Source organism: Ixodes scapularis, unplaced genomic scaffold, assembly GCF_016920785.2.
Source record: "Ixodes scapularis isolate PalLabHiFi unplaced genomic scaffold, ASM1692078v2 ptg000683l_1___fragment_1__unscaffolded, whole genome shotgun sequence".
NCBI lineage: Eukaryota > Metazoa > Arthropoda > Arachnida > Ixodida > Ixodidae > Ixodes > Ixodes scapularis.
Window position 1 is genome coordinate 317 of NW_024610019.1, and position 72,089 is coordinate 72,405.

The following is a 72,089-nucleotide window of genomic DNA, read 5'->3' on the forward strand; positions in this document are numbered from 1 at the left end:
TTTATTTTCAGATATGTTTGAAGCGTTGTTAATATTTTTGCTTATAATCTAGAGCAACAATTTATATGTATATGCAGATGATAGGTACTTATGTTAATAATACAAGGAAAAATTCCAATGCTATATATTTAAACATTACGAAATAAAAAAAAATAGGAAGTCGAAGTGTAAAAGTAGCCAAATGTGTGCTTTTCGAAGCGCTATATTTTAGGCGGAGATAAAACAATGCTACATGCCCTTTTTATGGAAACGTCGTGATATTGCGTACAATGCTTCGCCTACATAAAAACAAAAAAAAGTTGTTTTCTTAATGCAGGTTGAAGTTGCGGAACTTTTTACCTTGAGACATGTTTGAAGCGCCATAGATAGTTTAATTTATAAACTAAAGCATCAATTTATATCTAGACGATATATCCTTTTGAGTAAAATATATTAGAAAAAACTGAACAGTAAATCTCAAAAAAAGGTAGGATATCAATATCAATATCAATATTGGGTGAAATGTCAAAGTAGCCAAATGCGTCTGTTTCGAAGCGCTATATTTCAGACGGAGACAAAATAATGCAACGTGACTTTAATTTACAAACACGACGATAGGGTTTAAAATGCGTCACTTAATGTTTTAATTTTTTTTTAATTCAAAGATAGTTGTTTTTACTCGCACGTTGAGGTTTCGAAACTTTTGACCTTGGTACATGTTTGAAGCGCTTTAAAAAGTGTCTTTATAAACTACTAGACCAACAAATTATATACAGACGGCACCCCCCATGTGAACAATATTGGACAAAAAATTAAATGCTCTATCTTAAAAAGTTATGAGATAATAAGTAACAAATTTATAGTAAAAATGTCGGAGTGGTCCTGTTTGTGCATTTTTGACTCGCAATATATAGGGTGTCTAAAATGCGGAGGGTCAACCTAAAATGGGCCGTAAACATCGGCGCCTGCAGTTAGCAACCTAAACTTGTCGTCAACGGTGTAGTTCACAGATGAATTTTACATTGTGAAATTACGATTTGCAACTCCCTTTTTGTAAAACAATATGGGGCCAAACTCTTGCCATGGTCAACGGCGGACGGCGATGCAGACGACAGAGTCCAGTGGCGGGGCCCGTTTGGCCCATGTCTCTGAAGCTCAAGATTGCGTATGTTCCGGCACGAGAGACCTTTTTCTTTTTTTTTTTGCATTGGCAGCGACTTCATTTTTGAGGTCCTATATTAGAGCGACCTTACCAGCCAGTTAGACTACGCCATCGCTTCCGCCAAGCATCGAGGGAACCTTAGTCTTTCTGCACGTGCGACAACCCCGCTAGGGCTCTGCGCGTCTGGAGCACAAGATGGCACGAGCCCTCGCATGCACTGCCGTCTGCCTCGTGTAAACTAAAGTTATGGCGGCGTCACGCATGCGCTGAACGCTTAGTGAGATCGGTCTATTCATGATGTGTATACGGAGTTGGTGAGGGAATCGGTGTGTCACATCACTATATTTTCCCTCCAAATTTAGCGGGAAACTGGATTGGTTTCTACGCCACAGGACGTGGATTTTCCCGCTTTGTTTATCAACTGACTGAGGTGGTGTTCAAGTCAGGGGATATCAGTTCTCAGCTAAGTTTAGGAGGTGAAACTGAACAGATGTTTTAGCCACAATACGTGAATTTTCCCGCTAAATGTAGCGGAAAAACTTAGTTGAGAGATAGGTGTTGTGCTGTCAATTTCCCCAAGGAGTATAGGTCACGTGACGTGAGGTAAAGTCATGTGACGACACCTTTCCCGCAAAATTTGGCGGAAAGGGCACAGACAGACGGACGGACGGACGAACAGACACAATTTAGAAATGGCGGGTACCGCTAAAAAACATTTCAAGCTTAAAAAAATATAACGGTTTGAGTTGTGGCATTTAGACAGGTAAAGCGTTGTGCTCAGCGCCACAGCGCGGGCAGTTTTCTTGTTTAGATTTGAACATATTATCAGTTTAGTCGTTCATAAATTGCAGTGATTTGCCCTCCTAAGTGCACTGCAGAAGAGCAGACGCTGTAGAATATTTAGATTGTTGGAGGAAGTATAGATACCGCATTCGGCAAGCTCAAGGCAGTGATTGTTTTCAACATCTTTTTTTCCAGACTGTGACTCTGCAGGACAAATTTTACCTCATGTACCGCTCCTACGAAAATGATGATGCCCTCGGTGGCACCGGGAAATGTGTTTCCATACAAATGTCCGAGAAAAACGAAGAAACCAAGACCACGAAGAGCACAATGAAGTACAGGGACCCTCAGACGAACTCTTTGTAAGTATACCCTTGCCCTTGGCTACCCTTCTTTGTTTCGCCTGATTACAAGGAACTGACTTTATAATTTAGGATAAAAAAGACCGTGCGTGTCACGCTGGCTCCTTCAGACGGCAGCGCAGGCGGCGACACCATCCAAATAGGCGATGCGGAGGGAGGTGACACATGTAAGCCGGAATTTCTTACTTTATTTAAAATCTAGATATCCTACCCTACACTCTCAAAAAAAAAAAAAAAAAAAAAAAAAAACGGTATATTCTTACACCCCTTGTCCTATATAAGACAACCCAAAACTTCATTTCGACGCACAGAGCACTGACTTCGAACAGACGGCCTCAAACTTTACGAGGTGCTTGAGAACGGTGAGATATACTACATTAAACAGCTAAAATACGTATCAAAGACCACATAAACGAAACACTGAGGTTTTGCAGCAATACCAAGAAAACCGCGCTGACATTTTTTGTAGTCAATAACACGTGAATTAGCTATTTCAATGAGTTGTACCACTCGGCCAGTGTTGTGCCCGTTACCGAAAAAAAGTAACGAAATATCGTTACTCGTTAGTTTGGTAAAAAGTAACGCGTTATCGAGCTACGTTACTCTTTTACAAACGTAACGATATACCGTTACCGTTACCTTTCAAAAATAACGCACGTTACTTTTACGTTACGTTTACGTTACTTTTCTGTTCGAGTACATATGTTTGGCAGAGATGTATGATAAGCCTCCTTAACAAGCTTGGATAAAGATAAAAATTTACAGAGTGGTTTCATAGTGTATTGATGCGCGAAGCAGCTTAATTTTCGGCATGCAGATTAGGCATTGCAACTGTAAATTGCCTGATTCTGTCTCCTTTAGTTGATACATTTCATTCAGACCTGCTGTCCATGGCGACGGACTTTCGTTATTCATGCCCATCTCACGCGCACAATGAGTCGGAGATGTTAGTCAATCGGCTTTTATAAACTACAGCATGCGAACGAGGACTGCTGCAACACAACCAGCCAACCAACACCCCTCATCTATACGCCGGTTTTACAGTCCGGTTCATACTATTACCAGAGACTGATTTACTTCACTATCTGGAACAGGACACCGGTTACCAGCACATTGGATATAATCACTTGCTGTAGGGAGCCTTCATGTGCGCTTCATGTGCGAAGCGCACATGAAGGCACTCTAACTTGCTGCCTCTTACCAGCAGTAGCTCTTAGTTTTTCTGTGTAAAAAAGGTTTCGTGTTTGTAAAATATTTCTTTCCAGGTTTAAAACTTCTTTTTTTATTTTTTTTATCATGACCTTAGGGAATTAAAGATTAATCAAGCGAAAGATTCTTCTGTGTACAAAAGTGGGTCAGGAACTTTCAGGCAGCGAGGGGGAGAGCGAGGGTAAAAATATTCCACAAAGGATGTTTCTTTTCTTGAAACTAGAGAAATGTTGTAAACGGATGTCTCTCCACGGCTCCCCCCCCCCCCCCCCCCCCCCGCTGTCCACTTCTGCTGCACAAAGCAGGGAGGGGGGGGGGGAGAGGAGGGAGGGGAGGAGGCTGTAACGCAGTCGTTCGTTCAAGCCTTGTGGGTGATGACACTATGAAAAAAAAAAAGAAAAAGGAGGATGAACGGATTTAGCTGGTAGCCAAAGGTTTTTTTCGCCTTCGAGAAGTGATTTTTTTTTTTTTTTTAACTTTACTGTGACGGATGCTGGTTCCGTGCAGCGATAAGCTGGTGCAGAATTTTGAGATAAGGTTGTGCAGGATTTCACCAGCTTTGGTCAAAAGTAACGAGTAACGAGTAACGAAATTTGACAGCCGATACTGTAAAAAAGTAACGGAAATACTTTACTCGTTAGTCATTCAGAATACTAACGAGTACGTTACTAAGTTAGCGAAAAATGTAACGCGTTACCAGTAACGTCGTTACTAGTAACGCGTTACATCCAACACTGCACTCGGCTATCAAGCCGCCTGTTAAAGTTGGGAACGACGGCTCGACGTTAGCGCGCTCTACATCGAACTGAAGTTTTGGGGTGTCGTATATCTGACAAGGGGCGTAAGAATATACCCTTCTATTTCTGAGAGTGTAGATTTGCACAGCACAGTATCTATTGCGGTTTTGCGTTCCGCGTAAGGTCCCGTTCACACACATGCGTCTGCTTAGGACCGAGTTCTTGTAATTTCTTACGACGAGAGAACACACTGGCGCGCTGGCGCCATCTATGAGGTAATCCTGGGAACTGGATTTCACTCGATCGAAGGTTTTGCGGCATCTGCAACATCAAATGTACGTACTGTGTATCAGAAATGATATTTTATAACATCGTCAAAAGTTTTTTTCAATCCAAGGATGAAAGAATGATGTGCGAAAAAGACAAGGAAATATACCGAAAACCGCATATGTTCCGCAGCTACCGGAAATACGGCACCAGGGTTCCTCGATGCGCGCTCTCCTGCCGACCCCTAATGCCCCTGGAGTGGCATTAGGAGTCAGGGCTTTACCGACTCCCGGTCCAAGTCCGATTTTCGCGGCGTTCACATTAACGTCGCCGCCATTGGCGGCGTTGTCAATAGCATCGCTACCGACAGCGGCGCTTAGGTGGTGGAGCGCTCTCACTGAAGTAAAAATTAAAATAGAAAACTATTTAATATAACAGTCATTTCTATAAAACACCTTCGGCGCATAATGAATATAGAATGTAATTTATTTTTTATTTTCATTTCTATATTTTTCTTTTGTTCCGAAAAGAAAACTAAAAACCGACCGGTCGGCGGTTGCATGAGCTGTCAAGTGGCACGAGTCGCCGGCACCCCGGGCCTAGGCGCCGACCAACACCCCATAGAAGCTAAGGCCGTAGCGCTCTTCTCGTGACGTCGCAAAGGAAGGCCATCGAGGACGCGCGTCGAAGCGCCGAAGCGAAGGCAACGTGCGTGGATCGACTGTCGTAACAATCAGTCTTGTACACGTTACTAAAGAAAAGTAATAGATTATAATTACTATTACTCTTGGCTAAAAAGTATTCGATTAGATTACTTGATTACTCGACGGCAAAAGTAATTGGACATTACTTAAAGAAGTAATCGTTACTTTTCCGATTACTTTGTTGTGTGAAGACACATCTTTAGCGCTCATAATAATGAACTACTTCCAACCTATATTTCACATTCGCACAAGTATTGAAGAAGAAAAAATGGCTCCCTCTTCGTGGTCGTTGCACCTTCACAATGCGGACACAAGCACAGAATTCGTTTGAAGACGTTTCATGATTTGGGCGTTCGCCAGTGTGTGTGTGTGTGTGAGGGGAAGGGGACGGAGGGGGTTCTAGATCTTGTTAAGCTTGACCAAAGGTTGTCGCTCAAAGTTTGCGTCGCTCATTTTATTATTCACATGTAGATGAGCTCGCATGTTATACAAAAGAGCAGCAGCTCCAGGATTTGAAACAGATCATGTGTAGTATCCACTAGCGGAAGAGATCGCCCCGATCATTTCTCAACTCGAAACATTGCTGGTCACAAAGACCACGTAGGGGAAATGGGGAAATATTTCAACTGCCTTTGTTATATTTTGCATCCGCTTTAGGCATTCTTCGGTTCTGGTTCTCCTACGGGCTGCGAGTAGGTACCCGAAGCAGGGTTTTTTATTTTTTTATTTCTGTGTGTGTGTGCCTGAGGGGGCTAGTTTGAATGAAGGACTCACAAAGCTACATTCTGCTTCCTCAAAAGTCGCCCTGAATTGCCTTTGTCACGCACTGTGGCTTCCCTGGGGCTTCCCACAGCCAGTCCCAGCGGGAAAAAAAAACGGACATTCCACAGAAACTGTGCATAGAAAGAGATTAACCTCGTTTCCTACAGCTCCGCAAAAATCTCTTTTTTCCGCTCGAAAAGAAAAAAAAAAAATCAAATTTTATTTTTGTCATTTCATAAAAAAAAAAGGCGTGTGCCAGGGGGGGGGGGGGGGGGTCCCGTGGACAGATTGTAACGGTTACGAGTAAATTTATTACTCCAAAAAGTAATCAGATTACTCTTGTGATTACTGCCTAATAAAAATAATCAACTAATTACAAAATTACTCCAAAAAGTAATCGATTACAAGTAATGAAATTACTTGTAATCGATTACTTTTTGGAGTAATTTTGTAATTAGTTGATTATTTTGATACGTGCGTTGATGCGTACGGTACAAGTCTGGTAACAATACAAGCTTGTCTTATTAGCTAAAAAAAAAAAAAAAAAAAACTCCACAGAGCAACTGGTCTGGAAAACACTTTATTACTGGGCAAAATATTACACCCCATAATAATCGGTAAGGAATAGGAGGAGGTATGCGTATAAAGGCCTGTCCAAACAGGATATTAGAAAACTCACGACTCCGGCAAATCGTGCCACGCTCCGCTTCCGGCCGTCGGGGGAAAATTTCGCTCCGTCAAAGCAGCCGGGGGGAAACTTCCCTCCGTCAAATCCACAGAACTCTTCCAGCAGTTCTGTGGATTGGATTGGATTCCCGCGGCTCTTGTTCCTAACGTACTTCGTGTAGACAAGCAAACCTGGTTGGTTTGGAGTTTAATGAAATAAATGATATATTCTTAAGTTCTCGGTGTTTCTACATACAACTAAAAGTCTCACTGTTGCACACTGCACTTTATTTTTTTTTTCGAGCTACAAACGTAGATTCTGACAAAGAAAGCTGAGCCAGGCGGCCGAAGCGCACCCTTCGACGCAGGAATGTCCCAAATCCACCCGAAGCCGGATCTCCTTGGCCTTCGAGCCGAGGCGACGGCGGTACGTGAGGGCGTTGGCGAGGTGAGCCAGACGCAGGTGGCGTGTGACGTCAAATCTGACCAGCACCGACGTCAGAAAAAGTGGAGGAGGGAAAAAGAGAAGTCGTGATCGTGAAAATTTTCACGACTCCTGCAAAAATTTTTAGGACTCCGACAAATCGTAAAAAAAGAAGCGTCCGCTTCAATCTTCACGATTTGTCGGAGTCGTGCGTTTTGTAGTGTCCTGTTTGGACACCCCTTAAGACGTCTGCAGAAAATGCTATTTTATTAAGTCGAAAAGATTGAGTCACGTAATTATTGCTGTAGGAATCCGTATTATTATACAGAAATTCTTTGACAAAATGGCGAGAAACGCAGTGATTGGACACAGCAAAACAGATCAGAATAAAAATCATGTAGACGTACTCAATGCGAACACGGCTTGACAGGTGTCACTTACAATTATGTAAGCGATGCTAACACATGCAGGGACTGAATTCTATCATTATACCCAGGTCACATTGCAAAATTAATATAATTTTCATTGAATCACTTTATATGCCTAGGAAATCAGCTTGCGATATTCATATCTTCACTCGGGATCGGTAGGTGATTCAATCCCATAATATCATTTATTGACGATATATTAGCTTTTCCGTTAGGCAGGGGTACAAAACTTACGTAATATTTGCAATCAACTAATCCACATCTCTCAATAAGCTCAAGCTGCCTAAGGACAAAATATAATTAATGCTTGATTCAATATTAATATTACCTTAATACAGTTAGGATTGTAGTATGAACGTGCTAAAGGCGCTAACAAATTCAGCAGAGACACTTAAGACTGCTTACCTGTAGGAATGCTAAAGCATTCATACACGCAGCGTATTCCTACAAGCAACGCGCCACGTCTCCCTTCTTCACACGGCACTCCGGCGGTGACATACGTTCCCCCACTGCGCAGGCGCGGCAGCCCCCTGCCGGCTCCACGGCTTCAGTGACGAGGCATCTAAGTTACAATGCTTATCTTTGTGTTTTATTTTTTCTGAGGCGCTTCCGCTTTGCCGCCAATATGAATTCACGTGCCGTTCCTCTCAGCCAATGGTTATTTTGGTGCCGTTTCGCTCATCCAGTGCGCATTCAGGTGCTGTTTTTCGCTGCTAGAGACATCAGATGACGTCGGCTTCGCTCCATGGGACAGTTAATGCTTTCGCATTTTTAACATTTGTATAAATCAGTATTGGGCAGTAACTAGTCACTAGTAATGCGTTACCGGTAACTAGTTTCGTGTTTAGTAACTTGCAACTGTCACTCAATACCGATTAATGAAAAATAACTTGTAACTGTAACAGTATTACTATTTCTCGAAAGACAATGTAAAGAGTAAAGTCTTTACAATACATATCAGATTTACGCCTAGAAATATTGCAAACACGACCACAAAATTGTCTGGCAACGCGTCAGAGGGTCCAGAGTGCTGTTGTGGGAACGGAACAGCAAAACCTGCTGCAGAAGCCATTTGTACCACGAAGGAAAAAAATAAAATGAAAATGAACTATATTTTGGGTTACGCTGCTTGGCCAAGTTGGTCCCGCGAACTGAAGGATGTGGACGTTTGTGTCCGTACCCGATGTGTATGGTACATGGCCTACAGCGAACGCAGATGAAACAATGAAACTTTGGTGATTGTCGCCTCAAACGCCTGTTTGGACAAGCCTTGAGATGGTGCCAGCTTGACGGAAATAATATTTTTGTCTGAAAAAAAAAAATATTTCAGTTATGAGTGCAACTATTTGACAGCATCTATGAGGATATTTAAAAACTTATGAGACCAAACTTGCTAAAAATGCGACTTCTAAAAAAAAGTTTAAGATAGTTTTTTTTAACTATTTGCTTACAGTACGTGACATCTTTAAGAAACGCGGGGTGCGGCACGACCCAGGTATCTACTTATTATTTGCCCTGAGCCAATCAAATCGCGGCATTAGCAGACAAGAACGTTGAGGAAGCAGAAGCTTGAACAGAATAAGCCACACCCTGCCTTTCTTAAGCTATCAGAGACTGCGACGATTGCCGTTCCTAATATATGTCTATTATGTTTGTTCGACGGCAGCGGCCACTAAATTTCAGTTCGTTCATTCGGATTACGGAACCTGTGACGTGGTTGTCGTTTTGGGAACAGGAGAAAGAAGTAAGTAGTGCGGCCTTCACAATTTCAACTTCTACCCCACGTTGTTAACTTTTTTAGTACATGTAGTTTCTGCATATCACAACATAGGTTGCGCTTTGTATTAAGTGCAGACACAAATAAGCAATGCACATTATTACGATGTGTCACCACTAATTGCAGCGACAAGATAGGACACTTTATGGAAGCAATACAACGCATGTTTTACAACCTGCGAACCGACCATTCTACTGCAGCTGTGCTATTAATGCTGATGAAGTTTCTGACTTTCACTGTCAAAACGGAGTCAGCGGGTATTGCCTGGCATGCACCATACCGAAAGTCCCCGGTGTCCGGTATTGGCTATCTATGTAGGCTCGCTCATCTTTGTAATGCCCAGTGGCGGTGACGACCAAGAGCATTTTGACAAGCGGGAGGACGGGTCCGGCAATGAGCTTGACCTCCAATTGGCTATTCTGCAGATTTGCCAGAAGGTAGGCCTCATTTCAAGCGCGGTACAAGCTCTCAAACAAATAACGGACAGCTGCATCTTTGTCCGTCCAGTAAAGCAAATCTTGTTAGAAATACCATCCACAATGACTGTAAAAATTGGAACGTAGAGTTCACGGTCAAAAACCAGCAGCTGATGCTGCCACTATTGCGTCGTAAAAATAATGGTGCACTGTAAATCTCTTTTACACGAAGTTAAAAACGGTGACCGTCGAAATCTACAGTCACTAGGTGTTGAAATTGACCGTAAACCAGATTTACAGTGCACGGTCATGTTTACGGCACTGTAACGCGGTTACAAGTAACGCATCACATTTTTATCGGTAACGTGTAGATATTCGTTACTTTTTCAGAACCGTAACGGCTAACGCATTCACGTTACATATCTCGAGCAACGGGTAACGGAGTTAAGTTACTTCTTCTTCCAAAGTCTTAAAAAAAAAGTTATACAAATTTTTCTCGTGTTTCTAGGCGCCAAGCCAAGTTAACTTTTGAGTTTTTTGCGTTTTTCGTTGCGTTTTTTTGTAAGTATTTAAGTGAAACCGTAAGAAAGATAAAGTAACTATGTTCAATGTCTGCATGGACATATTTCTTAAAATATGGCGCGTATGCATACCCGTAACCTCGAAACAGCGAAGACAGATAATTCATAATGAAAAAAGTTGCGCCAAAGTAACATGCGTTACCTTTTATCAGTAACGGTAACGGTAACGCGTTCCTTTTAGGTTGAAATAACGTAGGATGGTAACGTGTTACTATTACGTGGAAGTGACGGGTAACGTATTTTGTTACTTTTTTTCGGTAACGCCTACAACACTGCTTATTATCCATTTTTATATTGATATTTTAGGAATATTACTGTCACCCACCATGAAATGCGGCTGTAAAATGTACAATACCATGGTACTGAAGCGCACGATTAATTTCAACAGCCTAAACTATGCAGTGTAAAAAGCACGGCCGAGTATTTGGGGGCTGTTGTGTTTTGGACTGTTGAACAGGCTTAAAGAGCTGCGAAAAGTGAATAAAATAATCAGTCACGCACAGACAATTTAGATTTCTGCGAGGTCGGCTGGTCTTGCACCATCCGATGCATTATTAATTTGCGTGACCCGTCCTGTCAAATTAAAGAAAGCGATATTATATTTATTTGCATTTCCAATCAAATTTTCACATGTGGGCAATTAACTTAAGAACCTTTGTTTATATATATTTTTTTGTTTTTCCTCTTTGGATCCCTCGATCAGGGTGAATCCCAACGTAACATCTGTATCATCACATGTAGGAAGTAGTGTTTGACTTTACCATTTGACTATAATTCCAGCATAGAATAATTAGACAATAATAAATGTCATGAAAATGTGTAATTGGGTAAATGGTTCATCGCTCTTAATCTTATGTGAGCTTTTGAAGCACTGATTTGTTTAATGTGCCCAAGTAGCCTGACACTCAATCTTGTAGGTTAATAAAACTCCCCCAAATGAAGTGCTAAATTCATACTGACACTTTTTTACCGATTTCGCAGCAGATTAAGGACCGAACAGATATTCACCCAATTACACAATTGCGTGAGTCGTAAAATTGAAATAAATAAAGGGAATATCTGCCGGTTCTCAACTATAATTTTTTATAGAGTAACAAATAATACATGAGCACAATCAACAATTGTAATGAAGATTTCTATATAGGAAACAACATTTAGTGCTGTAAAATAGATCACTGCTTTCTTTTTTCGCTCGTTTTGTACTGATAAATTGCCCTTCAATTAGTTAACGGACTTTTCGCTAAGAAATTTGCCCATCTTGGAATGGACCAACTGCTATTATCATGTAACAACATTTACCTAATGAAACCTTTTTTAGCAAGGCCTCCACATCTTCGGGATACTGAAAATGTTTATGTTCAGACAATATATGCCTATACTGGATTAAAAGCTGCAACAGCAGTCGTTGGAGGTGTTATATCTTTTTGTTTTGTAAGAACTAGAAAAGAAGGAAAAGCCTTGCTATTTTGAATGAACATTATGAGTATCTTTGAACCAATACTTGTCACCGGTGCAGTAAGTCTGACGTGAGGCAGATACAGGAAGCATTTCTTAAAGTACGTAGCACATCCTGAGTTATAATGGAGACAACCTTCATATTCGTCAAAATGACTTCTCGACTGATACTAAAACCTGAATTAAATTACGATTATCAGCTGCTTAGTGAGGCGCCAGCGGATTAACATGCTCCTTGGCTCAAGAAGCGCTTGCTTAATTCTCGTAATTTTCTGCAGCATGTGCTGACCGAGCAGACGACTGGAGCTGTTTCTTAAACACGGATACGCACAAAAACTCGATTTCGCGGACAGATAAGTCGCATGATTGAGGCATGCGAGTTAGATAAAAATTAATTTAGTTGGAATAATTCTGTAGTCATCGCCGCTTTCCTTGGCTGCTCAAAACTGATTAGAGTCTACTACCGCCTCTACGGAGCCCATAGTTTCGATTTTGAACGAAATCTCCGAAACAAAATTTGACATGAAAAGAACAAAAAGCACTGTGAAAACAAAACTATGCTCTGCAAGGTTATGTGCACCGGCGACACTTAAACGTCACAGTTCAAATACATATAAGATAGGGCATTAAACAAAAGAAAATCTATTAAATTGAATGCGCCACCCGTTCAGGCGGCCCGGCCGAGCCGACGCGACCTGCTCCCAGCCGCGATGTTTCTTTGGTGGCGGCGCCCCCTCGCCAGATTTGCTTTGCTAAGAAATGAGATTTGGAATATTTAGTTCGTTTAGTTTAAAATAAAAATATAATAATCTTTTTATAACATTGTCTCGATTTTACCTTGGGATGTGCTATATACTTTAAGAAATGCTCCCTGTATCTGCTTCACGACGGCGAAGATCAGAAATATGAGTCGCGAATATGTCAGTTATGATTTTTTCCCGAGGTAACATCAAATTTGAGTGGCTTTAAATACATTTCGGTTATTCCCTCCATTCATTCGGCGGTTTGCTTTGTGACCATCTGGCAGCAAGAAATGAGGAGCATTCGAAGAACTTTTTCGGCTAAATCAGTTTTCATCGCCGCCGTGAAAACAATGGATTAAGGGACCCGTCAACTTGAAGCTTCAAAGAGCGCCGCTGTGCCTTCTCGGAAAGGAAAGCTCGAGTGCAACAAGAAATACTGCGATGTCTGGAGATACAGACGCCACGCAAGATGCAGACTTACTGTGGCGGATAATATTTCGTGAAGTGCCGTACACCCAATGCTGCCTACCAAGTGTCGTGTTCCCTGCGTTCGAGTTCAAGAACTCTAGCTTGTGTTACACCTTTTGTTTTGCACCGACTAATATAAAAAGCGCTAAAGAAGGTATTAAAGCAGTACCATGTTTCGATGACGTGCATAACATCTAAGGCGAAGATGGGGTTTCATTTGTCAGTTTGAATCTCCCGGTAACACTTCCCCTCGCCAGATTTGTTTGACCTCCATTTTGGCTCGATAAGCTCATTTTTGCGAAACATGCGAGGCGTAAAGGTTACATAATGTATCTCTCATCGCAAAAATGGAAGTGATGCAGAAAACAACGAATATTTAGTATTATATAATTATTTGGGCGAGCGAGAGAAATTTCGGCCGAAGTAGGGAAATTTCAGGCGTCCGCAAGTGAAATTCTGACTTTCCATGTTGGCAGCCCTGCATTGCTGACATTTATGTTCGTCAGATGCAGTATACAAAGGAACAAAGATACAAACCAAATGATTTCAAAAGCACAAATGAGCTCATTGGCTTTGCATAAACTCCAAGGTACGAAGTGCAAATCTCCTCTGGGTATGCAATGTTGAAAAGGTAGTACACGCTGAATGGTACAGCCAGTGCTAGGTCAAACATGGGAATTTCGTCATTCACAGTTATTCCATCACTTTAGATCGAATACTGTTGGATGAGTAGACGGTTTCCGATAATAAATAAAGGAAAGAACGAACATAGGACGGGAATATAGATATAAAATGTTGTGCGTTGTAAAATTATTAAAGCAATATAAAACTGAAGGTAATAATGACAACTTGAGGTTTTTGAAAGTAACCAATACTCATCATGAACTACCGCGTGGGTCAAGTGGATCGATGGCGGATTGAAGAGACCGCATAAATCGGTTTCTTAACTTATCGAGCTGGGATTTACTAAAAAGATGCTCGAAGCTGGTGCATTCATTAATAGAGAGTAGGAATACATGAAACTGCCGGAGTGAAGAGAAAGAAAATAAAAACTGGTTTTGTTTATGGAAAAATGATCGCTAGGCGGTTGAACTCAAAATCATCAGAAAAACGTTGTGGGCTATTCTTGCGCCTGCAACGTTTGAAAAATTTCTGAACTGGAAAGAATATAGAACTGGCTTACCTATTCTTCTCTTCATCCGGAACAAATAAGCGCCACAGTAACACATAATATTTTTTTTCGGTATACATGCAATGTGTAAAGAAGACACAGTTTTTTTATTCTTCTTGACTAACACAGGTGAGCCAATCTATCCACAGTTTTAGGAAAAACCTAAATCCTAGCGCAATAAATTAAGAACCCGATTTTTGCCGTCCATTCAAACGGCCATATATACCTTTGACCCACGCGATACAATGCCTGGTTATCATGGGTCGTGCATCTTGATCCCTGTCAGTTACCCACTGGCCTTTCCATAAAAGTATGAAGTGCAATTGGAATCGGTAATCCCAGACGTTAAATTAATACAATTATACCTCCTTGCGCGGAAGTAGAAAACAGTTTTTCATCGAAGTATGTAACAAGCAGCACAATTAGGCACAAGACGTCTGTTTGATGACTTCCGGAGAGCTGGCCCTTACGCTCTAGCATCACTATTCGCAGCTTTTTATATCCAGACTTTGGTTTTGCATGAGGTGGATGATCCTATTTGTTGTTTTTTTCTTTAAAGAGACTCGTTCAGAACAGCTTCAATGTCAACAGCGACGGGTTGCTTGAAGTGGTGGAACAAATCGAAAGGCACAAACAAAAATAGCCAAGCCTCTTTCTGGTCCTTGATGTTCATACAGCAAGCAACAATGTTACTTCTTATCAACACAGCAGCTTGGGTTAGTTGGTTTTCCATCTTACGACATCAGAGCACATAAACATCTCGCAAACAGGCACTCTATCGATTACAGACACAAAAACATAAACACACGTACAGCGCTGAGCTTACAACTCTTTGCATATTGTCTTCGTTTTCTTTTACGTATTGTTAATACAAAAGCTCTAAATTATTTTGACCTCGTTTTCTAATCCGATTCTTAAAATAAATTTGTAAAATAGTCCGCGATTATATTCTTAAGGTGAGGCAAGCGAATTATTTTGCAGGTAAGGTAAATTATGGGCTGCTCACGCATTCATCGTCAAGCTTGGCTACATGCTCGCTTCAATTATTTTCCTAGTTGGTTGTTGTGTCGATCTAGCACGGTGGAACTACGTAGCTATCCCGCACACCCGTAATCCCGGCAGTGCAGACGTAGATGTCGTAAGTTGGCATTAGTGATATATTTGTGGTGTTCGCGAAGTCGGTCATTGAGGCAGCGTTCTCAGCAGCGTACCCCAGTGTCCTATTAACGTAGATTGCGGACAACCTCCTCAAAGGTATGAAGATACGGGAGGTCACTCAACCTCCCCTAGACACAGGTATTGGTGTGCCTTATATTCAGAACTTCATACATGAACTGAAAAAGTAGCAAAAAAGTGACCATTTAGGGGGTATTCTCAGCTCCGCACAAGCTCTGAAGTGTGTGCAAGAAAGTGAACGATTCTTCAAACCATTAAAAGAGAGATGCACTCACAAGAACAACATCAATCTTGTCCAGTGCACAAAAATGGCGTTGTTTCGGCGGCGCTACTGTCGCAGTCGTAGACGGAAGAAGAGGATTGAATAAAGGTTGTTCTTCACCGGAACTGGAGCAGGGCGGTCGACTTCAGCTGCCGCGGCAGCATACAACAGAATGGCGAAGAGTGATGGACTGGCAAGCATGAGCCTAGCGGTGCCGCCTCCTTCCCTTCCCTCTTCCGAAAGACCTGTTATCCCGTGGAAACAATGACGGCGGGTGTTCTAAAATTACCTGCTGGTTTTGGGGGCGACGCACATGAACCTGCTCGGCGGAAGGACATACTTCTACATTGCCTCGGTGTCGAAAGACAGCGAGTCTTCACACTTCCGGTGACTCACCATCCGCTACTACTCAAGGAACAAACTGCCGGCGCAAAGACGCAACCACGCCGGACGTGTAAGAAGTCGCCTTGGCGGCCCTGGGACCCTATACTTAGCGGCGGCTCCGAACGTGGTCATGGCACGACATCGCTTCAGACAACGAGCGCAGGTATCAGGGGAACCTCTCGACGTATTTGTCGCCTAGCTGCGAGACCGGTCGCCGGACGGCGGGTTCGTACTCTTGACGGATGAGTTCATCCGAGATCAGCTGGTGGCGAAGACTACGAGCCAGCAGTTACGAGAGCGTCTATTCCTGGAAAGAAGTGGTCTAATAACTTGGACCAGGCGTTACCCACCGGCTGACCGACAGAGGAAGCGGTTCGATACTCAAACGAACTCGTATCGTCCTCATCGGTGTACAAGATGGACATTAAGTCTACTCCAAGCCCCCAGCTACTAGAGCGTACACAGAGATTGAGCCTTCATTCTCCACTTTGAAGAAATGTTACCGCTGCGGGTCGTCGGGACATGTCGCAAATTCCGCTACACGCAAAGCAAGAGGGAAGAAGTGTGCTGAATGCGGAAAAAGTCGGACATTTTTGGGCTGTCTGCAAGACTACCGCCAATCGCACTAGCAAATGCGGCACGATCTGAGAAGTTGCGTGCTTCAATGACTCTGACGAGGACGTTCTTAGTATTCGTCACGTGCACGATAAATCGAAGAGATGTTCGTATCTACATTTCGGTTCAAGACGAAGGAACGCTGTAATCATTCTTGGTTGATACAGGGTCAGCAGGTTTCATAACGTTGAAAGATACGTACAAGATAAACTTTAGTTCTGCTTATCAACTCTAAAATACGTCCGCAAGTTTCTTCGATTTTTCGCGGCAGAAGAGCGCCGTAGCAGGCTGCTTTGTTGCTGCCCCAGGTTACAAGGAGCTCAAGTGTTCTGTACACTTCTACGTTGTCCTAAACGGTACGAACGCACTCGACATCGACGCCATCGCTTGCTTGTCCCTTGAGGTCAGTGGTAGCGCTTTGAAATGTTGAAACACCACGTGGGTACCTTCTGGACTCCCTCGAAACTCGGTAGATGACTTCGCGCACCTTTTGGAAGGAACCCTCGGTACCGCAAAGGGGTTCACTCACAAGGTAATGATGCATGAAGGGGTTCATCCCGTTTTTGCCAAGCTGCGAAGACTCAGGGACGAGGTCTCCGAAGAGCTGCAGCGAATTCTACAGGCAGGCGTCATCGAGAAAATGGATGTGTCCAAGTGGGTATTGTCGATCGTGGTGATGAGAAACAAACAAGAAAAGTTCGTCTCCGCGTTCATTTAAGAGAAGTATAGAAAGCCGTTATAATTTATCGCTTACCGTTGCATCACACTGAGGAACTGAAACAAGCACTGGTCGGAGCGAAGTACTTCTCGCGCCTGGATCTATCGAGCGCCTACCATTAGGTCATTTCGTACCCGGAAAGCCTAGATTTGACGGCGCTCATAACCCACGAATGGCATTTCAGGTTCACCAGGGATTGTTTTGGGTTGTCGACAGTTCCTGTGGTGTCCAAGAAAATCATGACTGCAATTCTCAAGGGATGTCAACAAGTACACTACTACTTGGATAACATCATTGTTTTCGGAACTACCGAAGGGGAGCACCTCGAGAACGTACATGAAGTTCTCCGTCGCATCAGTGAAGCGCGCTTGAAGCTGAATGACAAGTGCATCTTTAATGTTTTGGAACTGTCATTCTATGGACACGTTGTCAGCTAGCGGGGAGTGTCACCCATGCAAAACCATGTTGACGTGATTGTGAAGGCCCAAGCACCTACAGACGTCACCATGCTACGTTCGATTCTGGGCACGGTTGGCTACTATGCCAAGTTCATCGCTCGGTATGCGGAGCTGGCAGAACAACTACGTGAGCTACCACACAAGTGTTAACCATTCCGCTAGGCTGCTGCACGGGAAAACAGTTTTCAGAGACTGAGTTCTTACTTTTCTGCGAGCCTCTCCAAATGTTCGACCCTAAGCTGCCCGTGGTCGTGACAACTGACGCCTCAGCCTACGACCTTGGAGCTGTTCTACAGCAGAAGAAAAACGGAGACCTGGTGACCCTCACCTTTGCTTCTCGAACTCTAACACCACAGGAGCGGAAGTACTCTGCTGTAGAGAAGTTTTTCCGGAGTTGCCACTCCGGTGTTGGAATGATTCCGGAATCATTCCGCATTTTCACGACCCCGGAATGGAATGGGAATGGAATGGCGGCAACGTTGCGGGGAATGGAATGGGAATGGAATTAGGTGCCTTTTGCCCGGAATGGAATAGAAATGAAATGGGCACAAATCTTTTTTTTTAGTGTTTACGGTCAGCTAAACCGAGCCAGTCAGTGAGTCAGTTGCTCAGAAATAAAATGAGTGGGAAGCTGCTAGCCCGCGAGAAGCCCTAACAGACTTATACGCAAAAAAAAAAAAAAAAAGCAATACAAAAAACAAGCGTCAAAGGAAAGAGCAAAGGGGGAAAGGGGGATAACGTGGCACCTTTCACGGACTCGCACGCGTCGGGCTTCGATGGCGCTACACGAGAGCGAAACAAGAAACCAAGCACCAAGCAAAAGAAAAGGGAGTGGCAAAGAAAGAAACCGCCATGCACAACTCCTCATCGTAGTTCTTGTCATGCTTTTTTTGTTGTTGTTGCGACGGTTTGTAGAATGCACGCGCGCGCACAGACTGAGATCTGGGAGCGGAAGCGACTCATAACTCGCAGAGCTCTGATAACTCGTTGACTCGGGCGCCGTCGAAAGATGATCAGGTATTGTTTTCTTATAGTTCGAGGCGCGTTGTTTAGCAGGCAGCCAACCCTACTGCTTTCCACGTTCATTCGTGCGCACTCCTTTGAAGTGCGAAATGTGGGTTTGCTTCGGCCTTAAAACAAAGCGAGATTCAGTTCCCTCTTCTCCTCTTGCGCTTTGCTCCGAGGCTTGTTTTTTTGTACTGCATTTGTAATGTATGTCCGCCTATTACTTGGTTTTTGTTCCGATGCTTGTTTTATGTGCTATATGTTTTAGTGGGTTGGAGTTACAAGCAAGCTATCGGATTCCCGCTCATTTTTCTTTGACTTTAGTCTCTGCATACTTCGTTTCACCTTGCGATGTACCGCTGCGGACGGTATACGAGTCACCCTAGGCAATCCAGCACCGTGAGCGGGACTGCAGGGTCACGCGACACTCAGAATGCACTGGATTGGTTTCGATGGCTGTCGTGCTGTCTGTTGAGGTCCATCGTAAGGTGAAGTAGACCATCCTCGCCGCTCTTGGTGTGACCAAACTGACTAGACCTGCAGAAAGACCGTCCCGCGCCATACGAGGCGCGACCGTTGCTGTGAGGGCAACTGAGAAGGAGAGCTGGGTGTTAGCTGTCACTGAGGTTTTGGCTTCCGCGCGTCTCGGCTGTCCGGTCTGCATTCGTGCTCCTTGTCCTGGACCCTTTTTGAGGCGCTGAGAAGTCAGTTGGACGGTGTTGATGAGAAAACACGGGGAATGTCAATTCGTACGGTGCGGTATTTCCCCGTTAATTGCATCTTGATGTGAAGAGCTTTGTCAACGCTGACTTCCCGACCCGTCGCCACTACGCGAACAACCGACACCGAGGTAGAAGAATGAATCGGTTGGTACCGTCTGCTGCCTGAACCCGCCACTCGATCAGCGCGAAGAGGAACATCACATTTCTGACGAGAAGACAAGAAAATTACATATCGAGTCATGGCATCGTAGAAGACATTTTTCTACATTAGTCGCGAAGAAAATAAACAAGCTGCACGCTGAAAGTTGTGCAACGAAACTATACATGGTGCAGTCGGCGTATATCATCGAACTTTATTCGCCATCTGAAGAGGAAACACGAGAATGAGTATGCGAAGGGTGGAAAAGGGCAGGCGAACCAGCCAAAAATTGCATTGAATATGATAAGAAATATCGAGATTCGTAAAGCAAGCGTGAACTTATGCGTTTTAAAACAGGTTTCGTGACATGGACTATGCGGCCCCTCGTGCTGCGCCGCAGAGGTTGCATTTTGTCAGAGGATGTCTTCTGCCGCTGTGCATGGAGTCGCTTCCAGCAGTGTACTAGCCGTGTTGCTGTATTTGAAGAATACAGTAATATAGCTTATTCCTGCCTCACGCACGAACTGGATATTTTTTATGGTCTTATCAAACAAACACGCTGGCCGCGTATGTCTTAAAAGTCAAATGCAAAAAAAGTTAAAAAAAGAAAAGAAAAGGAGTGGATTTTAGCTTTGCTGTTTGTTGCGAGCCACCTGGTCGTGAGACCGATGTCTTAAACAAGCATCGACATATCAAGGGGCTTTCTCGATGTTTGCAGTACATTGTAAATAGGAACTTTCTGATACCAGCGGCCCGCTTAGTAAAAATCAGTGCTTTTTTGAAAAATTTAACTTTTTTTTTTTTTTGCAATTTTCTTTGCATTTGATAATGACAGCTTTATGCTGCTTATGCCGGCAGCAAAATGTAGCTGTCAAATGCCAATTTTTACATTTAGGAATTAAAGGAATGCAATGGAACGATTCAGTCATTCCAGGAGTGGGAATGGGCTCAGTGTCTCCATTTTTAGGAATTGAAAGGAATTGAATTATCGAAAACTCTAATTCCCCGGAATGGAATTGGAATGGAATGGGGGTGCCCATTCCGCAACACTGCTGTAGAGCGCGAGGCGTTGGCTTGCATGTGGAGCTGTATCCTTACCTGGTGCACATTCAACAAGTAAAAGAAGAGCTTTCCATGAGTGGGGATCAGCTGTTTCGGGGGGTTCGGGTTGTTGTTCATACCGCTCTTATTGCGAAGATTCTGGAACTAGCACGCGAAGCTCACCCTGGAATAACAAGAACAAAGCAGCGGGCTTGCGATAGATTTTGGTGGCCTGGAATGGACGAGCACATTGAAAACGTTTTTAGGTCCTGCGGTGTTTGTCAAGCAGTTGACAAGTCTGCGAAATTCGTCCTATCTCCCCTACATCCAGTTGCATTTCCGTCTGGGCCCTTTTCAAATGCTCCAAGCGACTGCCAGTACGTTCTAACACTAATAGATTATTTCAGCAAGTGACCCGATGTCTGTTTGACATCACTAGTTACGTCAGAAATATCATCTCGTTTTTACGATCAGTGTTTAGCCTGGAAGGCTACCCTACTGAACTTGTCAGTGATCATGGCCCTCAGTTCGTTTCCGCAGAGTTTGAAGCATTTTTGACGGAACGGGGATTACGAAACAACTTCACTTCGGTGTATCATCCCCAGAATAATGGACAGATTGAACCTTTCACCCGCGTCTTCAAGGACTTCGTGCCAGTCAATGCCCAGAAGCAGCGCCCCCTCAAGAAATCGGTGGTGGAGTACCTAGGAGTCAACAGTCGCACTCCTCACGCAGCCACAGTCAAGAAGCCAGCTTTCCTGCTGCAAGGACGCCAATTTAGGGACGGGGCTGGAAAACGTGGGGGCCCTTGCAAGGATATTTTTGATCAACCAACAAAGAGTCTGGGAGAGCAGCGACGAGTGACTCAGTGGCAGCAGAAGTCCAAGAAGTATACGAGTGCCCGCCGGGGAGCCAGAATCAGTGTGCTGAAACCTGGAGTTATAGTACAGGTCAAGCTACCAAGACACATTCCAAAATGTAGCCTCAGCTATTCTGCGCCCATCAAGGTGGGCAAATACCTAGGCAAGAATGCCTAGCGCCTAGAAAGTGGGAAAGTGTTAAACAGGAAGCAGCTCGTCGTGCTACCACCAAGCACCAAACCACTTCCTCAAGCTGCCCTGCGCCACATCCTATGGTTCTGAACGACATCAATGTCATCGTCAGCAGCATCTACACCTTCTATGGTCGCGCAACCACAATCACCTCCCCGCGACATGTTGGAAACTGCGTTGCCCGCATCTCCATCGACCTCGCTGGCACCGGGATGTCCCCTCATCAGTTTGCCCTGTTCAGTGGCCATGGAACCAAGATGGTCTGCCAGACAGACCTCCAGATTCCAAAGATTGCTGGATCTTGTTTTATATTAGTGTCCTTGTTTTAAATGTTGAACATAGCATTTTCATTTTATTTTTGAAAGGGGGAAACTGTTGCGGTGGTGCTACTGTCGCCTTGTAGGCGGTTGTTCTTTGCCGGTACTGAAGCAGGGCGGTTGACTTCAGCTGCCACGGCACCATACAAAAATCGTGCACTCCATTGCTCTCTTCTGTGGAAAACTCTATATTGGCCAGACTGGACGATGCCTCAAAGATCAAATTCACGAACACCACAATAACATTGTTAGAGCCAACTCGGGATATCTATGTCTGCTCTGGCGGAATCGGGTGTACGACACAACTACGTGGTTGCACCTTGATAACACAAGCAAATAACTCGAGAAATATTTGATGTGAAGCGTATTGCCAGGCTCGACGATGGATGCGTGAGTCGCCCATCTCCAACCTTTTCTGCAAAATAATTTTTAGGAAGATATTTGCGGACTATCCTACGAGTTTGATTTATAGGCAGAGAGAAAAACGAAGACAAAACAATTTACAGGTTTTGTTTTAAAAATACCTAGAAAATGAAGACAAAATACAAAGAGTTATGGAGTCAGCGCTGTGTGTGTGTTTTATGTGTCGGTGATCGAGAGAGTGCCTGTGTGTGGGAGCTTAAACGCTCAGTGAAGTTTAAGACATTCCTCCTTTGCAGTGAATGTGTGACCTTCATGAGGGGCAATGCATTGTCTCTCTGGCTTCCCTCTGTTTCTTTTTTTTTTTTGCTTTTTGTTTTTCACAAAAATTTTCAAGCTTAGCTTGTTTTTCTTTCACCCGCGTCAGACAGGGAAAAAGAGTGCACACATCCGCACTGTATTTTCAGGATCTTCCTTTTCGTAGTGGCATGGCTTCTTTTGCCAAAGGCTGTTATCAACCCCTGGCAATGATTTGTTTCTGCAAATACTTGTGTCCGGTTCCCAGGACGTGTCCCTCAAAGACGCCTTTGAAAAATTGATGATTCCTTACTGTCTTGCGTGATATACCGTCGAGGTGCTTCTTTAAGGGCCGGTTGCATGTCATCGTGGCTGCCTTTACTATGATGCGAACCATCTCTCTGCGATTCTTGGGTTCTGGTCGCTTGTTGAACTTCAGGGAAGCTTGCAGGGGTCCATGCATTTCTTTCCATGGTACAATGAAGTTCTCCGCCCCTTCTAGGTCTAGGTGTGAGCTCGGTAACTCAGTGCTTGTATGGACTTTGGTATAGAATCCCTTGACTGTTGTTCTGACATGTCATGAGAACAAGAGCAGCCCGTTTCCCCGTAAATATGGATAATAATATTAATGATAATAATATAATATGACATATTTATATCATCACAAATATAAGGCAGGATAACAAACAAAGTTTTCTCCCTTCGAGTTTCCGTCATTTGTAGGATCGACTTTTAAGTGCACCGCGTGCCGTACCGCACCACCCCCCCCCCCCTTCCGCCCCCCAAACATGTAGTGTTTTTTTACCACAAAATTATCGTATGCATCGTCGTACGTCTGTCCAAATATAGCGCTACCTGTCCTTAAAAGATGCCAAAGCTTCATAACTAACCGTTATCTTACCATATTCAAAAGTTAAGTGTTTTTCTGAAACTTGCAATGGGGAAAACGGGGCCCGCTCTCGGCAGTTTGCACCTTTCAGCCAATGTATTCGTGGGTTTCAGCGGCCATCAGTTCGCTCTCTAATGGCCCTAAGGGCCCTGAAAATATATGTAATTGAATGAATAAACTATGACACATCTACAGAGCACTCTATCATCAGGCGCTACTATTTTTATCAATAGTCTATGAAATCCTAGCACCAACAGACAGCTGTTAAAGCTACAAATTATGCAGCCTACCTAAATATGTGGCACCAACTTGCAATTTTGCCTAAATAGGGAATTTTCGTAAACCGCGTTTCCGCCTCCGCTAAGCCCTCCGCAACAAAGAGGCCGCTGCGCTTGCGCGCCGATGGCCTTGGCTGTAGAGTTCCGGGTATCGTAGCAGGTTGCGAAGAGCGTTGTGGGACGGCGAGAACAATATACGAAAACTCCCTATTATTCCAAGGGAAAAAATCGTACCTTCAGCAGAGAAGCTTCCAAACAGTTTCCGTCTTGACTTCGTTACAGGCACCCCGCCAAGGCTGCTTCACTACCATAGCTAAGGTCACTGCTCTTCTTAACACCAAGCTTTTGCAAAGCTTTCATCGTCAAACCACTGATTTCTGGTTTCGTCAGGTTGCCTAACGCACAAAAAACTTTTTTCTTGACAGAATCCATCCTAAAATGAAATCATATTTTACAATTAGGATAGAAAAAAAATTTAATATTGGGGTGTGCGTATTTCTATACAACCCAGGACTTAGTCTGCCTCAACTGGCGACTTGTCTCCTAGGTGTAGAAGAGAAATTTAGCTAGAGCAGTACAGCCGCTAGCCTGGGGTCTTTAACGTGGATCACGCAGTATAGTGATACACGACCACAGGCCCGTACGATGCTCATTCAGATCGAAATGGGCGAAGGCAAGGATTGAACCCAAGATCCCTGGGTTCTGCAGCGCGAGATTTCGATCCACGTGATTCGAGCTGGGTGTGCGCTAGCCCACTCGGCCACCGATCCCCCGTAATTAGGATAGACTTCTTATGAAGACTGTAGTGTTGAAGCGGAAAGTCATCACTCAGAGATGTCAGGTATTTAGGCAGACGTGATCACACATTTCACTAACCGCGTAATAGTGGAACGGTGACATGAACCTCCCATAATAATTGCGCAGCGTAAACAAAACAGTCTTTATTTACCACTAAACCTCGAAGAATTTTCCCGAACACGTGTTCATGCGACTGAAGTGCCACAAACATTCCATGAGTGCAGGCTGTTCTCATGTAGATCACTTCGTCTTTCACACTCGCACGTATACCAACGATATTCCCAAATTCCTGGTACACTGCTGCAATTCAGTACAATAAATATGCATATTATAGGGGGTACTGCTTTTATAGTTCACAATGAGGATGAAAAATGGGCCAAAATGCAAGTATGCTTAAAGTAACTAATGCCCCTGCGCTAGGGTACGTGTACAAAGTGATTTGAAGTTTTTAGCTGTCGCACACAGTTCTTAAAGTAAGAGTGATTTGATTCGAACCTTGTGGTCCAGGTATTGGTCAGTGAACCAAACTCCAGAATAAGGCCTGGATAGTGTAACAGAATATGGTGCTTGGGAAGCAAGGCTTCCGAATACATAAACTATAGAGAATTTTAGGGAACCGTTTTTGCACATCCGATACAGTACGATGGGCACTTCGGTACGAACTGCGCATATGTTAGTCTTCTGTATTAGCGCATGCGCAGTGCGTAACGGAGGGCCCATCGTAACGTATCGGATATGCAAAAACGGTTTTCTAAAACTCCCTATAAACACGTCGTGGTTATCATCACTGGGTTTTCTCACGGCAAAAGCACCGTCTTCATTACAATCCGCACTAGTCGATGGAGTCGAAGGGTCCTCAACTTGAAGCGGGACTGCAGGCGATATGCCGTCGCCCAAGAAACACGTCAAAGGTGAATACGCCCTGCACAAAGGTGGTGTGGACAATGATTTCACACCAAATACCTTGTGACAGTTGGAGTACAGACACGTAACCAAGATACCATCGGTGATGTGGCCCTTGAGATGTTTTAGCGAAGCCTCCCTTGTGCGACTATCGACTTAAGCATAATGGCGAAGTGCACTGAACAGTTTCCAAACTCCTCGAAGCACACCGAACTTGCCATTGGGCGTTCGAATGCCGATGAGTTGTCAAAACAGGACACCTGAAAGCAGCACACGTAATGAACTGGCGACAGCATCCTCCGTCAAAGAACGAAATAATTCAAGAGCTGAAAGTGTGCACATCGATGTGTCTTGGGATGTTACAAGGTCGCCGGAAGCGCGTTTTCCTCATGTCGACGGGTAGAGTGGTCCAACTGGTTTCTTAATGCCTTAATAATTTGGAACGAATGGCTGTGAATACTACCCTGGGTATTCGTGATGACGTACGTAGATTTCAAAGTTTTGTTGGGATTGCTTTGTTGCCCATCGTTCCGTGATTAGATATCTCTATCGCTGTACGGATGTTTCAGATTCATTTCGATACTTTCTGGCCAATATAAAAAAAATGATTCGAAATCAGTAACTGTAAAAAATATTAAAATATATCTTACGCTTTGCAAAGTTGAGAATTTAGACTTTATTTAATTTGAGTCGCACATATACGTACAAACACCAATCTTCCTACGCCTCTTCTCTGCATCACCCTGGTGAGAATCGGTGAACCGATTACGGCACGTTTTCCAAGCTGTTGTTAAGGTATACAGGAAAATTAAGAGGTTTCATAGAACTTTCTAAGTGTTTTAATAAAATGCAATTATATATTTATTTGGCCAACTTTTAGGCCGGGGTAACAGCGCACATACATCATACAAGCGAAAGTCTGCAAACACGAGTCAGTGCAATAACCTTGGTTCGAATGCCGCGTGCCAAGTTTCATCCTTGAACTCATTGCAATGCGGCATTCGAAGCAGGAACATCGCGGTCACTGGCGTTCGAATCTGTATGCAGACTGTCGTTTGTGTGATGTATAAGCAGTGTCACCCGGCTTTAGGGGTGCCGAACTTGTTTTCAAATCAAACTCTTAATTATTCTTATAAAAATTAAAATTTAGTGCGCGAGAAATACTTGAAACATTAAGTATTCTGAGCTCTATATGCTCCGCAGAGAAATCTCTCATAAGGGCCCAAAATGTTTACTATGTTTTGTATGATATGCTTTTTTTCATGCGTACCGTCAACTTCACATTTAATAAAACACCCAGTTTTTGAAGAAAATAATTAGACTAACCCCTGTGGTTCAGTTTCACTGATGAAACAAACAAAAAAAAATTAACCCTTTCAAATTTGTCTGCGGATGCTGAATGCCTGCTACACATTGAAAACATGCTGGTAAATTTATTTCTCTCATGTTGTAACTTGCTGCTGTTCCGTTATTCCTTATGGGCACTCATGTGATATTACGAGGGTTAGTTTATATTGTAAATTTTATACTATTCTAACGTGAACATAAGACATCACTTTCGAGGAATATGTAAGCTAGCACGTGACTGTCTTACAGGTTCATTTGCTCATAAAAATTTACATGTGACAGATAGAAAGTTATCATCGAGGCTATTTGTTTCTTATAAACGTTACTCGTTTTATTGTTGGTTGTGAATCTTAAGGAGTCTTGATTGAAAATATTTTGCGTGGACATTATCAATAACTGGGAAGTCCACGGAAATAATAATCTGTCATACTCTGTCGCGTAAAACATTAAAGCGATGAAAAAGAAGACAACGAAAAAGCTTAGAATATTCCCATTTCTTCATTTCAGAATGTGAACTCTGGGTCAATGCAGATGCAGTAGGTTCCGATGACGATGAAAGCGTCAATGAGAAGATCGCTAAATGCATAAACGTATACAACAAGCAATGCCCAGACCAGAAGAAATACGAAATCTACGATGAAGCTACATGCAATTCGCTTGAAACGAGTTCCAAATAGACTGAAAATTGACGAATCAAGACACAACATTGCACACTATGGCAATCAGTTGAGAGCACGCTGGATTAAGTCAAATTAATTTTGATGAGTTTCCTGTGTTTCAAGGGTGGTGGTATGCACAAATAAAAATATTTTAGCAGCTCAATGATTGTTTAGTAAAAAACCTTGTAAACTGTTTTGAAAAAAAAAAAAAATAGAATAGGTTATTCTCAGAGTGCATTCATAAAAACGTTTATTTGCACAATAACATTATTTGATAAAGTAGATAGTTAGCATAACTTAGAACATGCGTCCGAAGTTAGGAGGATTGTTTTCTGCGATGCTTCTGAAAATCTACAGTAAAATGGCGTCTTGGCGATGCTCCATTTAATTCTTTTTACGTAACAGATGGAGGCGGTATGTGGTAAAACCTGGATATTTTATTTCAATTCTATAGATTCACGTTCGTCCTGCCCATTTACTTGGACACACGTCTGTTATGTAATGCTTGCAACGCCCAAACCGATTCCAGCTGACGCTACCATCTTATTGAGCCAATCCAGGAGTTCCTAGATGTGCGTCGTCACAGCGGTCAATGTCTTTTTTTGTTTGCTATCACCGACTAAACAATCACGCACTGTGGATGCGCCGACATCTTGCGAATTCTTTCTTTCTATGATTGGTTAAGCCGGTAATACTCACAAAGACAACGAGCGCTGTGACGATGCACTTCTGGCGCTGCTGGATTAGACTCGTCGGTCTGTAGCGTCGGCTACGATCGGACTTCAGGTAACACTGACTATAGTACCGGTTCAATATGGTTGTCCAAGAACAAAGAAACGTAGCTCGTTGGATTGGAAGGGCATGGCTTTCCGTTTCTTACATCGCAGATCGCACTGATATTTCCCGGAAACGTTACGTCTTGCAGCCGAAGAGAGGATGACATGCTCAACGGTTCGAGCTCGTCATCATTCTCTCTAGAGGACCGTTCGCACAATTACGTTTGCTTACGAACGAGTTATTGTGACCTCTTACGACGAGAAACCACAGTGGCATGCTGGCGCCATCGATGAGGTGTCCCTAGAACTGCATCTCACTAGAGCGAAGGTGTTGCTGTATTTACCAGATAAAATGTACGTACTATCTGTGAGCAGTGTTCGTTTCGAACTTTGTCAAAAGCGGTTTAAATTGAAAAAAATAATCATGCGGGAATAAAGAAGGAATTTTTCTATCGGTGGACCCTTAAAAAATGCGTTAGCTTGACCGTTGGGAAACGCCACACAGGTCCCTCCCTGGGAAATGCTAAACCTGATTGTTTTATTTTTCTGCTTTGGTTTTCTCGTTTGACTTTCTTTTGCTTCTTATATTTGTTGCCGGTTCTTTTTGGTTTTGTTACGGGATTCATTTTAGCGTTTTCCAATTGGGGACGTGTATGGTGTATCACAAGGCTCATGCTAACGTATTCCCTAATAATCCACCAATGCATCCTCCTTTTAATTTTTTTCCCCGCGGAAGCGAGTTCGTCGAGCCCGCGTCGCCCCCAGACTCTGTAACACGCAGACCCGCGTCGGCTTGCCGCTTGTTGCGCCTCGTTTCGGCCAGCCAAGCTATGCGCTGCTTCCGCGCCTAACCGCCGAATTCACAAACCTCACTCCAATTGAGGGTCTCCTCCACTTCCTTGAGGAAGGCGCGAGGGCCGGCGCTGGCCAATGGCGACTACGGATCCGCCGTCACAATTGGCCAGCGCCGGCCCTCGCGCCTTTCTCGAGGAAGTGGAGCGGCCCCCTCAATTGGAGTGAGATTTGTGAATTCGGAGGTCAGTCTCGTTTCCCGCCTTGCGAGATTAGCAACGGCATCCGCTGTCTGACGATGCTTTGGCTGTTCACCGGCTTCCTGCGCGCGCATTGGTTTCCGCCTCATGACGTCGCCTCCTCCTCGTCTCGCTGCGCCGCGCTCGCATTGGCTTCCGCCCCATTACGTCGATCGCCTCCCTCTCGCCTTTTTCCTCCACTAATCTACTCCTCTCCTACGCGGCGCGCTTCCATTTACATGCACTGTTTTGACCGCAGACGAACGCCGTCAGCTTTTCCCTGTCACGTTAGTACTCATGCTAGTGCATTACAAGGAAGCTGAAAAATGTATTTCAAAAAGTGGTATATTGGTTGATTCTAGCGTAGTTTTATCCTGTGAATCTGAAGATCACGTTCGTTTTCCAAGAAGATGTAACTAAAAGTGAAAAAAACACGAAAAACCTTCGACCGGTCGTAACGCCATAAGAGGATCGTTTGGCCGCCAAGTCCGAGTTGCTCGAGGACCGCACGTGCAATTGCAAGCTTGCTAGTAGTGCTAGGTATATTCCCCCGCACTCGTTCCAGTCGTGAAATCTTTTTCTGCCTTTTTTAAAAATAGCAAAAATGCGCGTGCATAGTTTTGACAGGCACTACAAATGCGCGAAAGTGGAGATCCCCGAAAACTGCTCTAGTGACGTTACGTTCCGGAAAGGAGGGCCTTCGGCGCTACTTTGAAAATGATTTTCTGAAGCCTCCATGCACCAAATTTAAAAAGAAAAGAAAAGATTTTGATATTGAGTCTTTAGAGGTCAGATTCAGAGGACTTAAGTGTGTTTCCTCAAATACAAAACCGCTTCAGCTTCCACTTAGAAAAATAAATAGAGAGAAATGCAAAGTGTTCTACCGCTACCCAATAGATGGCGCAACTGTGTTCTCCCGTCGTGAGAGATCCTAAGACATTTAAGGAACTCGGTCGAAAGCAGTCGGAAGTGAGTGAACACAGGGTTAAAGGAGCCATGAAACGATGTTTCTACTTTCGCTAAATATTTTCATCCCCTAACCTTAATAACACAATAAACTTGTCTTAGTTTTTCTTTTTTTGTCAACTGCAGTCGTCAAAATGTTTGAGCGTGAGCATCGTTCATCCCCTTAATTCGGAGCCAGACCAAGCGGCCACGTGGCCTGGTGCCTATCCTGTGCAGTCAACGTTAATCATACCCACGTGTTGGGGTTGGCAATGTAGAAAGCGCGTGCAGAGGCCCAGCCATTTTTTTAGAATTTGGATATTCTTATCACCGCAGTGGCTGGACACGAGCCACTAGCCCCTACTTCGTTTCACCTTATGTTGTACCGCAGCGAAGGCTAGAAGCGCGAGCTCATAGCGTTGACAGCCGCTCTTTAGTCACGAGAGCTTGTGCCGCCGAGATGTACCCCAGAGCAAGGAGCTCGCGCTTGTAGCCTTTCCTGCGGTACATCAAAAGGTGAAACAGAGTATAGTGCCTGCCGAGGCATTGATGGATACGAGCCGAAGTAGAGTGCTCAGGCAGTTCTCGTGCCCAATACATGAGTCGCGCTCGAGTGTTGTCAGGCGGATGATTTTGATCCGTTTGTGGTAAAGTTGCCCTGCTGCATGCCTATCCGGGAGGAACAAAACGAAGCCGGGTTTTTAAGACAAGAAACTACATTTATTAAAGTAACAAAGATGGGTTGTCATACAGGGTGATTCAAGGAGAGGCCAGGCTCTTTAAATCGACTGCGAAATTCGTTTTTTTTAAACTATTGCGCTACGACTTTGTGCAGCGTTGCCCACGGATGGTGCTTTTTTTTTTTGTAAAATTTGCAAAGAGCGAATCTCCCTGAGGAAAAAGTAAAGAAAGAAAAAGGCTTAGCTCCTATGCGAACGCAGCGACACCACCACTCTTCAAACAACACGGCGCCGTTTCGCACGGGAGACAAGAGATGGCGCAACGAACGCCGCTAACGAACGAGCATACGGCGCCGAGAGCCGGCGTCTTTAGCAGACGGTCTTTTCGACTCAAAAGTCCAGAGCCGGTGCCTTTAGCAGACGATATTTTCGACTCAAAAGTGGCGCGCGTTCCGCAGGCGGTGACAGTCGCAGAAACAAAAACAGGCGCGCTAACAACAACGAACTGCAGTTCCCTGTCTGCTAAAGACACCGGCTCTCGGCGTCGTATGCTTGTTCGCTGGCGGCAGTTGACGCCGCGACCGCTAGCGCCATCTCTTGTCTCCCGTGCGAAACGACGCCGTGTTGTTTGAAGACCGGTGGTTTCGCTGCGTTTCCATAAGAGCTAAGCTTTTTTCTTTCTTTACTTTTTTATCAAGTAAATTCACTCTTCGCAAATTTCACAAAAAAAAAAGCACCATTTGTGGGCAACGCTGCACAAAGTCGTAGCGCGATAGGTTAAGAAACCGAATTTTGCGCTCAATTTAAAGAGCCTGGCCACTCCTTGAGTGACCGTGTACTTCGTTTCGCCTTAGGTCCGAGCGCGGCCGATGTTATGAGCCGAAGGACCAATAAAACAGCGAAAGAGGCACAACGTCATGGCGGGCTCGCTGCAGTTGATAGCACTAGCCGGTATTCACCGTCTCTCTCTGGGTGCTCCTCCGCCGGCTAGTCCTATCAAGCGCAGAGAGCACGCCATGACGTTGCGGTTTTTACGCTGTTTGATTAGCCCTTCGTCTCATAACATCGTCGGCGCTCGCACATAAGGTGAAATGAAGTATAGTATTCAAGTATAACATTGCCATAGCGTTCGACTTAAGCGCGAAACACATGTACGACGAAACCGTCCGATCCGACGTCCGACCATGCAATACGACGGTCGGAGGCGAGGGTTTTCAACGCTCTCCGATGCTACGAAAACCCTCTTCCCCCAAGGTCATTCCGGCAGTCCGCACGTCGGATCGGAAGGTTTCGTCGTACATGTGTTTCGCGCTTTAAGCGCCTCTGTGACCTCGGATCGTCCCCCCCAGTTCTGTGAGCGTGTCCTCCTTTTATAGGCTCTCGCGCCTATCCCCCATGCGCTGTTGCGCGCTTCGGACAGTCCTTTTTGGGCGATCGGTAGTGGCCCCTGGGCGTGGTGGCAGACCCTCGCTCCCACACTCCCCACTCCCACCTCCCCTTAAGCGTCTGGCATGTCAATGGCTATCTTCGTGGTCGTCGTCGTAGGGGGGTCGTCGCAGAAGGTGTGGACGATATCGCTGTATGAGCGCTATGGCGCGCTCCAGGTCGCGGTCGTCCTTTGTGGCCGTTCCCGGCATCGCCGGCGCACTCTAAGAAAAAATGGAGGAAAAAAGTAGTAACGGCATGTCTTCCTCCCTTCTATTGACGCGCCCCCAAGGGGACACGAGAAAAGGGGAAGAACGAAACGTTTTTCTCCTTCTCCAGGCAGACGAGAGAAAGCTTTCGCTCTCCCGACTCATCTTCTTTCGGTTTCGTTTTTCGGGCAGGTCGCCCACGTTGTTTTATAAATAGCTGTTGAGTTGATTGAGCTTCAGCGGCAGCGAAGGCCGCCCGTTATTCCGTCTTCTAGTCTAAACGTGTAGAACATTTCGGTTGCATTGACGTTTTTGTCATTAATTTTATCAAACGAGCAAACGAAGCCGCTAGAAACAGCGAAGTTCCGGAGCAGTGCCAGCAGCGCTACGTACACTCGGTAAGATGGCCGTCTCCGGATTGCGGGACCCACACCGAACTACAGTAGCGGAACCACGCGGAACTGCGTCGACGTTTTCGACATTGTGGAAATCGCAGGAACTGCGTCCAAGACAGGCAGGTTTTGCTGCCGGCTGCCTGGGTGCCTTCCGTGCTGAGTTCGGTTCTTTTTTCCGATGCCGAGTGCAACCGGCGTTCAACGTGGTTCTCTATTTGTGCGTGTCAGCAACATAGCAGCAACATCGTGATGGCTGTGTTGTGGGTTGTGAACAGAAGACTGGAATTATCGCCGATGTGACCGTGTGTTCGCGTATCAGTGGTGTAACAACAAGATGAGACTGTAAACCGTCAGACATTGATGCCGCTGGTCGGGCCGTGATCGGAGGGGGCGGGGTGTCGCAGGTTGATATTCCGCTTTACATCAAAAAGTTTAATACCGCTTGAGGCATCAGGTGCAATCAATCGACGTGCGGATAGTCATGTTGGAACGCTAGTCTGAACAGTAAGCTCCTATTGTACAGTGGCCAATGTGACTGTGGTTGTTTCGTCCCGAAAGCGATTGTGCTCTGGGAAAAGGACAACAGTACGAAATCGTGACGGAAAGTACGTATGTTTACTGTGTGGAATTTTAGCATTAAAAAACAATAGTAGGTAAAATCGGAAAAAAAAAAATCGACCCTTTTTTTTTGCTGTTTCAACATACTACGGCTCCTGGAGAAACCGCCCTCCAAGTGGCGCACTGGGATGAGCGTTATAAGTTTTCGAGCTCGCCACGGCGTAGCTCCGTACACTTAACACCTGCCGCAAGTCGCGGCTTTGACTGCAGTCAAGTTGATCGAAAAGCGATTTCTAAAAACGAAAAAGAAGCATCACTTCCAGCTGAGTGAATATCCGCTATATAGAGATTAATTCAAGACGGCAATTGCAGCTTTGCGCGAACAGCACAAATAGAAAAACAAACACTACAATAGAAATACAAGCTACGACGTGACGCGCTTGGAAACAAACTCATGGCTTTGAACCGCATTGGAGCGGCTTGGTTTATTGGCGTTCAAATAGTTACGACGTGATAGAGCGTTTGCTTTTTAATAAGAGATTCATCCCCTGAGCCATTAAAAAAATCATCTTCTCAGAGGTATGGCATCGCTGGAAAAATATCAACATGCTGAGAATATTTTTTATTGCTTATTCAGTCACCGAGAAATTCCGTACGTTCAAAACGACGAGTATAAACAACGGAAACGCAGAGCTCCGGTGTGGTGTTGGGTTAGTGTGCCGTTGTTCTGATGTTTGTATGTGCCATGGGTATGTATGTGCTCAATGTATGTTCACCTGATGCTTGTACTATGCGTAATTTGTGTATAGTAGAGGATCCCCAAGCGCAATAGTGGCCTGAGAAAATGAAATTATTTGTTGTAGAACATGACTTGGGCGGTAACTAGCGCCACCTAGCCTAGCAACTTGCAATTACTCTGATCCTGCCATCTGATGGCAAGCGATTTAACCTTCTTTCACGCTACGCGATAAACAGCGGCCACAGCGGCTTCGAGTTTGTTCTTTCGAGAGCGGCTTTTGGTTTCGCGGAGTGAGTTTGCCATTCTCCATGATGTGCGGTTGACGAAGGAATTGTGACTCGAGAAACACCAAAGGTAAGACGCAAAGTGCGCGAAGTAACTGGGTATCAGTTGTCTCCGTTTAACATCGCAGTGCTGTCGACGAGAAGACTGAGTAACTTCTTTCGAAACACAAGTTTCGAAAGTAGTAGTACCTGCGGGGGAAATCTGGCTTCAGAAATAAACACAGTTCGCGGAAAGCTTGTGTGACGCTTTTATTTACTGCTCCTCTCGTCTCGTACAAGAGACGTAGCGTCCTCGTTAAGCCTTATTGAGCTCGATTTCCTCGATTCAGGGCCGCCATAATGAGATGCAGGCGACGGAGGAACTAGTTGCTCCCCTGCTTCAGGGACGAAAGTTTCTCCCTTTCTAAAGGAACATAGGTTACAAGACCGTTACTCCCCTAAAGGAGGACTATCCATACCCTTTTTTCTAAGAGTGCGGAGGCAGTTTCCGGTACCTCTGGAACGTCTTGCCCACTGGCCGCTGCTCCGTGGAGTGGGTCTGGCCGGTTGCCGCCCTTGGAGAAAGGGACTACCACGTCTCCTAGGAACCTGGCGTCTATATGACCGGGATTCGTGGTGGCATTGACCGGTATCCATCTTCGTGGATCAGAGCAAGACATTGCCATTGGTTGCTTTTATGTCCAACCACTGGCTCTATAATGCCTAAAAAAATAAAGGATCTGCGGTCGGCACACAGTCGCGCAATATCCCCCCTCCCCTCCCCTCCCCCCCCCCCCCCCCCCCCTTAGAAAGGCGATCAGATCTGTGGTACAACGCTCAAAACTCAAAGGAAAGAAAAACAAAATAAGAGGAAACTTGTGTACCGGTCTATAACTCCTCTCTCAGCGGTCACCGACGTCGCAGGTTGTACCACCTGTGTGGCGGCGAGGGGGGGTCCGAGACCGGGACGTCGTCGGCTTCGGTCTGATCCTGCGATAAACCATCGTCCGGAATGTGGAATTGTTTAAGGTCGGTGACATGAGTTGGTCCTGTGGACTCACCACTGCAATGGTGAATTAGAGTGTATGTAAGCAGAGAAAGCTTTTTACCTAAACGAAATGGACCATCCCACCTGTTGGCCAGTGAGGCCGTTAAGCCTGTTGCCGCGCCACTCAGGGGGTGAGTACGCCTGAGAACCAAGTCTCCCACCTCGAACTGCAGGTCTCGGCGCCCCTGGCTGTACTGGTCGGACTGCTGCAGTCTGCCAACATCAAGGTTCTCCCGGCCTTCCTTAAGGTTGATAGTAAACGCTTTCGCAGGTCGTCTGCGACCTTCGTGTAGTTGCGGTCCTGTGCCTGGGATCTGTCGAGCGGAGAGTGTTAGTGAGGGGAAGCAACCTCTCTGCCAAAATTGAGCCAGGCAGGGGTGAGCCCGTTTGACCGGTTAACCTGGTGCGGGTGGCGAAGTCCGTTTCTGGGAGCTTCGCATCCCAGTCTTTGTGACGCTCCGCGTGAGCAACAAGCATCATAAGGTTTCGGTTTACTCTTTCGGTTATATTTGCCTGTGGATGATACGGCAAAATATGTTTATGATGAATTCACAGAACCGCGCATCCATCGACGAACACTTCGCCAATAAGATATAACGCATTATCTGAAATTAGGCTTGCCGGGAAGCCAACACGTGCGAAAACTTGATATAGGCAGTCCCATAATTTCTCCGAGTCAACCTTCGTGGGGAACAGCTCCACCCATTTGGTGAAATGGTCTGTTGCTACAAACAAGTACAGGTTTCCGCGTGGGCTACGTGGAAATGGACCCATGACGTCACAGCAATAAATCTCCCAAGGGCTCTGGCTCGCGATCGGTTGCATGAGACCTGGGGGCTGACCACCACGGGGCTTCGCTTTCTGACATGACGGGCAACTACGCGCGTACCTCAGTACATCTTGCCGCATGCCGGGCCACGTCACAATCTGGGACAACTTATCGTAAGTTTTGCTCTCAGTGCTGTGTCAAGCTAGGGCAGAGCTGTGCATGTATCTGAAGAAGGACTCGCGCAACTTCCGAGGTATCATTGTTCGAAACTCAGAACTGCTCAGATCCTCATCAGCTTGAGCGATGTAGCAACACAGGAGTCCGTCACTGCTCAGAAAGTAAGAGTCGAGCTGTTCATCACCCTTGATGTTCATTGGGCTCGACGCTGCCAGCCAGGCATTTACTTGTTGGCACAGCCCAGCGTCGTGTGGGACCTTGAGAAGATCGTCTCTTGAGACCAATGTTCCTCACCGTGAGTTGGGTTGTCTCTGTGCTGTATTAACGACTGCAACCAGACCTGGAACTTCCTGCACGTGCTCCTCAGGAAGGGGGGCGCTGGAAAGTGCATCATCAATTTAATTTGTAGCACCCGCGGCCTGTACACAATAGTGTAATCGTATTGCTGTAGCGTAAGTGCCCAACGAGCGAGGCGGCCAGTGGGGTTCTCAAGTCTTCAGCCATAACAACGCTAAATGATCACATTGAATTTGGAATGTTGTGCCATTCAAATACATGTCAAATTGCTTTAACGCATATACTATGGCTACACTCTAAGAAAAAAATGGAGGAAAAAAGTAGCAACAGCGCGTCTTCCCCCCTTCTACTGATGCGCCCCCAAGCGGACACGACACACAGGGAGGAACAAAAGGTTTTTCTCCTTCTCCAGACAGACGGGAGGAAGCTTTCGCCCTCCCGACTCTTCTTTCGGTTTCGTTTTTCGAGCAGGTCGCGCAAATTGTTTAATAAATGCTGTTGAGTTGATTGAGTTTCAGCGGTAGCGAAGGCCGCCTGTAATTCCGTCTTCCAGTCCAAACGTGCAGAACATTTCGGTTGCATTACCGTTTTTATCACCAATTTTATCAAACGAGCAAAAAAAGCCGTTAGAAACAGCGAAGTTCCGGGGCAGTGCCAGCAGCGCCATGCACACGTGAGTTCCGCAATCCGTCTCCGTATTGCGGGACCCACGCGGAACTACAGTAGCGAAACCACGCGGAACTGTGACGACGGTTTCGACGTTATGGAAATCGCGGGAACTGCGTCCAAGACAGGCAGGTTTTGCTGCCGGCTGCCTGGGTGCCTTCCGTGCTGAGCTCGGTTCTGTTTTCCGATGCCCAGTGCAACCGGCGTTCAACGTGGTTCTGTATTTGTGCGTGTCAGCAACACAGCAGCAACATCGTGATGGCAGTGTTGTGGGTTGTGAACAGAGAACTGGAATTATCGCCGATGTGACCGTGTGTTCGCGTATCAGTGGTGTAACAAAAAGATGATATGACGTAAACTGTCGGGCATTGATGCCACTGGTCAGGCCGTGATGCGATGGGGCGGGGTGTCGCAGATTGACATTCCGCTTTACATTAAAACGTTTAATACCACTTGAGTGATTAGGTGCAATCGATCGACGTGCGGATAGTCATGTTGGAACGCTGGTCTGAAAAGTTAGCTCCTATCGTGCAGTGGCCAATGTGACTCGGTTTTCTCGTCCCCGAGAGCGATTGCGCTCTAGGAAAAGGACTGACCAGTACGAAATCGTGACGGAAAGTACGTATATTTACAGTGTGGAATTTTACCAATAAAAAAGAATAGTAGGTAAATTCGAGAAAGAAAAAATCTGCTATTTATTTTGCTGTTAAAATATACTACGGTTCCTGGAGAAACTGCCCTCCAAGTGGCGCGCTCGGATGAGCGCTAGAAGTTTTCGAGCTCGACACGGCGAAGCTCCATACACTTAACACCTGCCGCAAGTCGCGGCTTTGACTGCATTCAAGTTGATCGAAAAGCGATTTGTCAGCGCGTGAAGCATCACTTACAGCTGAGTGAATATCCGCTCTATAGAGATTAATTCAAGGCGACAATTGCAGCCTTGCGCGAATAGCACAAATAGAAAAACAAAGGCTACAATAGAAATACAGGCCACGACGTGCCGTACGGGGAACCAAACTCATGACTTTGAACCGCATTCGAGCGGCTTGAATTATTGGCTTTCAAATAATTACGGCATGATCGAGTGTTTACCTTTTAATAAGAGATTCTTCCCCTGAGCCATTTAATATACTCTCAGAGGTATGGCATTGCTGGAAAAAAAATGAACATCATATTTTTTATTGCTCATTCAGTCACCGAGAAATTCCGTACGTTCAAAACGACCAGTATTAAAGACGGAAACGCAGAGTTCGGGTGTAGTGTTCGGGTTAGTGTGCCGTTGTATCGATATTTGTATGTGCAATGTATGTGCTCAATGTGTGTTCACCTGATGCTTGTGGTATGCATAATGTGTGATAGTAGAGGTTCCCGGACATCCCGGAGCGCAATGGTTGCCAGAGGAAATAAAAATATTTTTTGTAGAACATGAATTGGGCAGTACCTAGCGCCACCTAGCCTAGCTACTTGCATTTACTCTGCTTGACACTGATATCTGGTGGCAAGCGATTTAACCTTCTTTCACGCCACGCAATAAACAGCGGCTTCGAGTTTGTTCTTTTGAGAGCGGCTTTTGGTTTCGCGGATTGAGTTTGTCATTCCTCCGAGATGTGCGGTTGACGAAGGAATTGTAACTCGAGGAACACCAAAGGTAAGATGTTAAGTGCGCGAAGTAACTGGGTATCGGTTGTCTCTGTTTAACATCGCAGTGCTGTCGACGAAAAGACTGAGTAACTTCTTTCGAAACGCAAGTTTCTGTACCTGTGGGAGGAATCTGGCTGCGGAAATAAACACAGTTCGCGGAAAGCTCGTGTTACGGTTTTATTTGCTGCTCCTCTCGTCCCGTACAAGAGACGTAGCGTCCTCGTTAAACCTTATAGCGCTCGATTTGCTCGATTCAGGGCCGCCATAATGCGCTACAGGCGACGGAGGAACTAGTTGCTCCCTTGCTTCAGGGACGAAAGTTTCTCCCTTTCTAAAGGAACATAGGTTACAAGACCGTTCCTCCCGTAAGGAAGGACTATCGATACCCTTTTATCTGAGAGTGCCAGCCATCTCTTTCTGCATCACTCTAGTTACGCTGTGTGGAATTGAGGGTCTGACTTGCGGAAGCAACTGGCCGAAGTAAACCGTCATGTTCCTGCACTAGAACAGCTCCGACGCCGCAATCGATTGCATATGTCTCCAAAACGAATGGTTGTTTTAGGTCGGGAAGGTGGAGACACTCGTTTTCTGTCACTCCCTTTGATAAGGCTATGAATGTGCTTTGTTGCTGTTCCCTCCAAAACCATTTGCCGCCTTTTCGAAGAAGGTGATTAAGCGGCTGATAAATCTCGGAGCAGTCAGGAATGAAATCCCTATAGAACGCAATCATTCCGAGATATCGCTGTAAACTTTTCACGTCATGGGGGCACGGGTACTCAGCGCCACGCTGCGTCACAATGAAGAAAAACTGCGCGCACTAATTAGTGCGCGCAGTTTTTTTTCGTTGAGACGGAGCGTGCCGCTGTCGATAACAAATCCGAAAAGGTTAATTTTGGGCTCGGCCAATTGAACGTTCACCGGATTGACTGTTAAGCCCGCCTTCCGGATCCGCTCAAGCACGATAGTGAATTGTTCGAGATGGGGGCTTTTCGAATGTATGCGAGAAAACAACGTTATCCGTGTATGACATCGCGAATAAATACTTTGCGTTTCCGAGCACAAAGTCCATCGAGCGCTGAAAGTTCGCTGGCGAGTTGGACAAGCCGAATCCCTCTTTGGCAAATGAAGGTGATTTTCTGCACGTCTAACGGATGCACCTTGATCTGAAGGAATTTCCGTCTGCAATCCAACGTGGTGAACACAGTCGCTTTAACGAGCGCGTACATTATTAAGAAAATGCGGGGAAAGGGCAAATGTCCCGTACTAACACTTCGTAAAGCCGTCTGTAATCTGCGCAGAGTCTGGCAGTTCCATATTTTTTCGGAGGGAGAAGGACAGGAAATGCATCCCAAGGGCTCATTGACTCACGTACTGCACCAGTGTCCAGCATCTCCTGAAGGGCCACGACCAGGAGTTCTTTTTTGTGCACGCTGATGGGGCGTGGATTGCACCTCCAAGGCGGTGCGCTACCGGTTTCAATCCGATGCAGCAGGATGTCTGTCTTTCCTGGTCGCTCCGTGAACATCGGAGAGAACGGCCGCGGGACGTCCTCCAGCTGTCTCTTTTGGAGGTCAGTGCCAGGACACTTGTGCAGGGTATCGGCGATTTAGGACGGTAGGGGAGCTGCAGGTGTTGGGAAGTGGGCTGGGAGGGTTTGCACGGTGATGCAGTTCTCTCGTCTGATGAACGGAGTCAGGTCCGCCTGGTTTCCCAGACGACAGCCGCCACCAGGGAAGTCGACCGCCATGCTTACGCCTGCAATAAAATCTCGACCTAAGATTACGGGTATACGGCGAGTCCCGGGAGGTACAGAAGCGCTAACGCCGCTTCACTTCATTAAATAAAATTTGAAGGCTTACGCCGATATTGTTGGTCCAGAGGCTAACTGCAGCCCGAACGAAAGGTTATTTTTTACTTTCGCATAGTTCATAGGCAGCGCCCTCTATAAACGAGATAGCAGCCACGGTATATAAAAACGCGGCAAAAGGAAAACCGAGCAAAGCTATTGTCATGCGTGGGTCTATCATTTCGCTTTCAGGCTGAATTCGAAATACCGATGGAACAAGTAACGCTGCGTGCGTGATCCCGGCTGTGAGAGTGGCCTTCGGCGGCTCTGCAGCGGGGTGCATCGGCGCCGGCCGTAGGAGTTTCCCGATTGGGTTGCCACGTGACCACCCGGCTTTTCACAGCCCATAGGAGCGCGAGGATTGACCAGATTTGCACAATACCCCCGCTCCCTTCCGGCGCTTCCGCCATTTGTTTCGTTCTGCCTCGGGTTTGTATTTGGGCACTCTCTTTAGAAGTGGCCGCGCTGTCCACAGTTGTGGCATTGGTCCGAATACCTGTTTGAGTCGCCTGCACAAGAGCGCTCTTCAGACGTCCTCCAGTGGCCCCGCATTGAACCAAAACTGGAGCGCCTCCGGCTGCTTTGATTGGGCATTCTGTGCCCGTCCCGTGGAGGTCTTGGCGCCGGGATTGCCTCGGGGCCCTGCCAAGGACATGCGGGTTCGAGAGAGTTTGCGTCCAAAGGCGGTGGAAGATAGCTCTTCTGAGCGAGGAAGATTTCCTCTGTGCTGCGGGCATGCCGGGCTAGCTCTTCAATGGACTCAAAGGCAGGGGTTTCCCCAGGATTCTAGGGGAGGCGATGCGAGGCGAGGCTAGATAGAATATAAAACTGTTTCTTTTTTAGTCCACTAGCTAAATTACAGACGTCTATTAACCAAATGCTCATACCCGTAATGTATGTTTCCCTTTCTCTATATATACACCTGAGAGGTGGTGTTTTCTACTTAATCTGAAAAAAAAATTATTTTATTTTTTCCTTTTTTTTTTAGATTCAAGCCGGGGGGGGGGGGGGGGGGGTGTCCAGGAAAACTAGGGGGGTCTCAACCCCCCCCCCCCCCCCCCAAGGGGGGGTCTAAGGAAATCCCTGCTCAAAGGTGCGGCCGTGTAGGTACTATCGGCCTCACATGAAATGCGAACAGCGGAGCGCCTGGCAGTCGGTACATGTTGCGCCTCCTGGAGGCCTCCTGAAACTGATAGAACCGCGCGTTGGAGAGTAGGGCGCTGCGATGGTGTGCGTCCTACTCCGATGTGTTTGACCCTCGCCCAGAACACGCCAAGTTTCGAAGCTGCGCCGGTGGTGCGCTGGATGTTCCGTCACAGCCAGTTTCGCTGGCTTGGCATGAGTCATGTGAGGAAGCTCGCCGCTCGCAGCAGGAGCAACTGCTTACGCGCAGCGTCCGTAAATAATTACCGCAGCGTCATGCTCCCTCCTAACTTGGGCAGTTTCTTTTTTTTTCTTTTCTCTGAATACGTGTTTTCATTTTGTTGTGAATTGCATAGCACAAACTGAGCGAAATTCGAGAGCGAACATCAAGAGGGGACCTAGGACGACTGCTGACGCCTTTGTGAATGCAATTACTCGGCAAACGTTCATGTATCAGCTTCCAGCGCTCGCCCTGTGCCCCCTCCAGTTATTGCGTATCGTGTGTTGCGCTGGGACTGCCGAAATGCAGGTCCGCCAGCTCCCGCATTAGCCAAACGAAATTCAGTAACTATATCATTTTCATTTAGTAGGCAGCCAGAATCTAGTTCACCGCATACATTAAATGATCACCCCGTGTGACAGAAGTGTGAAATAGAAGTTAATTAAGGTAGTTCGTTCGTGCACGGAAGACCTGTGGAGTTTGACTGACTTCAGTTATCAGAACCACGCAGACGTCCTCGTGAAGCACATGGCTCCTGCATTATAGTTAAACAGCGTGGAAAGCAAACCACATGTTTATTGCCAATGAACATTTGTGCGAACAGAAATAATTAAAACCAGGCAACACGCATGCTGCAACCGGCAAAGGCTGACGCCTCAGCCAGAGCCGTAGCAGTAGCTCTCTGGGCCGGCTTGCTTTCGCTGTTTTATACCGCTAATCTGATCTTGATGAGGATCCAATTAATACTTTGTGAAGTCGCCTTCAACGTCAATAACGGCAGCCATCCGACGAGGTAGACTTTCTATCAGGCGGGTTACAAGATCCGAAGCTCGCAGTCGCTCCTACTCAGCCTCGACCACCGACCACAAGGCGTCCGCCGATCCTCTGTGAAGAGGCCGGTGAGAGAGGGTCTTCTTCATTGCCTCCCAGACGTTTTCTATGACATTCATGTTGGCTCCCTGAGGTGGCCAGTCAAGTGTCATGATCCCTCTGTACTGCAACAGTTTGGTCATGGACCGTGCTTTGTGGACCGGGCTGCGGTCTTGCCGTAGATAGAAGTAACCGTCGCTTAAGGGACCATCCAATGCGTACGGTAGGAGCACCGACTCCACAATCTCTGCGTACGCCGCGGAGTTGAAACGACCCTCAATGTGAACCAGAGGACCCAGACCGTCCTTTGAGAGCGCGCCTCATACGCTCACAGCACAACGGCCGCTACTGGCAATGAGCTGAAGATTGTCTGGCTTGAACCTAAAAAATAAATCAATTCTTGTGTCAACTTTTATCGGAGCTGAATGTCTCATCTCACGAGAGTATCATGAAGTAGCCCCACGAGTGTAAATACTTGGAGAAAACGGAGGCTGTGCTATTGGAATGTGCTATTCAAGGACCTGAAATTATGTTCCGACTTTTCAGCTAGTGGGAGGGAGGGGGGGGGGGGCATAATACAGAGTGTGTCGAATAATCTCTGGGCCCGCAGTCCGAAGAAAATTTTAAAGCTCTCACATGACTATCCAGAGCTCTTACCTGGTTTTGTCGGCTCGCAAGATTCGCTGACGTTGATTCCAGCGAGTAGTGAACTTGGATTCATCCGTGAACAGCACGTTCTGCCAGTCTGCTGAAGCGAACACTGAATGTTCTTGAGCAAACAAAAACCGTTTTTCCTTGTTGACTGTTAAAAGCAGTGGCTTTTTTGCTGGGGCACGGCTCCGTAGACCAGCCTCGTGGAGTCGCATTCGCACAGTGTTCACGCTCACGTTGAGGTTGAGTTCACTTCTTATTTCTTGGGCAGTCAGTGTCGGGTCATCGGCTATAGTGGCAACAATCCATCGGTCCTCATCCACCGTCGTCGCCCTCGGTAGTGATCCACGCGGGAGGTTGTCAATCCGCTGGTCGTCCCGAAACGCCTACCATATTCTGTTTATCATGCACAATAGACGACCACATAATCTTGCTACTTCTCTCTGATTAATACCCTGTTAGCACAGGGTAACAATTCTAAGTCGCTCCCGTATAGTAACGCTTGGCATCGTTTGTTAAGAAGAAGAACATAGACGAGCGATTCCTCGTTTTTTTTTTTTTAATGTACTGATACGTGATAAAATATACGCATTAGGGCATATAGATAGCGAGGCGTCAGCATTCTTGCTGCATTCGAGTTCTTTCTCCAACTTTTTTGCACGCGTGTGTAGATAAACAAATGTCATTTCCCGTCCACGCTGTGTCACTATTTTACAGGAGCCTGCGCTCTCGGTCCTTCACCAGGATATCTGCTCCGCGGTTCTTATAACTGACGTCAATGAAGCTCCACGAATCTTCCGTGCATAAAACGAACTGATTTAGCGCGCTGGACCAGATCATGGTTGTGCACTGAGGAATGCTGCTTGTTGATCAATTAGAAAGTTACTACACCTTGTTAAAATGTTTGGTAAATGCAGGAGCACGGAGACCTGCATTTTGGCAATTTCGGCGCCACACACGAGCCGCCACAAAAACTACAGAAAACACAGGGCGAGCGCTGGGAGCTGATATATAAACGTTTGCCGAGCAATTGATTTCACTTAGGCGTCAACAGCCGTCCTGGGTCCCCTCTTGTTATTCTGTCTCGAATTTTGCACAGTTTCTGCTATACTGTTCAAAAGAAAATAACAACACGTATTAAGAAAAAAAAACTGCCCAAGTTAGCAGGGAACATGAAACTGCAATAATGGTCTACGGACGCGCGCGCGAGGCGCGCGTGCAATCAGCCTGATTCATGCTGCGTGCGGCGAGCTTCCTCGCATGGCTCATGCCGAGTCAACGAAAGTGGCTGTGACGGAACTTCCAGAGCCGCACCACCGGCGCAGTGTCGAAGCTTGAGTTGTTCTGGGCGAGGGTCAAACATATCGGAGTACGACGCACACCCCGCAGCGCCCTACTCTCCAACCCGCGGTTTTATCAGTTTCAGGAGGCCTCCAGGAGGCGCAACATGTACCGACGGCCAGTCGCTCCACGGTTCGCGTTTCATTTGAGGCCGATAGTACACGTGGTACTTTAGGTGACATTGTCCGAGAACGCGAGCTATACTTTCCGACTCGAAGGCATTGGGTTGCGCTCTTCGTGCGGGTTCTTGCAATTCGCGAACATATTGAACCAGGCTTTCGTTCGGATGTTGCGTTCGGGACTCGAGTTCTCTTAATATTTTTAACTCGTAACCAGGTGGCAGGAACTCTGCTCGGATTTTCCGCTCGAACTCCGCTAGGCAGGTGAATGTAGGTTGCAGCCTTAACCAGCACACGGCGCTAGACTGTAGAGCGAGTGGGAGTATTCGGCTTATCACGAGGGATTCTGAGGCGCCTGAGGCGAATTTGTAGACGTCGAGCTCACCCAGGAAGTCGGCAATTTACTTGGCGTCGTTATAGCCAGTGTAAACCGGCACCGTCAGCTGGGGACGCAGCTCCGGCTCACGTGACTGCTGCACGGTGAGACGATCTGCGACCGCATCACACATGGCTGCCACCTTCAGTAGCAATTCGGCTTCCGCATCCGCCTGGCCTGCTCCGGGCTCCACGCTAGCTCCAGGCTTTTCGCCATCCTTCGTCTCGGACCGTAGTGTGGGAGACATAGTGGGAAAAAACAAACGCCAAGCAGACAAGAAAAACGTGTGCGGCAACGGACGGTAACTTGACTCGAGAAAGATAAACACGCCCCCAAAGCGTCACCCGCGTGACTAAGCAATGCTTTGAGGCTGCAATTCAAGAAGCAATCGCGCTGTTGCGAAAACAAGCACTACTTCGAAACGAAACATCGCAGTTGAAAAAAACCTCACCGAGAGAAGAAACCCAGCCCCGTGTCGGTCCGACAGAAGGGAAGCAAAAGTACGTTGGGCGCCATGTGGTAGGGTTGCCAAGCTGCATGCCCATCCGGGAGGAACAACACGAAGCCGGTGTTTCCAAAACTAGAAACTACATTTATTAGAGTAACACGAAGGGGTTGTTAGTATTAAGGTATAACATTGCCCTAGCGTTCAACCTACACGCCTCCGTGACCTCGGTCCGTCTGCCCCTGTTTTGTGGGCATGTCCTCCTTTTGTAGGCTCTTGCGCCTATTCTTTATGCCCTGTTGTGCGCTTCGGACTGTGTCCTTTTTGGGCGGTCGGTAGCGGTCCCTGGGCGTGGTGGCAGACCCTCGCTCCCACAAATTACGTCATCAAGATTTGCGAAGGCAAGACTGAAATAACGTAGAAAGTTGATCTAGCGGGTACTTTGAAGCAAGACTGAAAGAAATAGTCCCGTTCAGCCTCGCAATTTGATCGCGACAAAAAAGCTTTTGTATCAGATGCGATTTGTGCGAGTATACTTGGGTGCGACCAGAACCACTACGCCTTTGAGAAGTCATGAACATTCTTACCCGATATCGTTTCATTACCCGTTTAAGAAATCCGGATCGTCTACATAACGTTCCCAAAACAAAGTATACAGTTTGTTTTTACGGCCGAGCGCTCATTTTTCGCCGAAAGGTACCGCTAAAGGTCTGAACCAGATGCCAACGTTTCAGCACAAACCGATATTTTGTTCAGAAGTTATAAGTGAGCAAATTGTTGTCTTTATATTTATACAGACGGAAGTTTGTCTGCCTCAGTGGGCGTCTGGTGTCTCAGCTGTAGATGAGCAATTTAGCCAGTGCAGTACAACCGCTGGCATGGGGTCTTTAACATGCACCACGCACTAGTGATACACGACCGCACGCCGGTACAATGCTCATCCAGATCGAAACGGGCAGGGGTGGGAATTGAGCCCAGGATCCCTGGGTTCTGCAGCGCGAGCTTTCGCTCCACGTGCTCCAAGCTGGTGTGCGCTAGCCCACTCGGCCATCGATCCCTCAAGTTATAAGTGAGTTTTTAAACATTTAATAGGCAAATCGGGTTAATTTTTGCATGTTAAAGACCCCATGCGCAATAGAGCACCTGGCGCCATAGAGCACCATGTATTCGAGAACTCCTTCCGCCACCATTTTTGCATTGGCATTCTTATACAATCACTTAATAACATTTGAATAAAATATCGGTTCGCATTTAAACTTTAGCGTCTGGTTCGGACCTCTAGCGCTACCTTCGGGCGGAGAGTGAGCCTTCGGCGAGGCGTAGTTTACATTTCCGGTGAAAAAAAAAAACAAAAACTCTGTAAATGTTTTTTGGAGAAACCCTGTACTTTCCTACCAAACACTTCAAAGTGTCAAACACTGTAATGTGCGGAGCTCGATGATTAACGAGGCTGAAGATGTGTTTACACTTAGAAGCCTGTAAGTACAGTGAACTCCGTGCAATGCCTGTAACCATGGCAGTAGGATTTTTGTTTTGTATGCCTATATACCTTTGTGTTTTCGTTTTCGTTGTCATTACCCTTTTTATGCATGCTCATTCTTCCCACCGTAGTGCTGCTTAGTTGCCATTAATACAGGGAATGTGGGTTCGTCAGTTCTGCTAAGCGCAGCTTTTTTACCGCAGCCCCTCCATCTGTATTTTTACAAGGTGGAAATAAACTCATTTGATTTGATTTGAAAAGCAGTCTGCACTGCTGCATTAAAGATGACGTAAACACGTGTTCAGTGTCACAACGCAGGTTCTTCTTTTAGGCCTAAACGTCCACAGCCTCGTCATTCGCCTAGCTCATTCGTAGATTGCAACGATTGACTTTCGTGGACGCTTTACGGGAAAGTAGCCCCGCAAGATTCCTTGACCCGCAGACAAGCGAGTCCTGCAGGGTCCTGGAACGTTGATAACAATACGAAGTGAATGTGGCTGCAGACGTCGGCACGTAGTCTACGCCAGGCTGGTGTGTCGAACCTTGGCAGGGCAGCTGACGTATTTCCCGCAGGGTATATAAACCAACGTGCGCCCCCGACGTCAAGCCGCGGAGGCGCTGCTGTCGGCACAGTGGAGACGCTTCACTTCTGGCCAGTCTGGTTTCTGCGCACCCGTAGTGCGCACACTGGTTGTGGGCATAGGCAGGCTTGTTTGTAAACAGCGTGTTGGTTATACAAGGAATTTCAGAAAAACAAAACCGTGTTTTTTGGCCAGGATAAATAAGCCATGCGTCGCAGAATTGAAATTTGCTCCAATTCTCTAGGGGTGTCAAGCAGTTGGGATAGATAGAACGGTAAAGTTTTAAAAGACGACGTGCCTGGATTACAAGTTAATTGAGGAAAAATGAAATCTCGGTATGAGCTGGCGTCCACCTAAGCCTAATATCGTTGAAAGAAGAAACGATATTGTGAACGTCCGAGCGGTTTAAATCAGTGAAAAATACTTATCAGCAAGAAAATGGATATTGATTATTTTCTTGCCAACAAGTATGTTTTACTGAAATAGTTGTTACAAGCGCAACAATGTAATTTTTTGTTTTGACGAAATTAGGCATAGATAAGAGTTGGAAGTTCGTTTTTTTCAATTGTCTTTTGATCCCGGCAGCGCCATGTTCTCAAAGCTTGGCATTTTATACGGAGCGCTGGGGTCACATTCTCTCCGGCTGTATTCCAAAATTTACTCTATCCGACTCCGGAGTAAACGTTTCGTACCGTGGCGTTTCAAAACTTACTCAAGCTTTATCGATGACGTCAGAACTCGCGTTCCAGAAGCGGATTGTTTACTCCGGAGTAATTACTCACACTACCCTCCCCGATGGGAGCTAACGTCGGATCAAATCGAATAAATACGTCACGTGATCTGTTCGTCGTCTGCTTTCTGCGTCGACAACCGTCAAAGCTCTCTTACTTGGTTGACTTTGAAGTGACAAAGAATGAGGTGCAGCCATTTGTGTGTGGTTATTGCGATTTTCTGTTTTTAACGGAAGAATTGACTGTATTTCATCCAGACCATGCACCTTCCCCGGGATGGTATACTTGTTGGCATTATCAGAGTGCGAGCGAAAACAGGAGCTTCTCCGCATCCTCGATTTCTGCGTTGGAGGGAATGCCGTATTCTCACGTCCAAGGTTGAGCATGTTTGAGCGCAGAAAATGATGAGGTCGTGTTTTGTTTCCCCTAGAGAGTGTCTAATGAGAGGGCGAACGTAGGTTACATATCACTCTTGAGACAACACCCTGCCCTGTACCGCTACAACGTGTGGAAGCAATTTCTGCAAAACGTATAATCGGTGCAAATTACAATGCGTGGAATACATGCGTTTAGGTCACCTGAACTAGAATTACAGCAGTCGCGCTGATTAAGAAAAACAAATTTTTCATGTCTAACTGTAAGGAGTAAGTAATTTGGATCTCAATATACAGCTCAAAAAGAAAGTGGGTAAAAGGAGTTGGTGGATCCACCTCAGAAAACACCGCGCCATTAATATGATCGTCTTTTCGAGTGCTTTCTCCATGATCAAAAGGTTCGTCTGTTATTTTCTCCCATCGTTGCTATGTCTTCTTTTTGCCATAGCCCAAGACGAAGCCGATCCGCGAAGTATCCAGGTGATTATTCGGGCCGTTCCAAAATCGAGTCGCGGATGGTTTATTCGCGATGTCACGTGGTATTATCCGCTGACGTATAGGAGACAGGTTACTCGGGCAAGATTTGGAACGTAGCTGGAGTTTGAGCATTCGTCGATGCGTAGTTTATTTACCTGGGCCGCAAAACACAGTTCCATTTTCTCGGGAACCCCCTGTGCATTAAGATCATGTGTTGGAGATGACAGTGGTCAGTGGCTTGCGACCTCTTGAGATGGTAAATGTACTTCCTTAGACAAGGTTTCGGAACTGACTGTACAGCCAAGTAGGCAGCCAGTGCCTCCCAGTCAAAGACGCTGTAGCGCGTTTCTGTGTGTTTGAGGTTCTTCAGAGAGAAGGCCAGTGACTGCCATCAACGATGATAGAAAACATGGAGAGGGCATGACGTCATTTGCTTGAAGCCTAGTCATAAAACAACGTAAATAAGGATAATGTAAACATTAACAACTCTTTGTAACACTGAGAGGGCCCGAGTTACGCAAACAACGAGTGCACCTTTTTTTCTTTTTGCGTTACGTTGCGTTTGTTCCGTACGGTGTACGGTCACCAGCAGATGCACGAAGCATTCAAGGCGGCGTAACTAAACTCTGGTGTCGCGCGTCACTGTGATGGGGCTTTGTGCAGTGAGGCTGCAAAAATCGCACCGGTCGTTCTTCTGTGGGAATTACGTTTCAACGGTAAGGCTCTCGTGAATTACATTACGAATTTTGCAGTAACGTAAGTTAATTGGTAATCCTCCGAAGCTCACCGAACTGAGAAAGCGATGGGTTTCGTTCCTCGGTCACCGTCGCGGCAATGACGACCCCATCGAAGGAAATCCGAGTGTACGGACTCTCTGACTCTGTGCAGTTCAAAGCAGATGACAAGAGCGTATCGAAGAAAGCGTAGAGCCGGACTCTTTCAGTGACAGTTTATATGTTTACTTGTTCGAATTCGGAACCCTATCCCCTGGTGAAGAAAAAACACTTCTGGGACGTTTGGGTGATAAAGACGGATTTAATTGTTACTTACAATAGTACATCAGGTGCGATCACAAGATGCTCGTGCTGTTCAGTTAGCAGGACATTGCTAAAATAGACATGAAATTAAAGCTAAACTACAAGAGAAAGGAAGCTGGCGCAGAGACCGCGCAGTCTCTGCTGAACGTCTCAAACTAAGCTAAGTCGTCAACATACTCAAAGTGTAAGACCTAGTTACATATTTTACGCCAATCACGATGTCTTCATACAGCCGCATGCTTGTTCCGCTCAGATTAAGGAACATCTAAGTTTATTCGGACATACGTGAGGTCATACGCAATCGGCGCTCGATGGTTTTCTTCAGTTCGGGTGTGCACCAACAGGAGCAGCAGGCGACGTACATGAGAAAGTGTGTCGCGATCATGCTTGGCGGGAGTGTCCAGCAACGGGCCTGTCTACAGCCTTGCTCCGTTCACCAAGAAGAAGAACGTCATGACGATCGTCGACACTCGGCCAGTTTTCGGCAAAGACGACCGGGACTGAACTCCACGCTCAGGCATGCTTGCACTCGCCAAGCGCCGTTTAACAACCGCGAGCGTTATGGGGTGTCATCTGCGAGGAGGTTTGTTTTGGTTTGGCTCAGGCAAGAAGGTTATAAGCTGCGTGAGCCGCTGTAAAGCCATCAACAACCGCTGGCGCCTCTAGTTAAAGCGGTTTGTTTTGGTTTGGCATGGGGGAGTGAGAAAGCGTGAAAAAGGAGCGAGCGTCAAGAGGCAATGATTTGCTGTAGTTGCGGGGTTGACGGCATGGCCTGTCTAGATCTTCTAACCTTTTGGCTGCCACTGGCCGTCGATGTGACGGCGGTGTGGCTCCGAAGGAAATAGTCGAGGCGGCCGTCGTGATCGACATTGGTGCGATGCATATAGGAGTTGCAGAAGGTTGGTGGTCTTCAGGAAGGCTCGTTTCGCTGCATAAAAGGCGCCCTCAGCTTCTTAATTCCCGAAAAGAGGAACAGCGAAACGTCCTTTCTCACAAAGAAGGTTGAATGTTTGAAGCAGCTTGGCGCAGTGTTTAATAGAGTGCCTGTAAAATAGTGATCTTCGCCACGGGAAGAAAGAAATAGCCCTGAGCAGCAGGTACAGGTCAAATGCCTGAGACATCATAGCGAAAAACAGCGCGACTCACCCAAACTAACTCGCCAATATTACATTCTAAAAGGCTAAGGTATCAGAGCGGTGGCGGAGTAACTGTCCGTTCACACACTTGCCTTTGTATATTCGAGCGTCTGAGACAAGAGAGGTTTTAAGCCTCTTGCGACGACTTTTATGACGGCTCCGCAAGAGCGCATCCGGTCGTTTGCTGAGTTTATAATGATGCCATGCGTGGTGTGGTGTGCTGTGCTCTTCTGCAGATGAACTTTCGACGCACAGTTTGCTGAAGTATGTAAGGATAAACGGTAATCCCGTCGCCAGATAGGTACTCAATAAATCGTTGAAATGATGGCGAAACATTACTGAGGCCAAAAGGCAGGCCTAGAAATTAAAGTACGCCGAGGGCGTTATGACAGCTGTTGTGGTGATGCCCTCTTTAGTTAAATAAATTTTATGGTATGTGAGGTCCGTTTTCCAAAAGATGGTATATCGGCGAAGACTGCACGGTCAAATATTCGCTGTTTTGGAGCGGATACAGGATTGAAACGGTGCTTTAGTTCATAATGCGGCAATCTCCGCATAGTTGCCAAACATCGACCGTTTGTGAAACCATGTGACACAGCGACGCCCCAATGCTGGATCATGACGGTACTGTTCCGAGTTCTAACTGGGGGTCTAAAATCTGCCTTAGCAATTCTTAGCCCTTTTGGGGCTAGGCGGCGTGGGTGATTGAAAACAGATGAGCCCGTTGTTGGTGTGTAATCCATCACGCCATGTCCAACAGGCGTCCAGCCGGGAAATCGAGTGGTGAATAAAAGGTGTCATGCACTTGATTGGAAGCAGAGGCGAACACCGGACTTTGCACCTTGGAATCGATTTGCACAAAGAGTTTTGTCTTTGATTCGAGTAGGCGTCATCTCTTGACGTCGAATAGTCGACTAGAAGCGAATGAGGCAAGTGTGCGCCCAGGTGTTCCTGGCCGACATCGTCCCCCAGGAATAACCACTGAAAACAAGCTTGATTGTTGTATGCCAAAATGCAGCGAGAAGCGTTTTGCATGAACTGGAATGGTCGCGCAGTTCAGAGCCATGTAGAAACAAAATAGGCTGACGAAATCGATTGGCAGGTGCCGCATGAACGGCGCTGACTTGGACGCCGTTCTTGTGATGGGTACCGTGAATAAATGGGAAATGGAAGCTAACAAGCATAAAACAATATAGCTTTAATAACCAAAGCGTATAACTACCTTACTTAACCTAAACGGCATCAGTACATGAGTGTCCGTATTGTTGTGGCGGCGCTACTGTTGCATTTGTATATAGTCTAAAGAAGAAGAGGATCGAATTAAAAAAAAAAAAAAAAGGTTGTTCTTCATCTGTACTGAAGCAGGGCGGTCGACTTCAACTGCCACGGCAGCATACAACAGATTGGCGACGAGGATGTACCGACAAGCATGAGCCTAGCGGTGCCGCCTCCTTTCCTTCCCGCTCCTGGGAGACCTGCTATCCCGTGGAAACAGTGGCGGCGGGTGTTCCAAAATTACTTGCTCGCCTCGGGGGGCGATGCTTATGGACCTGCTCGGCGGAAGGCCTCACTTCTACATTGCCTCGGTGTTGAAGGACAGAAAGTCTTCTACACACTTCCGGAGACGCATCCTCCGGTACCACTGCAGGAAACAACTGCCGGCACGAAGACACCGACTGCGCAGGACGTGTACGATGTCGCTTTGGCGGCCCTGGAGACCTACTTCGCGGCGACTTCGAACGTGGTCGTTGCACGACACCGCTTGAGGCAGCGAGCGCAGCTACCGGGGGAATCTGTTGAAGTATTCGTTGCCGAGCTGCGAGACCTGTCGGCGGACTGCGAGTTCGGACTCTTGGCGGACGAGTTCATCCGAGATCAGCTGGTGGCGAAGACTATGAGCCAGCAGTTACGAGAGCGTCTACTACTGGAAGGAAGTGGTCTAACCCTGGACCGGGCGTTGTCCATCGGCCGACTGGTCGAGGAAGCGGTCCGGTACTCAAAAGAGCTCGTATCGTCTTCATCGGTGCAGAAGGTGGACGTTAAGTCTCCGAAAGCCGAGCGACCACAGCGTACACAGGGAGAACCTTCATCCTCCACTTCGAGGAAATGTTACCGCTGCGGGTCGTCGGGACATCTTGCAAATTCCGCTACATGCAAACCAAGAGGGAAAAAGTGTGCTGGATGCGGGAAAGTCGGACATTTTCGTGTTGTCTGCAAGAGTACCGCCAGTCACACTAGCAAAGGGGGTACTGTCGCAGAAGTTGCGTGCTCTGACGAGGACGTTCTTAGTATTCTTCACGTGCACGATAAACCGAAGAGCGGTATCTACATTTCAGTTCAAGTCTAAGGAACACCCCTTTCATTCTTGGTTGACACAGGGTCAGCAGTTTTCATAATGTCGGAATATGCGTACAAAAGAAATTTCAGTTCTGCTTACCAGCTGCAAGGTACGTCGCAAGTTTGTTCGATTTTTCACAGCAGAAGATCGCCGTAGCAGGCTGCTTTGTTGCTGCTGTCGGTCACACGGAGTGCAAGGCTTCTGTACGCTTCTTCGTTGTCCCGAACGGTACGGACATACTCGGCATCGGCGCCATCGCTTGTTTATCCCTTGAGATCAGCGGTAGCGCGTTGAAATATTTCAACACCACGTGCGTACCATCTGGACTCCCTCGAAATTTGGTAGATGACTTCGCTCACCTTTTTGACGGCACCCTCGGTACCGCGAAGGGGTTCGCTCACAAGGTGAAGACGCGTCAAGGAGTTCAGCCCGTTTCTGCCAAGTTGCGAAGACTTCCTCTTTTTGTCAGGGACGAAGTCTCCGAAGAGCTTCAGCGACTTCTACAGGCAGGCGTCATGGAGAGGATTGATCCGTCCGAATGGGTCTAAGCGATCGTGGCAGTAAAAAGAAGAACGGGAAAGTTCGACTATGTGTCGATTTAAGAGAAGTAAACAATGCTGTCATAATTGATAGCTTTCCGTTGCCTTGCACTGAGGAACTGCTACAAGCACTAGTCGGAGCTAAGTACTTTTCACGCCTGGATCTATCGAGCGCGTACCATCAGGACCTTTTGTGCCTGGAAAGCCGAGACCTTATGGCGTTCATAACCCACGATGGACTTTTCAGGTTCACTAGGGTTTGTTTTGGGTTGACATCGGCTCCTGCTGCGTTCCAGAAAATGATGAGTACAATCCTGAAGGAATGTCAACAAGTACGCTGCTATCTGGATGACATAATTGTTTTTGGAACTACCAAAGAGGAGCACCTCAAAAATCTGCATGAAGTTCTCCGTCGCATCAGCGAAGCGGGCTTGAATTTAAACGACAAGTGCATCTTTAATGTTCGGGAGCTGTAATTCTTGAGGTATGTTTTCAGCGAGCGGGGAGTGTCACCCATGCAAAGCCACGTTGACGCGATTGTCAAGGCTCAAGCACCTACAGACGTCACCATGCTACGTTCGTTTCTGGGCGTGGTCGGCTACTACGCTAGGTTCATCCCTCGGTATGTAGAGCTGGCAGAACCACTAGTCAGCTACTACGCAAGTGCGAACCTTTCCGCTGGACGGCTGCTCGGGAAGACAGTTTTCAGAGACTGAAGTCCTTGCTTTCCTGTGAGCCTCTCCAAATGTTCGACCCTAAGCTGCCCGTGGTCGTGACAACTGACGCCTCAGCATACGGCCTTGGAGCTGTTCTACAGCAGAAGAAAAATGGAGACCTTGTGACCGTCTCCTTTGCTTCTCGAACCCTAATGCCACAGGAGCGGTAATACTCTGCTGGAGAGCGCGAGGCGTTGGCCTGTATGTGAGTGTGCGAGCACTGGCGGGTTTTCTAGTGGGGTCGGCATTTTACGCTGCAGACCGACCACCAGTTACTGTTGACACTGTTGGGTTCGCAAGGGACTGGCCGACGACCATTCAGGATTGCAAGATGGTAGGCTCGTTTGCTCGCATACAGCTTCACCATGGTCTTCAAGAAGGGAGAAGACAACTTTGTGGCAGATGCTCTTTCGCGTATGCCTCTTGATGCGCCCGGAGAGACCCAGGAAGACGAGGTTGTCTTTGCCATTTCTTCGTGTCTATCGCAGCAAGAGTTAGTCGAAGAGACTCGGCAGGACAACCGTCTGCAACAAGTGATTGCTTTGAGAACCGGCACCTGGTAACCAAGAAAGAAGCTGCATCCCGACCTGGCAACCTTTCACCAAATAAAAGAAGAACTTTCCACGAATGGAAACCTGCTGTTTAGGGGGGATCGGGTTGTTGTTCCTACCGCTCTTACTGCGAAGATTGTGGAACTAGCCCACGAAGCTCACCCTGGAATAACAAGAACTAAACAGCGGGCTCGAGACTCGCATTGGTGGCCTGGAATGAACAGACACATTGAAACTGCAGCTAGGTCCTGCGGTGTTTATCAAGCAGTTGACAAGTCTGCGAAACCCGTGGTACCCCCTCTGCATCCAGTTGCATTTCCGTCTGCTCCCTGGGAAAATGTGGGAGTAGACATCATTGAGCCCTTTGCCAATGCTCCCAGCGACTGCCGGTACGCTGTAGCACTAATAGATTATTTCAGTAAGTGGCCCGAAGTCTGTCTGATGGCACTTGTGACGTCATGAAAGATCATGTTGTTTTTGCGGGCAGTGTTTAGCCGGGAAGGCTACCCTACTGAGCTTGTGAGTGATCATGGCCCTCAGTTCGTGTCTGTTGAGTTTAAAGCATTTTTGACAGAACGGGGAGTGCGACACACCTTCTCTTCGGTGTACCATCCCCAAAGTAATGGACAGATTGAACGTTTCAACTGTGTGTTCAAGGACTTTGTGCAAATCAGTGTCCAGGGGCAGGGTCCCCTAAAAAACGCTGCCGCATATACAGTTCTCTCGTTACCTCATCTCGGTGCATTTCAAATATAGAGGTATCATCGAAGGATGGTTTACTCTTGCAAGTCCCAGGCTGCACCAATAGATGCCCACCCACCGTGGCTCTCGAAGAATCGTCGTGCTCCCTGACCGGTTTGTACAATATAGAAATTGTCACAAGGGACGGGTTTTTTTTAGCCCTCGTTGTTACGCGCGGTTACACCTACACCATGTTTAATTTCCACCGCCTCGTCCAGTGTTAAGTGCACCTTTATGATGCGACTGAGAGTTTAAGGTCCCCTCCGTTTTTTACATGCTGCACAGGCTGCACACGGTGAAGGGAACTGCATATAAAACAGGTAATACAACACAATATACGGAATACTAATCTACCGTGTTTTTCGAACTTTAGTCCCCACCCAGCACGTGCATAGTCCGTACATCGCACGTGCATGGTCCGTACGCAGAATCTCTCATACAGAACACAATTAAAAAAAAAAAAAAAACGCTACCTGCTAAGTTAGCACGAAAAAAAAAAACTTGTATTATCTAGAAATCCTCATTAAAATGATTTGTCATTCACAGAATCGGTTGCGCGTTTTTCTTTATGCCCGATCTTGAAAAACAATTCTTTATGTAGTCGTTACCTTTTGATATTTCCCTGTACTAAGCACAGATACGACTACTATAATTTTTTCAGTGAGACGATGATTTTTTTTAATGTCAAAAACTTTATGATAGAGTCTAAAGTTAACAGTCTGCTTTAGACTTCTGCTTTTTTGTACATACTTGTAAATATTTCTGGTGAGCATACTAGTGGTTCTATTTTAGGCAAACATTTGAAAGGACGGTTTCTGGATATGCATGACTTCAAAAAGTTTTACCTTTTTATTACTAATAATATATTGTTTATATCAAATGAATTGCTCGTTTTTGTAGCATTATGGCTCTTAAATATACTAGAGAGTCGTTCTTGCAGGTTTATAAGCAGGGGCCCCAAAGGCATTCCGTAGAAAGTGCATACATTATTATAAAGAGAGGGATTCAGTATTAAGAATCAGCCGATGTGAGCACATGATTTGCTGTTATTTACTTTATTGGAAATTCCATTTCCTGTAACAATACCTTTTCAGGTCTTAAATTGCGTAAAGTGCTAAAAGCTTTTTCGCATTTCAACAAACTTTCCACTATGGCTCTCGGGTGTTTCGAAACAATTGTTTCCAGAGTGAGGCGTACCGCCTCAGGCTGGAAACAATTTCAGTAAATACGGCTTTTGCGGTTTTCTGAGTTATCATGGTTGCCTGGAAAATCTCCACCAGTGATTCACCTTTGAACGATTTGATGTTCTGCAGTCATAGAAATCATACGAGTACGTCACGAAGTTTTTTTCTGTGAAAAGCACAAGAGATTGAAAAAATACGTTGCTAACATTGTTGTTAATATTATTTGTACGGAACAGCTATTAAACAAGAGTTAAAGACCGACTTACAACCTCGGTCTTTTGCAGGGAAGATAATCGTTTTAGTGCCCTGCTCTCCTAGCTGCGAGGACAGCCGTGTAAGAGGGTTAGGGGAAGTTGAAAGGTGGAGAGGAGAAGTGTAAGGCGCAAAGTGTACGTCGGCCTCTTGAAAAAAAAAAAGAAGCTTAGAACTTAAAGAATTGGAGGTGGAATAAAACGATAGAACTTAAAGGAAACGTAACTCTTTAGATTTATATTCCCCGAGTTGGATATGTATTGCGCTTCATCTTCGCGTGCCTCGGGTCTTGCTCAATAAAATGTTATCTCGAATACACCACTCACTATAAATTACAAGAAAACGCATTCCACTTTCATCTTGCACAATGCAGCTAACACTTATGTTATTCCCGTTTTTACAATCTCTGCTTTGGAGGCTCGCAATAAGAAAGATACTGGCTTTTTGCTATCACGGAATTACTTCTACATTCATTGTAGCTTTATGGCTACAATGTGCAGCCCTAGCGCAACCGCTGGAATCATTCGCTGAGATCAACGAACTTGAGTATATTACAAAGAGCAATATATATTTTTTTTTCAGCTGCAGTCGCAACTGAAATAACTCTCCTACGTTACGCCGTGGCGACGGCGCTTCGGGCGCTCTTTCGGTCTGGGGAGTGGACAGAAAGCGCCTCGCAATTCGGGCATTGCTGCGTTGCTTCGGTCAAAAAATGCCTCGTCGTTAAAACGCCACGACTGGGGTCTGCACCGCGATTGAGCTGGGAAAGGGGTCAAAATCAGTGTTAGAGTGTTTCCTGACTACGCGATCCGTTAAAGAACATGAATACGTTCCTGCCGCGAAGAGGGAAAACTAGACGCTGTCGGACCACGATCGCTTGTTCAGGAATTCCGCTTTTGGGGTGAATTTCGCGGATACTAGTTATAATATTTATTTGTATTGTCCCAACATGAAACCAGAAAAACCTTGGAGTAGGGCATCCGGACCGCGTTCAGTACGCGTCTACACGTTAAAATGGAAGTTTTCACGTTAACGCCACCATACGCCGGTTCAAACGACAACAGTTCGTAGACAACGTTAAGCGTACTCAGCTTCTTTTTTTTTGACAGAATCGTCAAGGGGGTTGGGACATAGGTTGAGACAAAAGGCGAATACAATCCCCTGACTGGGTCCCAGCCCCTGTAACAACACTCAACCGCAGGGCACAAATCCAGAGAGAAAAATAAAATAAAACGCCGGCTAACAGCAGAAGTCAAGCACGAAATCACTTGACTCAGCTTATTAAATTAACAAATAAGATAAAAAATCACACTGGTTAATAACTCAACTCACTTGGTATGTACACTAGCAACATTAAAACACTCCCCTAGGCATATTTTCAATGAAGCATGGAAGTGACTTCCTGGGCCATCTAACACACGCAATAATGTTTGTTTAGGATATCTGTAATCTGGTGAGATAAGTTTTGAGTACCATGATTAGTTCTGACTTTTGGTTTTGGAAACAGCTGATGGCTCAGGTTGCAATTTGTTTGCTTGGGTAGGTACGCCTCGTGAAAGATGTCAGGATCAGTGTTAATTTGTGTAGGAATCGAAATCGCCACCTTAAGGAAAAAAAGGTTATCTACCCTAAGTATTTTATGCTTAGTAAAACTATACGAAGTCGATTGAAACCGTGGCAAATTATCAAATAGCTGAACCGCGCCTTTTTTACTGTAAGTAACTGCTTAACATTACTTCCTGTGGTTGTCCCCCATATCAATAAACAGTAATAAAGCCTGAGTAAAATATAGATGTATAAATTTGCCGTTTTAACCAGTTTGGAAGAAGTTGTCTGCACCTAAAAAGTATGCCAGTGCATCAGAAACTTCTTCTCAGAAATCGTTTACTTGGGCAGTCCAGTACAAATTTTCGTGGAAACGAACACCAAGACATTTATAATATTCCACGCGTTCAATAATGGAGTCTTTAAAGTATATAATAATTCTGTTGAAATGGGTTTGTTTTTTGCTCTAAAATTATATACTTAGCTTTCGACGTAATTAGTTCTGACTGATTTGCAACTAACCACAAGGGAAGTTGGTCCAACCAAGTGTTTGTCTGTGTCTCTAAAGTACATAAGCAATTACCGGTGAAATATGCATTCGTGTCCTCTGCGTATAAAGTTACGTCAGGAGTTTCTGGGATGTTTATTATGTTGCAAACGTAAAGAAGGAAAAGTATATGCCTTAGAATTTATCCCTGAGGTACACCATACTGAAATTTCGCTAGAGGAGAGCGCGCATTATTAAGGACCGTACCCTGAAGAGGAGATGTTAAGTAGCTTAAAGGAATCTGGCTAAGTGCAGTACCTATTATTCCAGAAAGCGGTAGTTTTCGGAATAGGATGCCCTGTTTTATTAAGTCAAATGCTTTTTATAAATCTAAAAAAACGCCTAGCGTATAAGGTTGGTTTTCGATGTTGCCTAAGCTTTTATTTTCTTTATATTTAGCAATGCCATCTTCGTTGATTTACCTTTCTGAAATTCATACTGGTTGTTTATAATAATGTTGTGTTCAACACAGAATTCAGCTAAACATGATATTTGCGATACGAGGTAATTGTAGGCTTCTAAATACTCGATCAGGGCTGTGTTAGAACTAACGCGTTACAAGTAACGACGTTACTGGTAACGCGTTTTTTTTGTGACTAACCTACTAACGTACTCGTTAGAATCTCAACGTACTGACGAGTAAAGTAACGTCGCTGTTATTTTACGGTATCTCGTATCAAGTTACATCGCCCCTTACTCGCTACTTTAAATTAAAAATGGCCGCATGGTTGTTTGAAAGCAAAATCATTTTTATTCTGTACACTACGCACAATTGGCAAAGAAACACCAACAGAGCTATGTATAAGTGGCATCATTTCAAACTCCTTCGGAAAACACTCTTAACGTTCCATCGACCGGGCTCAAAAGGCGCGAGATTATCGCTACCGGAACCCCTAAGCGTCCTTCGTGCTGTCTTTTTATAGCAGCTACTAAGATCACCATCGCTATACCCTGAGCAGTTGTCTCGCTGGAAAGGGACGTCCGTTCAGAAGGCAACAGTCTGCCGCCGCTCGAAGGATTTTGCATAAGCGTTGCTAGCTACTCCAGCTGGTCACATTCTTTTCTTTAAAACAAATAAATTATAGTTCAGTCAGCAACAGAAAGGATAACCTCTATGTTTTGAAGCGTTGAGGTTCCCACGCGTTGAACCAAAACAAGCGTGTCAACGGTGGGCGGGTGCTCACGTTTTGTTAATTGGAAATGCGACGGTGGTTTGTGAAGGAATAAAATAATATTCATTTTGCCGGATTAACTTTGATTACATGAAGAGGTCTATTTTGTGTCCGTTGCGTGGCGTGCATTCGGTCGTTCTGTTCAGAGCGGTTTCTTCTTCCCAGGCAGGTGCTATGCGCTAGGGCTAGGCAGAGATACTCCAAAAAGTATTTGGGAAGAGAAATACTGAGGTACATGTGTTTTAAGGCCCAAAATACAGATACTTAGATACATTTGTCTATTATTCAAAGGAAAATTGGTTAAACTACTTTGCAAAAGTGGCGAGAAAGTATTCCGGAATGCAGATACGGAGACTTATAGAAATACATTATCATGGGCATTCGCCACGAACTACACCCCACTACGTGGGGTGCAGTTCGTGGCGAATGCGCATGATAATTTATGTTTGTGCTCCTCTTCTTATGCAATTTTATTCACTACCCTTTACCTCGAACTCTTCATTCATTATTAATGCTGCCGCAAAAACATGTCACCCCCGTTGAGAGTGGGGAAGGCTGCCTACGTACCATGCACAACAAAAGGCGTCTGCCCGAAATAAACCCTCTTGTGCCGTGATGGCGCATCTCAATCATTCGTTTAATATGCTTCCGAGTCACACATTGTGCGGATAGATTAGACAACAGGGCCATACGTTTTCTCCAATCAATTCCTTTACAGCGTTCGCTTCGCTAAATTAAAAAAAAACGTGGAGGGCTTTGTGAGAGGAGCTAACTCCGTTATTCTTTGCAAGTAGCCCTCTTTAAAACACAGTTTGTTTAATGTTAGTGACTGAGATGGATATTCTTATAGGGTGGGTTCATAATATATATTGCGAAGCGATTTGTTCCAAACACATGTTTTTACCTTTTAAATGTATCTTAAAAAGGGAAACAAATGTAGCGGGATACGTAAGTCTGGCTAACTATCGGGATACAAGCGATACCTTGTAAATGAATTTCACTACTGAGATAAAAATATATGCTTCAAATGTATCTCGATACAGAAATACAGATAATCGAAAGTATCTCTGAGACACTATCGTGTTACATTTGTTTCGCGATATTGCCCAGCCTTGTTATGGGCAAAGTTCCATTTTCCGAATCGCGCTCGCGAAGCGTCACGTGACTGAGGATGCACATTACACATCATCCTGCCGAGGCAAACAAGCTGGGCTAGCTAAACATGTTGAGTTTATACGTTACAGTTGTCCAAATCACGCTCTCGAAGCGTCACGTGTTCAAGAATATACGTTACACATCCTGCCGAGGCCAGCTAACAAATGGCAAGGTTATCGGAGCACTAAACGGCGACCGTGACCAGAAAGACGTCACCATATTTTAGAATCCCTGCCGCGGTGGTGCTATTTGTTAGAGCTTCCAACGCGTAAACGCGATCTGTACCCCACTCCCTCGCTGTAATGCTCCGACGCTGCAGAGTACAAATAAATAAATAAATATATAAATAATCACTCTGAACAAGTAAGTGCATTGTTGCCAAAGTTTATATAGGTGGTTTATTATAAAGAGCTTTCACATACTGAAACACAAAGTAACGACAAACTAGCGTGAAAGTAACGTCCCTTAGTCATGGCAAGTAACGACACCGGTATTTCGTTGCAGTTGCAAACTGGTAACTTAGCTCTGTAACGTTTTAGCTTTTTTCCAAGGTAAGGAGTAACGCTATTTCGTTACTTATTTTCGGTAAAGGACACAACACTGGATCAGGGTCACGTGGTTTAGGGGCCGCCTTTGCAGTACGAGCGGCGAGACGGTGACGAAAGCGTTGATAGTCTGCCGACGTCTCCGCTTTTCTTCTTCTTTCCTCCTCTCCACTCGAAAACGCGACGCATGCGCACTTCAAAGCAATCTCTGCACAAAGTACCCGCCATTAAATTGCGAACGCTTTCCATCGTTTGGGATGGATCCTCTCTTCAATCGGCTTTCTACTACCTCCGAACGTAGGCAACGCCGTCTCGCGGCGCACACGGGCGTTAAAAAAGGAAGAATTAGTAACAGGACGGCCTCGGGGAGGCGTCTCCGACAGTCTTAGAGTACGCAGGAGGCGTTTACAAAACAAAATGATGCGCCAGTTTTTTTTTCTCATCGGAAAAGAAAATAATGTGGTTGCCACAACAAAAACATTTAAAATCAATAACCACCGAAGAGTGTAATGTGTGCTAGACTATTTTTGTCCACGCTGGCGCGTGGACTGAAATTAAAACTAATGTTAAATGTATTCGTGCGGGGCGTAAACGCAACATTGCGCTGAAACGTCGTCAACATTACCTGGAATGCATAGGACATATATTTCATTTGTTAAACTGAACTTTCAAATCGTCTTCATTGTCCCTCTAAAGATCATGCGAACCGTCAAGACTGAAAGACAAACGAAATGTTACGACTTAAAGATCAAGCGAAATGTTCCGACTAAAATATCAGGTGAAATGTTAGAAACAAAATGTCAAGGGAATTATCATCGCTGACCTACTAATAACAGGTAAGTTATTCGCACCTTAAGTCTCCTTTAAAAGCGGCTCTGCCTAGAACACAGAATCAGCCTCGACGAGGGACCCGAAGAAGCATCATATCTGCCGAGGTGAGTCAGCGTTTTTCTAACCACTGGTTTTTTTATACACGCTTGCTTGTTCATGTTGAGGCTTTCTGGCTAACATACCGACAGTTTTATATTTATTTCAGACCTCCCATTCTGGTCGAAGTGAAGAACTCATGATGTATCCTACACACCTTGTGTTTGCTAGCCTTGTGGCCGCCATCGCCATTGACAGCTCTGAGTCAAACGGTAAACATATTGACGCATGGAAGGTAAGAACGTAAAAACAATTACTTGAGTGGCAATGCATGATTATAAGTTCTTCTACGCAGCACACGCGTTTTCTTAAGCTATATGTCTTGTAAAGCCCGAATGTTTAGAATATCGTTTTAAAAATTTTGGCATACTTGGGTAGTAATTAAATTACAGTAATTGAATTAGTGTCATTTAATTACTTTCTTTGTAATTTGTAGTTGCAATATTTCCTTTCGACTACAAGTAATTGCAAATGTAATTTAATTACTTTCTAGCGTCAGTAATTGCAAAATTTCAGGCGCAAATACAATTATTTTGCAAGACTTTGCGGCGCCCACAGAACCTCTCTGAAAGCCACTGCGCTCGCACAAGCGGCCTAGCGCTCGGTGAAACACTCGCACAGATAAGTCGCGTACTCATACACACCCACAACAAAAATAGCGTCGCGTGGTTTGTTGTTTTATTCTTTACACTGCGGGCTGAGAGAGAATCCTCTTCAGAACCTAACTCAAAGGCGCGGTATGGCGCCGTCTGCGGTGCGAGCAGACTGCAATGGCCTAAGCATGCCAAACTATTATATTAAAAGAAACAATATCAACCTTCAGCGTTCAGCCGAGGTAGAGGGTTTTAATTGTCTATGAAGTTAATTTTCTTCTTGCCATTTTTGTTTTGTCCCTCTTCCAGTAATATCCCATATTTGTTTCTTTGTATTATTTTCAGGTGCATTTTCTGTTGCTTTTATTTGAGATATTATTTGCATTAGCATTTTTAAGACTGGCCTCGCACCTGTGAACATTGTCATCACTGATTCGAGAGCCCCGACCCGGTTCTTATATATTTCTGAGCCATTATAATTTTAGCCCAATGCGAATGACTTATAATAACATAAAACGTATGTTCGTGAATGTGGTCGTATTAGCGCGTGTCCCATTGTAGTTTCATATACGCACAATTCAAATACTCAGATATAACTAATTGTCGCATTTTTATTTGCCTGGCTAACAAAAGTGTGTCAACCCAAGTTTACTTTAGCGATCGGGCTTATTCGAATATATGAACTAATTTAGTATTATTTATTGAAAATATAAGAACGTAGGACTTTATATCCACAAAGAAAGGTCCCAAAGTGTCAAATTCTTGTTACAATCTTTATCTGGCTGCTAGCGCTACCAGATTCATAGCGGTAGTCGTCGGTTACCTCGATTGCCATCACGAGACATTAAAACACTTCTTCAGTTCCTGAAGCGAAAGGAACGACGGCGTCATGTTTCTGCTTAGCCGGCCACGTCCTGCCGGCCGTGCGGTCTATCCCCGCTTGTAACAATTGGCGACGAGGGAAAAAGACTTCGTTCAAGTTCTTCGAACGTCGCAACTTCGCGACGTGCAAGTTCGCGAGCACCAGGCATTCTTCAAGCTTCTCAGCTCGCCATGCCCACGTTCAGCAGAATTGAACCTTTTGAGGGAGAAGGTGGGGAGTGGCCGTCATACGTCGAACGTCTTGAAGCTTTTTTTTCTGCGAACGACGTTGACGTTACCAAGAAGAAGGACATTTTCTTCAGCTGTTGCGGCGCGAAGACCTACTCCCTACTGCGAGACCTGGTGAAGCCCGCCAAACCACAAGATAAGTCTTTAGACGAGGTTCTTGACGTTCTCGGGAGTCACTACTGCCCCAAGCCTTCTGCTGTCGTTCAACGGTTTCGTTTCAATTCGCGTGTTCGCGCGGAAGGGGAGACCGTAAGCAAGTTTGTTGCAGCATTGAAGAGCCTGTCGGAGCACTGCAATTTTGGAACAGAACTAGGGAACATGCTGAGAGACCGCATAGTCTGCGGAATAAACAGCGTTACAATCCAGACCAGACTCCTGGAGCAGCCGGACCTCACGTTCGAGGATGCCGTGCAGACCGCCTTGGCCATGGAAGCAGCGAAGAAGGACGCCGGAGAGATTAGCCAGGCAAGCTCGAGCACCAATGCGTTCACGACTTACCGCGTCACGACACCGGCGGCAGACGTCACCTGCTACCGCTGCGGAGATGGACACCTTGCGTCCAGCTGCAAGCATGTGAATACTACGTGCAACTACTGCCGGAAGCGGGGACACCTGTCGAAGGTGTGTAATTCAAAACAGAAGGACGCTCCGTCGTCCAAGAACAAACCTGCGAAGCGTCGTTCTTCAGGGCCAGGACGCAAGTCCCGTCTTCCTCATACACTTCCAATGAATGTCCTGGATGACAACACTGAAGATAGCGGGGTGACATCGTCCGAGGTTTTTGACATGTGGCAGGTTGACAGCTCTGTGCCGTCACCGCCTTTCACAATCACTGTCAACGTCTGCGGCAAGCCACTGTGCATGGAGATGGATACGGGAGCGACTGTCTCCGTCATGTCAAAAAAACGGTTTCAGGAGTTACTTCCAGCCGTACCTGTCAAGCCATCTATGGTGCTGTTGCGAAGTTATTCCGGGGAACTGACTCCGGTCCAAAGAAAAATTGATGCAAGAGTACAGTTCCAAGACAAGGAGGCGGTTTTACCTCTCTTCCTTACTGGAGATGGTTCCCCTACACTGCTTGGACGCAATTGGATTCGAGAACTGGGAATCAATTTCTCGGAGGTGGAGGCAACCGTTCATTCTCTCTCTGATGTGGAAACTCTGGTTCACGAGTTTTCGGAAGTCTTCGAGGAAAGCCTTGGTACCTTCAAGGGCAGGGAAGCCACTATTAATGTTCCACAAGATGCTCCTACGAAGTTCTTCAAGCCACGTCCGCTACCTTTTGCCTTGAAGGATGGGGTTACACAAGAGCTCCAGCGCCTACAAAGAGATGGTGTCATTGTACCAGTAAAGACTTTAAGCTGGGCTGCGCCCATTGTTCCTGTGGCCAAGAAGGATGGCCGTGTGAGGATTTGCGGTGACTTCAAAGTCCCCGTAAATCCAGTGGCAACATTGGAGAAGTACCCCATTCCAAGGATGGAAGACCTGTGGGCCACGCTTTCCGGGGGCGAGAAGTTCACAACGTTAGATTTGAGAGATGCCTACCAGCAAGTAGTTCTCGAGCAAGACTCCAGGAAGTATGTGACCATTTCGACACACATGGGTTTGTTTCAGTACACCCGTTTTCCATTCGGTGTTTCGTCGGCTCCAGCTATCTTCCAGCGGGAGATGGAGAACTTGTTCCGAGGACTGCCACACGTTGCTGTGTACTTTGATGACATTCTTGTCACTGGCACGTCCGACTCAGATCACCTTCACAATCTTCGTTCTGTTCTCGTTCGCCTTCGGGACGTTGGACTCAGGCTGAGATCCGACATGTGCCTCTTCTTCTTGCCCCAGGTAGAATACCTTGGCCATATCATCAGCAAGGAAGGACTGTCGCCAGGTCTCGGCAAGGTGGCAGCTGTCCTACATGCCCCGGCACCACGAAATGTCAAGGAACTTCAAAGTTTTTTAGGTTTAATCAACTTATTTCGACGATTCCTTCCTAATCTGTCTGGACGTCTTCGTCCACTGCACTTGCTTCTCACTGACGGGAGGAAGTGGGAGTGGGGAAAAGACCAAGAGGAAGCTTTCACGTCAAGCAAGCACCTCTTGACCTCAGCTCCGGTTCTCGCTCATTTCAACCCAGAGAAGCCTGTGTGTCTCAGTTCCGATGCCTCACCGTACGGGATTGGCGCCGTCTTTGCACACCGGGAAGCCGATGGTCAAGAACGACCCATCGCCTTCGCATCCAGAAGCTTGTCCCGAGCCGAACAAAACTACAGCCAGCTCGACAAAGAGGCATTAGCTTTGGTGTACGGTGTTGAGCAGTTCCACCAGTACCTGTGGGGAAACCCGTTCCAAGCCTTCACAGACCACAAGCCTCTACTTGGATTGCTGAGTCCTGACAAGCCGATTCCAGTCCACGCTTCGCCTCGACTCATTAGGTGGGCTCTCAAGCTTTCTGCTTACAAGTACCAGCTTCTCTACAAACCGGGGAAAGACTTGGGACACGCGGACGCACTCACTAGACTGCCAGTGACGACAAACAGTGTTTCAGAACCTGTGCCAGCTGAAATCTTCATGCTCGAAGAGGCTTACCCCAGTCTTCTGTCACCTGCTGTAGTGGCTCAAGCAACGAAGAATGACCCGTTTCTGGGTAACGTGATGCTTGCTGTCCTGAGAGGAGAGGGCATTACATTGGGACCAGAAGGGAACCCATTCAGCGCAAGGAGTACTGAGCTAAGCCTTCATGACGGATGTTTGCTCTTGGGAGCACGAGTGGTAGTCCCACAAGTGTTGCAAGATCGAGTCCTGAAGCTTCTTCATGACGGCCATCCCGGCATTGAGAAAAGCAAAATGGTCGCCAGAAGCCACGTCTGGTGGCCGGGTATTGACAATGATATTGCCAAAAACGTGAAGAGCTGCACAGTTTGCCAAGCTCATCAACGGGCTCCACAGCCGGTTCAGCAGACATCCTGGCCTTTTCCACAAAAGCCCTGGTCAAGGCTTCACATTGACTTTGGAGGCCCATTCATGGGGCGAACCTTCCTAGTCATTGTGGATGCATTCTCAAAGTGGGTAGAAGTTTTCCCCGTGCCATCCACCTCGGCAGAAGCTACTATCACAGCTTTGCGAGTAGCATTTGCCCAGCATGGACTGCCAGATCTGATAGTATCAGATAATGGTCCTGCCTTCGCAAGTGAACCATACTTGGAATTCTTGCTACGCAACGGTATACGCCGCATGCTTGTACCACCCTATTATACACCTTCAAATGGTGCAGCGCAGCGTGTTGTTCAAACTGTCAAGAACAAACTTAAGAAGAGCGCATCTGGGTGTTTCCAGACTCACATATCGAGACTTCTGTTCCACTACAGGACCACTCCGCATGAGGTCACCGGCAGAGCGCCGTGCGAGCTACTGACCGGGAGACGTTTTAAAACACCGTTAGATGTCCTCCGGCCAAGCTTCCAGTCGTCAGTACTACTCAAACAGCTAAAGCAGAAGCTGTACACGGATAAAGGGTGCCGGCAAGGTCCGTCATGTGGCACTGAAGAGGAAGTCTTCGCAAGGAATTTCCGTCAAGGTGCGACATGGCTGCCTGCTCGTGTGATAGGCGCCACGAGTAACTCATCAGCACAAGTCCGCCTCAACGACGGTACAGTGTGGCATCGTCATGGTGACCACCTGCGGCCCAGACAGACGGAGACAACTGCAGCAGTCACCGAGCCACTTCAGCCCGAGACTGCCGCAGATCAGCAAGAACTACAAACAGAAGACACCATCCAAAATGCTGATCCAGTTACGGTTCCACATGATTCCGTTGCTATGGTACCAGTTGGCACAGCTGCCGATGTTGGCAAACCCATGGACACCAGTAGCACTGTCCTCGCCACAACCAGCAGCGCACCGCATCTGCGACGCAGCGCAAGGGCTAGAAGACCCGTGCAGCGCTACTCTCCTTAGTTCTTTTTACGCTTGCAATGTTCTAAGGGGGGAGAGTTGTTACAATCTCTATCTGGCTGCTAGCGCTACCAGATTTCATAGCGGTAGTCGTCGGTTACCTCGATTGCCATCACGAGACATTAAAACACTTCTTCTTCAGTTCCTGAAGCGAAAGGAACGACGGCGTCATGTTTCTGCTTAGCCGGCCACGTCCTGCCGGCCGTGCGGTCTATCCCCGCTTGTAACAGTTCTATCGTTAGTTTTTTACAAAATTCACTAAAGGAAAGTACAATATGTGACATTTATACAACGACGCTTAAACGGAGGCTGAAGCGGTTTTGTATTTCCAGGGAACACACTTAATTCGTCCTCACTCTACCTCCCGAATCTCTAACAAAAAAGTTTTTTTTTTAATGTGGCGCATGCGTGCTAAAAATAAAATAATTTTCAAAGTACCGCTGAAGGCCCCCCTTCCTGGAGTGTGACGTCACAAAGGAAGTTTTTAGAATTTCCGCTTTTGCGCATCTGCAGCGCCGATCAAAACTATGTATGCACATGCGTGCTATTTTTAAAAAGGGCAGGAGAGGGCGCCACGACTGGTGCCAGTGCGGGCACCCTAGTGCCGGGGAATATATCCTGGCAATCTTGCTATTGCATGCGCGGCCTTCGAGCGACACGCGCTTGGCGGCTGAAACACCCGCTTATGACGTCAGGATCGTTCGGTGGTTTTTCGGCTTTTCTTGCGTTTAGTTATATCTTCGAAAAAAAAAACAAAAAAAAAAACGTGATGTTCAGATTTGCGGGATAAAACTACGTTGGATTCTGGAATCAACCTGTATCTCATTTTTTTAAAGATGTGTTTCAGCTTCCAATTATGCCTTCTCAAAGTTTGGGGCGAGGAGTGAACAAATGCGTTGCATTCTAAACATCTATAGTTTAAAGTTATATGGCCCAAGTTGGGTCGCTCTCAAAAATAAGTAATGGTGAAGTAACTTTAAAGGTTGTTTGTAATTGCACTGACTATTCACGTAGTAGTAGTTTTAATTGTAGTTAAACTACTTTTGGTGACAAGTAATTGTAATTAAATTACATTTTGGAAGTAATTTACCCACGAATGACTTTCGGTAGCATTGTCGATTACGTATATTGACTTGAACTTAAAACTGTTGTACTTAAAATTTATTCTTTATTTCACAATATCGCCGGCCCCGTCAAGAGTCAATGCAAAAGGGGTGATACAAACATGGAAATCAAATACAACACTGCTTTCATATATCATCATTCTGAGCAATATTTATGAACCGCACCCCAAAAATATACAAATCTCCTCACTGCTTTCAGATATCAACATTCATAGGAATCCTTGAGAACCGCACCTTAAAAATTATGCGCTCACACATACGCGCACAAAAGGCTTCACACTGTTAAGGCTCGTTCACACATATGCAACCGAGTACGGCCGAGAGAGACCGGTTTTAAGCCTCTTGCGACGTCTTAGGACCAAATGCGCTGCAGCGGAGCTAGTCCTAAGACGTCGCAAGAGGCTTAAAAACCGGTCTAGACTCTCCCGGTCTTAACCAGTTGCGTATGTGTAAACGGCGCTTTACAGTTCAAACAAAACGCGAACGGTATCCTCGAGGTCAGAGAAAAGATTCCAGTGCGACGACAATGTCAGAAAGTTTATTCCACAACCCTACCGCCTGAACAAAAAATGGCTGTTTAAAAATATATATACGGGCATCAATGGCGGTTAAAACGTTAGGCTAATGGAAGCGATCTAGCCGGTAACTTTTGTCTTCACATACTAGGACTTAAAAATTTAAAAAGGTTGTTATGCATTAGAAAAACAAAATTTCAGGCGCTGGAACATTCGGTTTTTACTGGCAGCAAATGCCTGTCGTTTCAGCGCAGTAGCAGATGAAGTATTCCTAAAGTCATAAAAGATTGAGCGGACTGCCAGTTCCGTACGTTTCCAAGCTCCCTTGAGACTGTTACCTGCCAGGGATCTTACGACTTCGGATCCGAACTCTACAGTCAGTCCTACTAGAGCTTTATGCGCAAGAGTCTTAACTGAAGAAGGTGTCCTAAACTGCCTTATTTGTAGATACCAGCGCTTTTGTTGCCTTGTTTTTTATGTAGTCCACATGTTTGCTGCATATTAGGTCGTTTGTGATAATCACACAATTACTCGTAGTTATCAACTTTGGAAAGCTTAACGTCATCAAGGTCACAATCAAAACATAATGTGTTCCCTTTTGTTTAATATGCACGTATTGAGTTGTTC

General features: G+C 46.0%; 2 protein-coding genes across 2 annotated transcripts; both read left to right on the forward strand.

The window, feature by feature from the left end:
• Nucleotides 1–2,119: 2,119 nt before the first annotated feature.
• Nucleotides 2,120–27,532, forward strand: LOC115321335 (the record flags this gene model as incomplete). The annotated part of the gene is made up of 4 exons (XM_042287963.1): nt 2,120–2,286; nt 2,359–2,453; nt 9,150–9,227; nt 27,363–27,532. Coding segments are annotated over 4 exons (510 nt in total), but the record flags the coding sequence as incomplete, so codon positions are not given.
• A 25,857-nt stretch (nt 27,533–53,389) lies between these two features.
• Nucleotides 53,390–54,307, forward strand: LOC115312795. The gene has a single exon (XM_040213470.1). The coding sequence runs from the start codon at nt 53,390–53,392 to the stop codon at nt 54,305–54,307; it is 918 nt and encodes a 305-aa protein (XP_040069404.1).
• Nucleotides 54,308–72,089: the final 17,782 nt, after the last annotated feature.

Coding starts and splice junctions, on each gene's coding strand:
- LOC115312795 (XM_040213470.1), top strand. CDS start 53,390: ATGAGCCTAGCGGTGCCGCCTCCTTTCCTTCCCGCTCCTGGGAGACCT.